The 72,089-nt window shown below is 35.2% G+C and overlaps 1 protein-coding gene across 1 annotated transcript; it reads right to left on the bottom strand.

The window, feature by feature from the left end:
- Positions 1-29,334: 29,334 nt before the first annotated feature.
- On the bottom strand, positions 29,335-64,014 carry LOC144970235 (uncharacterized). The gene is made up of 16 exons (XM_078909670.1): positions 63,942-64,014; positions 54,176-54,360; positions 53,527-53,715; positions 52,448-52,562; positions 52,053-52,170; positions 51,168-51,309; positions 50,542-50,657; positions 44,040-44,218; positions 41,937-42,439; positions 40,557-40,745; positions 40,057-40,171; positions 39,448-39,565; positions 38,058-38,199; positions 37,721-37,836; positions 36,375-36,553; positions 29,335-30,568 (listed from the first exon to the last, which is right to left on the bottom strand). Exons 2-16 carry the CDS (start codon positions 54,317-54,319, stop codon positions 29,934-29,936), a joined length of 3,000 nt encoding a protein of 999 aa, XP_078765796.1. The 5' UTR covers positions 54,320-54,360; positions 63,942-64,014; the 3' UTR covers positions 29,335-29,933.
- Positions 64,015-72,089: the final 8,075 nt, after the last annotated feature.

Below are 72,089 nucleotides of genomic sequence, written 5' to 3'. Positions count from 1 at the left end.
ACCATCTCCTGCTCCGAACAGCCTACCAGATCTCTGCTTCTTATGACACCTTTTGACCTATTGAGGCTCCTGTGAGCCTCAACGGTGACTGGGATGTCAGAGAATCTGGTACATTTCAAGAGGTTCTCACTCTCTTGTCGACCCTGCACTTGTATCATTAAAGTGCCAGAGTTGTTCCTGTTCACTGCCTTTGGTGTACCGGCGCCATTTGCTTTGAGTGCCTTGCTGATGGTGAAGATACTCAAAGTGTTTAGTTTAATATTATCCTCATTCGGTTGAATTACCAGGAACGGCGAGAATTTTGGGGTTGCCATTCCTGGTAAGTCATCAAGAGTCATCGGGGCTGTAATCTTTCTTTTCTTTCCTGTCTGGGGTGGGGCTTTAAGGGGAGAGTTTTTGCTATTTTTGGCCATGATATTTATCAGTTTTTATTCAACCCTGCTATATTGTGCCCACTAGCACGGCTCAGTCCCACACTTGGGGGGTAAGGCACTCACCGAAGCTATACTCCTCAAGTCTGGCCTCCTCTTGTCCTTCCATGGTCCTTGGGAAAAAAAAAAAAAAAAAGGACTCGAGGGGTGGAGTTGGGGGACGTCCCGCCCCAGGCCTTTCTCTTGGATTGACCCTAATCTTTGCGTTGCACAAAGACTGACTGCTGATTCAGAGATGACAAACCATGATTAAAAAGAAATTTCATGGGGGACAGGAACTAGATATGGTTTTAAATCTAGTCCTTCCAATCTCTTTGCCTAAATGGAGGGGAGTGCCAAAAAATAGATTTGGCATCTCTGCGTTGGGTAGCTCGGGCCATCTACAAGGTAGGCTACCCACCCGTCTTTAGAGAAGCGTCAAGCCAAAGAGGAGTGTTGGGGTAGAAACACCTCGCAAGGTGAACCCCCCTCAGCCTCCAGGATCAATAGCTCCTCCTTATCGGGGTACTCTCGGAACTGCGCACCCTCAGCAGAAAGGTGCCTGCTGTGCAGGATTTGGAAAGGAATATCTCCTCGTTGAACCTATTTCAACGGTACAGGGTATAGAGATACTGGGGGATAGAAGACAGTTAAGAAGGCTTGTTTTCCTCGGTTCTCTCTCTCTCTCTCTGTCCTGGCAATTCAATTTTGATAAGGAAGGGAAATTTGGAATCATTGGGGAAATGGGGTATGGAATGGAAATCATAGCTCAAATATGGTAAAAGGGGGTGGGATTTGTGCTATGCCATCGCCTTCCCTTGCTCTCTTTAAACTGAAACCGTCATTCCTCAAAACATCTTTTATATACTACGTTCTTGGGATTTGGGGGGAGAAAAAGTTTGGGGATGATTGCCAGGACAAGAAAAATAGCAAAATGGGTGAATGAAGCCATTCTCATAAAAAGGGCTGGGTATGGGGGTCTGTGGAGCCACCATGTCTCTCTCACCAGTCGGGTGGTTTTTCGTTGGTTACCACCGAACCAGAATGGCTCTTTTAGTCGCCTTCTACGACACGCATGAGCTTACGGTGGCTCAATTCTTTTCCCTCTCAGTTGAGGGACCCCGGAGACCACACGGGGCAGAGAGAACGAGAGAGAGAGAGAAGAAGAAGAAGAAGAAGAAGAAGAAGAAGAAGAAGAAGAAGAAGAAGAAGAAGAAGAAGAGAGGGAGAATTGATGGGGCTTAACTTCTAATAAGGAGGAATTTATAATAATAATTTTTTTAACGGACCTATAACTATACTACCACTCTTTTATCCCTCTTACAAATAAAATCTAGACTCATTTACCACTCCCCCACCCCCTGCCTTTTCGACCATCAATTGCCTCGTCTCAGTTTTGACATCTGGCACCAGTTTGTCTAGACTGACGCCATAAAAACGGGAGTGACAATGACACCAAAATTCATGCAACTGAGCATAGGTGTCAAAATATGATATGGTACCCCTTTAGACAAGTTTCATAAAAGAATTGATCACAAAAGCCCCCATTACGTAAATCCTACAACATTGAGTTACATTGGCAAGAAAGAGTGCACGTCTCATGGAGCCACACTCGATGTTGTGGAATGGACCATGACGAAAGTTCAAGCGATGACGAAGAGGAAAATGACGATGAGTCAGATGCTTGGAGACGTGGTTGTCAACCTGTAAATGTTCCCTTCACAGGCACCAGAGGCCTCCTAGTTGAAATGAATGATCAGACACTCCTCGGTTTTTTGGAGCTTCTCTAAATCTGACTCCCTATTTCCTATTTATTTGAGTAGATTTTATTATCCCCTCCCCCCCCCCCATTTATTGTTACAGCTCAAGATGTGGTTGGAGAAATTGGTGCCAGAAACTTCGGCTGTAACTGTGGGACGTATCAAGCACCGTATCACAAGTCTTTTGGAAAACTTTTCATCCGGGTCAAATGACCAGTACACCAGACAATTGACTCAGCAATACGACTTCCATGCCTTAGCGGAGCCACCCCAAGCTCTAAAATTAACAGACTACATTTGGAGGATGTAAATGAGTTGAAAGGTACACCAAAGGGCAACATATCTTGTGAAATTGTCATTGCTCTCGAAAATTTTCGATCTTTAACAAAAGCCCCATCTACCTTTACTAACAAGTGGATAAATAGGCTATGTACTCCTTGAACTCCTTGTCAAAATCTATAACACAAGCAGCTAACAAACAAGGTGTCAAAACTAATCAAACAGCACAAGAATTTGAGCAAAAGAAAAGTGTAGGTAAAAATGTTCTCAACGAAAGTCTATTTTTTGAAAACAGTGTAGTTGCCAGTCCCCAAGTACAATGCAATGGTTGCGTTGATTTGAAAGATTCTGTAAAAAGTAAAGACAATTTGATAAAAATGTTAGAAGACAAAAACACTAAATCTGAAATTAATCTTGCCAGGCTACAACAGTCAACCACCTGCATAATGAAACAGGAAATTGCATCCAATTTTAATTGCAAAGTAGTAAAGTTACAGGTTGATTAAGAAAACCGCGCATTAAAAAGAAAATCAATGGCTTAGAGGAAGAATTAGCAGACATTCAGAAGTCCAGGACATACAAAAATAATCATCAGTTAAAAAGAAATAATAAAGCTCTAGTTAATAGAGTGTAGGATTTACATTCTGAACTCAATCAGTTGAAAGATAAGACTTCGCATACTAATCTTTTAAGTCTAAAATGAACAGTCTAAGAAATGTAAGTGGAAGACAAAAGATGTTAAATTGCAAGACAGCTTGGTTCATGTTAAAGAGTCATTTTCTTCAGACGAACTTCCTGCATCTGAAATAAATCTTAGGAATTCAAAAAATAACAAATTCAGTGCAGATGTTCGTCTAATTTATATGGCACTGGCAGGAGAAGCTGACATACCTGCCTCAAAATGTAGTAAGCACAAATCTACACAAGAAGCAGCTGAAAAGTCATCCTTCTACATCAGTTCTGAACATGACTGATGAGGGACACCACATTGCCAAACAGCGCATTACCAAAAAATTAACAACTTGTGATCATTTCATCTTTGCCAATGATGGTACAAGCCGTCAAAAGAGACATTTTATGGAAAGGCATGTGATACTTGATGATGGAACAACACTTTCCCTTGGATTTACAGAGATTGCCTCTGATGATGCGAAATCAATGTTGGAGCAGGCAGTAGACATTTTGGAGGAGATAGTGGACAGCAATTTAGATGATGATGAGACATGTAAGGAAGAAATTTTCATTGAAATGTAAAGAGAATGAAGGCTTTGATGTCAGATAGGGCAGCCAACATGAAAAAGTTTGACCAATTGTTTTATGAACTGAAGGAAGAGAAGCTTGGACCTGATGATGCGAGCACCTTATTCCTTTACTGTAATGCGCATTTTTTACTTGGGATATCCAGCGGCACAGAGAATGTATTGAGAGAATTGGAGGAAAGAGTTTCGCCACCAGGCACTCAATTTGGTATTCTAAATCGGTTTTTTTGGACAGCTAGCAAGTCTTGGTTTAATACGATGTGCAGCCGATGTTTTTGGACATATCGAAGTTCGACAGCTACAGGGATACTCATTTCAATAACATATTTGAAAACGCTCTGCATCTTACATAAAGATCACATTACTGACTTTTTGGACAATTATTGCTCAAATAGCAATCATAAATTGACCTCAATTCGGACAGCTATGGACATTACTGATCTAATTATTACCATATTGGCAGTGTAGACTTTAAATGAAGTCTACCTGTCCCAACTGAGAATTAATGAACAGTTCCACACCATATTCAGAATTTGCACAGTATGTACAGAAGATGCATCAATTTCTTCAATTCTGCACTACTGCCTCCAGCCATGTTCTTAATGACCTGCAATCTGTCTTTATGGACTTTGGAAACCACTGTTCCCTCAACTTTGTTAAGTGCCATTTGAACTCGGAGTGATGGGGAAGATTTTTTCAGGACCTTGGATGACAAAGTTCTTCCAACATGTCAAATCTTGATATGGTCAGAGTAAGGCGTGTCATTAAATGCAAATTTATTTTTATACCTGAGTTTGGTCATGGAAATCAAATGACCTTGACTTGCATTGTTTGCTCATCACATTAATCTCTTGTCTAAGGAAACTTCTCTAACCTCACTAGAATTTTGGTTGTAAAACAAAGCTGAACTGAGCTAATGCTTTGTATCATCCTCCTTGGTGGTCATAATCAAAAGGCTGTGATTAATGTAGAGATAGAATGTATCTTTCTGATTGTATTTTTTGTTCTTTTACCTATAATGATGTATTTGGTGAGAAGTATCCAATAATCTGATGGTTGATTGTGATGTGATGACCAGTGAAATGCTTGCCCGCTAGTCATCTCAGGCAGAAACATTTTTCTTACAGCAAATTTTTTTTTTAACAATTGCTGCTCATCCCTTCCCTATCATTGAGATGTTGTACTGAAATTATTATTATTATTTTTTTTTTCAGATTTTGTTTTGTTATCTTATTGCCTCATCTAAGGACAATTTCTCATGTCTATTTGTCCTCTTTATCTTTCTCAGCGTCCTCTTGTCCAGTCCTCAGAGAGTCAGCTCCAAACATGGATTCGGATGCCCCAGGACCTGTTTGTTCCCACCACCAATGTTTTCGGCGAAACCCTATTTCCCGATCAAGATGATGTGCTTTCTGGACTTCACAATTTTGTCTCGGGAAAAGAAGAAATCCAACTGGATGCTCTTTTAGCAGTTCTAAAGGCATGTCGTGCAGTGCTGCAGCGACAATTAGGAGATTTTCTGGTGGAGGAGGAAGGCCTGTTGTAATAAAGAATATGGTGTCTTCAGCCCCAACCCATGGCATCAGAGCGGTCGCTAGGGTGTCTGGACAAAATGTTCAGAAGAGCACCGGTGGCAACTGGGGGTTTCCTTAGTGGCAAAGTTTGTTCTAAACTAAAGAAATGTACTCAGTGGCTTGATGCTTTACCACCTGATGAAAAAGTTAAAATTATTAATTTTGACATTAAGGAAGCCAGAGATGAAAGGGTGAAAAGATCTGTTCTGGAAAGAGCAGTAGGCCAGGAGATCAATAGATGCCGACAAGAAGTGGCCTGTGACCGTAGGAAAAAGGACAAGAATAAAATGTCCAAGCTAGTAAAAAAAGCTTTAAATGAAAATGATTTAGGTCCTCTTGAATGTTCTGCGTTAATTAAATCCAAAATTGAGCAGTACATTGAAGAACCAGAATGCCTTGTTGAATCGTTGTTTATCCTCACTTTATATAATAATGAATATTATGGGAGAATTTGTTCTGTTGTAAATACAAAGGATGTTATTGTCAGTTACTGGGGTATGGATGAAGCACAGTTGAGTTCTGTAGACTATTCTATATCTGTCTTTTCTTTTTTTGCTGACGCAATTCTGGGGGTTGTTACATTTTTGTGAAATTATAACTATAACACTTACATTTTGAAAAAAAAACCATAAAAACAATTTAAATGTTAATCCAAATTAGTTCCCAGTTTTAAATTACCTTGTTTTGAGTTGTGTGTTAGTTTTATTATGTCATTTTATAGTTTGGGTTTCTTGGGCATATTTAAAAAAAATTTTGTCGCATGTTTTCCTTAAACTTTGACTTTGAACCACTTTTGCATAATGAATCTCTAATTGTAAATTTCATGGGTAAACTGAAAGTCTAATTTGTATATTATTTAGATCAAATTCGTATGCTCTTTATGCCACTTTTTGAATTTTGCTTTTATCATCATTAGTTTTTGAGATATTCCAAATTTTGTGTAATAGGTAACAACTGCACGCGTTCATTTGCATCGCCGAGCGGCTTGGCTCTTAATCAAATCCTTAGGTCTCGTAAAGTATTGATGGTGAAAAGCAAAATTCTGTTTATAATGAAAGAATATAATTTTACCTATATTTTGATGTATAATTCATTAAAATCCATCCATTTTTAATGAAGTTACGTCTTCATAGGCATTTGTTATTACTTGTGTTGTCATTAACTCGTCACAACTTTTCAATGGTAAAATTGGCCGTTTTGGACCCCGAAAAATATTCATTAAAAAATTCATAACTCTTGAACCAATTGAGATATCTCAAAAGTTTAAAAAGCATTGGAATAAGCACAGCAAGCTGCTTCTGCTAATACCAATTTAAAGTTCTCTACAATTTGAAATTTTCACTAAACTGCCTAATTTGATGACTGGACATTATGATAAAGAAATTTTCTCTAAGACGATAAGCACCTTGAAATTGAATAAGTTGGAAGTATTGGAGTGGCAGTTGGCAGAGTTTTTAGGGGATGGAATCTTTGCTGGTGTGATACCTCCTTTGCAAAACGTTATTCTGGACAAGCATCCACTCACAAAATTTGACTGGAGAACGACTGTTTGGTGATTTTGGCCACGATATTTCAAAACGCCGACATTCATAACTCACCACAGGTCATTTATAAACATGTGGAAACACAATAGTATAATCGAATGGCTAACAAATAAAGGCACCATTGACCAACAAAGAATACTTAAAAAGACCCAGAGTAGATTGAAGTTGTTAAGAAAGGAACACAAGGAAGCCGTAAAGAGAGAGGAACAGAAAATTCAAAAGAAAATTGAAGAAAATTCTCAAAAAAAAAAAAAGAATAAAGATTTAACACAAAGAAATAACGTTCTTGACTGAATCTTAAAGAATGGTTATTGCGATACAAAGGAGGCCCTTCGGCGTTTAGAAATTAATAGAAATGTTGAAGATCTGAAAAACAAAATTAGATACAGAAAAATGTATAAGAACCAAAAAGACTTAAAGTTGACGGGTTCTAAAAGTAATCTGGTTCAAATATTATATGATCGTATAAATTCTTCTTAAGAAGAGTTTTAATCTTTTTTTTTTTAAATTAAACCTAAACACAATTATAAATCTTTAAGCGACCATGAAAAGATACGAATACTGAGCATGCAGTATAGGAGAGATAGAGGAGACCTTATCGAAGTGTTCAAATACACGCATAATCTATACTCTGTAAACATGAGCCTTCTCAATCTTGATTCCACCAGCACCACCAGAGGACATAGACTCAAACTCTCTAAGGAAAGGTTTTCTCTAAACCTTAGGCAGAACTTCTCAGTTCGGGTAGTCGACAAATGGAACCGCTTGCCTGAAACAGTTGTCGACACGCCTTCATTGCAGGCATTCAAGTGCTGTCTCGACAAAGGACAGGAAGGGGTAGAGGGTACACCTCCCCATCAAGGAACACCTCCCTTCATGACTCCAGGGCCAGAAGAGATAGACAAAGCCGGTACAGGCCCTACCGAACCCAGACCAAGCCAGAGGGTTCCAGGGACTACCGAAGAAGCCTGGAGCCTACCATGCGCAGAGAGCCTGATGATACCAGGGGCCGCCCCTCGGAATCGTTTGTTTGTTTTTAGGTGTTTAACGGCGCTTTCGACACTATTTAGGTCATTTAAGCGCCCGTTTCTGTCTTTTATCAATCTTTTATCGGCCCTGAGGGGCCATAGCTGATCAAAACGTGTACTGTTGTAATAAAATCTTTATAAAATCATAATAGTTACATGTTTGTTAAGTAAAAATATCTATTTACAATTTCTGCAGGAGTTCACATTCCTGCAGATACTTTAAAATTGTAAGCGGATCGACCGACTGGAACAGAGACTTCAAGTCTCTGTTATCATAATGTTGTGACCTTATCTGTTCTAATTCTGTACATTCAATTAAAATGTGTTGAACTGTCAGGTCACAGTTACATCTTCTGCAGAGGGGTTTTTCATCCCTCTCCAGAAGGAAACGGTGAGTGAGGGCAGTATGTCCGATCCGGAGTCGAGTTATTTTTACCTCGTCTCTTCTTTTTAGCCCCGAGTTGGGTCTGGGGCCGAGGTCACTTTTAATTTGTTTTAATTTGTTATGTACATCTCGACTCCAGGATCGTTCCCATTCCTTTCGGACATGTTTTTTAATATTGATCTTTAAATCCGCGTGTGGGATTTTACTGCCCTCTTGTAATTCTTGGCTCACCGCCTCTTTTGCCAGTCGATCCGCTTCTTCGTTCCCCTGAATACCCACATGACTAGGTACCCAGAGAAAACAAACTTTCTTTTTCTTAATAAATAATTTATTTGCACCTTCCAAGATACTTATGAGTCTTGGATCGGTGCAATAAAAATTTGAGATCCCCTTTAGTACGGACAGCGAGTCAGACAAGATCAAGAATTTATTTTTATTCGATCTCTCAGCCAAACGGAGAGCATTTAGGATTGCTCTCGATTCCGCTGTAAAGATTGAAACATTTCTATCCAGGCGAAGTGATCCTGTGCCTTCCGATGAGTGATAGGCACATCCTACTGCATCTGCGCTCTTTGAACCATCCGTAAATATGTGAGTATGGTTTTTGTATGTTTGTAATATTGCTTTTAGTGTCTGTTTGTAAATATGTGGGTCTGTTTGTGATTTTTCCAGTTTTGTTAGGTCCAAATTTATGTTTGGTCTATGAATGGACCATGGTGGTGTCTTTGCCTGGACGTATGGATGTATCCTATCTAGACTGATGTTCATGTCTGCGATGTCTTTTTTTATTCTGCAACCTAATGGTGGTGTCATTTTTGGGTGCTTGCGAAATTTTTCTTCTAGTGTCCTATCCGTGTAGTGTACATGTTTGTGTGCTGGGTTGTCGTGCAGCGATGTGACCTTAGTAACATACTGGAGAGCCAGTTTTTTCCTCCTGAGATGGAGAGGTGGCTCATCTGCCTCAGCATAAAGGCTTGCCACTGGAGAAGTGCGGAAAGCCCCGAGTGCCAAGCGCAGTCCCTGATGATGAATTGGGTCCAGCATGCCTAAGTAGGATGGTTTTGCAGAGCCGTATACAAAAGATGCGTAGTCCAGTTTTGATCGAATAAGGGTTCGGTATATCTTTAGAAGAGTGTTTGTGTCCGAACCCCATTCCATGCTCGACAGAACTCTCATTATTCTCATTTCTTTCATGCATCGAAGTCTTAGATCTTTGATATGGGCGAGGAAATTTAGTTTCCTATCAAAGATCAAACCCAGGAATCGGGCTTCCTCCTTTACCTCAATTCTGGAATTGTTGAGATAAAGGTCAGGCTGTCTAATGCAGGTGCTTTTTCGGCAGAAGTGGACAGCTACTGTTTTTGATGGGGAGAAGGAGAAACCATTGAGATTTGCCCACTACGACAGTTTGTTTAGTTGGACTTGTAACTGTCTCTCAATGGTGTCCATACTCGATTTACTTCGATAGCATACAAGAAAGTCATCAACATATAAGGAACAGTCAACATTCTGTCTCATTGCATTCACTATTGAGTTTATTTTAATCTCAAACAGAATGGGAGACAGAATGCTACCCTGTGGAACTCCCTCTTCCTGATCAAATGGATCAGAAAAGGTGGATCCTGCTTTGACCTGACAGGATCTGTTGTTTAAAAATGCTCTGACAAACATTGGAAGGTTTCCTCGTAGACCAAGATTGTGCAGATCTTTGAGGATTCCGAATTTCCAAGTTGTGTCAAAGGCCTTCTCGAGGTCAAAGAAGATTGCTACCAAGTGCTCACCTTTGGCAAAGGCCTCACGAATGAAGCTCTCTAGTCGAACAAGGTGATCAACAGTTGATCTGTTCTTTCGAAAGCCACATTGGAGGTCGGAGAGGGAGTTGTTGTGTTCCAAGTAGAACATCAGACGCTTGTTGACCATTTTCTCCATCAGCTTGCATAGGCAGCTGGTGAGGGAGATTGGTCGGTAGTTTGAAGCGTCCGAATGGTCTTTCCCAGGTTTTGGGATTGGAATCACGGTGGCCAGATTCCAACTAGGTGGAAAAGTCTGTGTTGTCCATATCTTGTTATAGATATTCAAAAGGACAACCAGACTATCTTGTGGAAGATGTCGGAGTATTTCATAACTGATGTTGTCAGGACCCGGTGCTGTGACATTTGTGTCACGGAGGCAGGCACCCAACTCCTCAAGTGTAAATGGTTCGTTGTAGTCTTCAGTGTTTGTAGATGTAAAGTTTATTGGTGTGTTTTCTGCGTTTTGTTTATGGCGCAGAAATTGTGGTGTGTGGTGTGCAGACGAGGAGTTGTGCCAAGGCCCTCTATATAGTGTTCCAGGCCGGGAAGCAGGTCCGGAAAAGGGATAGAATAAAAAACTACCAGGCCGACTTTTTAAACATTTTTATTGACTCCAGCATATTTAAAATGTATCACAATGTTATTTCAATATTATTCCACCACATCATATTGTTTTGAAATAGAATATTATGACCGAAAAACGGATTTGAAGTGAGAACTATTTTACATCTCCGCCGCTATTATTTGAACTAAAGGTATCGCATACGCAATCAGGCCTACGATCATTCCGCCTTTTGTATCGCTATTTCTTCCCCGTTGTTCCGCCATTGTTCTGACAATGCCTTGATCTGCTAACAAAAGAAAGTTTGTTTCAACTATTTACGGATCGCTGCCTCTCTACAAGATGGATATAAAGACGTCTAATTCCCTTTGAGTGTTGCTCTCTTCAATTTTCAGCGTATCCTCCCAAACAAAGGTGAGTTTTTGTCGCGAGTTTTGAGTGTAGAGTGTGAGTGTGACGAGTGACAATGACAATGACTGGTAAAAATGGAATGTGAGTTTGGATTACAAAGAGAGTTTTATCTAACTCACAGCTGACTGTTAAATGAAAAAGTAGGTAGATAGACGTCTTAAATGAAGATCAAACTTCCGAAAGCTCCTACATCCCCAGTATTCTTGTATTTTATAATGTTCTAGAGTACTATCTAGATAGTAGATAGGCGGTTTGGGAAGGGGGAAACTTTTTTTTTTAAGTTTGTCTCCCCCTCCCAAACTCCCTACTAGAACATTATAAAAAAGTTTCCCCATTCCCATTGAAACCCCCTACTAGAACAAGAATACTGGGGATGTAGGAGCTTTCGGAAGGCTTCCCGTCAATCTATCTTACTTAGACTAGGCAGTTCGACTGCAAACGGGGCTGATTGTGTCCCAGCTCTCAGCTAGCCCATGCCATAGTCATAGGGAAGTTGTGACTGGAAATTGAGGTGGACGTCTTAAAATATGACGTAACATTTTGCAACACTCATATATTTAAAACCTTTAATTAATCTATTATTATTATTATTATTATTATTATTATTATTATTATTATTATTATTATTATTATTATTATTATTATTATTATCATTAGGGTATTATTATTATTATTATTATTATTATTATTATTATTATTATTATATTATTATTATTATTATGACTGGGCACCTATCACTCATTCGTTTACTGCGTCTTTATCTGTTTATTGTTTGTTTTTGTTAGTTTTTTTCCCTCTTTTTTTGTTACCTATTTTTGTTGTTGTTTTTCAAAAAATTTTACCATGATGTTTAATTAAAAAAAAAACTTCGATTTTAATTTTCTAAAATTATTTATTTACTTGAGATCAATATTTGTGGGCCTTGTTTCTTAATGGGGCTATGTGGTCTAGTGGGCAGCTATGTGGTCGAGTGGTATGACACTCGCTTTTTGATCGGAAGGTCCTTGGTTCGAGCTTCGCTTGGCGATAGTTGAGTCCTTAGAAAAGGCTCACATTTTCTCACCGTACTCAGGTTTTAAAAAATGAGTATCTGGCCATTAACAGCGTTGTCTCTGTCCGAAAAAATTGTATTATCGCCTAACAGGCGTCATGTCTCGTTCTCTATGTTACGTGTTGCTGTTTGTCAGAGACCCCTTGTAAAGCGCTTTGAGCATGTTTAGTGGAGATTGTACTATATAAAAGCTCAATTTAATTTTAATGAATTTAATTCGTACTTCCTTACAAAGGGGTAGGCTGTCCCATCGTTTATATTTATTCACCTTATCTACACCATTCACACTACACATCTCTTATTCGTCTTGTTTTGTTGATAAAGGAGAAACCAGAAACGTCCACAGTATGTCTTCGTCTAATAAATTGAGGCTTACAATTCAACACTTATCGTTATTTTTTAGATGATGTGTAATGTGTACATGTATCTTGTAGTCCTGCTTAAAACAATTGACATTAATCTCTACCCTAATTTCAAATGGTTACTATGAACTAATGTATCTACCTTTTATTTTTTTTTCCCCACAGTATTTGATAACCAACAGTTCGTTCCATGATGGTGAACAAGTGCTGTGTCCCTGGATGTGACAGTAATTATTACAGACTTAATTGTGCGCCAAAAAAGGCATCTTGTTTTGAATTCCCGAAAGATGCAGAACAAAGGAATTCATGGATTAGAAAAATTCCTCGGGAAAACTTCGTTGTGACAAAGTTTACTGTTGTTTGTGAAAAACACTTTCAGGAAGATGATATTATACATTTTAAAGTCGTTCCTGAAAAAAATGGACAACCACAGAAAACTGTTCGCAGGAAGCGTTTGAAGTTGAAAGCTGGTGCCATCCCATCAGTTTTTCCAAATCTTCCCTCTTACCTCACTACTACCCCTTTGCCTCAAAGGGAAAGCCCCAGGAGTAAGAGACAGAGACTTGAGGAGAGAGAAGAGGAAAGTTTTAACGTTTTTTTAGAACAAGATAAAATTTTAAGTTTTGAGCATTTTAAAAATGAAGTGTGTGGATTTCTGCAAAAGTGGAAATATAATGATATTTGTTATGCTTTAAAAAATGATTCTGTATATTTGTATGCCACTGCATCGACTGATTCGGATGGATTAACGATTCCTTTTATTATATGTGTTAGTATATGTGTAAAAAATGATTTGAAACTAGATGTGTGGTTAAAAAATGTTCTTGTTTGTAAAAATGACTTGAAATGAATAATTCCGGACTCTAAGCTGTCTACTTGGAGCCAGTTAGAAAATATTTTAAGCCATTATTCTGCAACAGATTTTACATCTTCCTATAATTCAACATTTCATCAGGCAATTAAATTGTTGAATGTCTGCAGAGACAAAAATAATGATGATAGTAATAACAAAGTTTTTGATTTTTTTAAATTGATCAGTTAAATTTGATAAATCTGTCTCCATCACAGCGTAGATTTTCTGCTGAATGTATGATTGCTTCTTTTTGTATTTATTCAAATTCCCCGACAACTTATCGTAAGTTAAGGGATTCTTTACTTATTCTTCCCAGTGTGCAATATTTACGTTTATTATCTAGCACTGTATTTTTAAAATCAGGTCTGATTGCCAATGATTTTTTAGTGAATGAAATTAAGTACCTGTCAGATAAAGATTTGTATGTTAATCTTCTTATTGATGAAGTTCATGTCAAGTCGAAATTATCCTACAGAGGGGAGCAATGATTTCTTCTGTCATGTCTAATAAGAAATTAATTGTTGGAATGTTTCCTGTTGTAAAGATGGCTTCAGATTTCTTGTTTGAAACAACAAATGATGTAATTTTTAATGTTTGTAAAGCTGGATTTAATGTCATCAGTGTCATTTCTGATAACAATAGAATTAATCGAAAGATGTTTTCTTTACTGACTAAAGACTCAGAAACTAAATTTTTTATACCTAATCCTATTGACAATTCTCTCAAGATTTTTTTATTGTTTGACTCTGTTCATCTTCTCAAATCAATTCGAAATAATTGGTTGAATGTTAAAAACGATAGTCAAACTTTTACTTTCCCCAATTTAGATAGTGAAGTCATAGATAGCAAATGTATTTCTCATGCTTCCTTTTCTGATTTAAAGCATTTATACAGAGTTGAAAAGTCCCAACTTCTAAAAGAGGCCCCTACCTTAACCTGGAAATCACTATTCCCACACTCTTTAGAGCGTCAGAAAGTCAGTTTAGCCCTTAAGATATTTAATGAAACCAATATTGCTGCTTTGAAAACCTTAGGTCCTCATTCAGCTTTCAACATCTTGGGAGGGTACTGTTAATTTCTTGACTATAGTTTGTCGTTGGTGGGATATGGTTAATATACATCACCAGTATTATGGGAGGAATAAGATTAAACCAGATGCCTCTCCTTTCTTCTCTTGTGAAGATGAAAGACTGAGTTGGTTACTAAAAAATGTCTTCATGGCTCAAGAAATGGAACCAGATGCATAAAGAAACTAAGTGTGGTTTTTTGTCTTCAGATACATTTTATGCTTTGTCCCATACATTAGAATGTCTAGTTGCATTGATAAGATATGTTTTAACTAAACTTAATTTTAAATTTGTTTTGACTGGAAAATTTCAGACTGATGATCTTGAGGCTCGTTTTGGTCAATATAGGCAGTTATCAGGTGGAAATACTTTGATTTCTGTGGAAGAGATTCTTGAGAATGAAAGAAAATTAACTATAAAGCAGCTTTTAACTATTCATTCTTCCTCTAAAGGCAGCATTCCCTTAAATGTTAAATGTTTTTTTATCTGAGTTCTCTTCAGATAATTTGGATGAAAGTGACATGCTTTTCATTCAAAATTTTCCTTTTGAAAATGTTGAAATTCAGTCAGAGTCTTTAGATGTTATTATATATGTTGCTGGCTATGTTGCAAAGAAAGTTATTACAAAAACTGATTGTTCTTTTTGTTGTGAGATTGTAGGAGATAAAAACAAATGTCTTGACTTTTCTATTGATGATAAACTTTTAGAGTATTTTGAAAACCTTAATCACGGTGGCTTAACATATCCATCTCCTGTTCTTGTTCATTTGTTTCAAATTGCACTTTCAATCATGAATGTTGCTGTTAGTAATATGGAGCTACATTTTTTGAAGTTAAACAATCAAAAAGATGTCCAAATGAAACTAAATATAGCTTACTGGACAGAGTGTAACCTTCCCATTGAATTTTCATCTGTGTGTACGAATTGCAAGTCTCAAAGAGATAAGTTATTTCATATATGTATATCAACATTTGTCAACATTTTGTTGAATAATTATTCTAAGAAAGTAAATGAAGCAAACTGTTCTAATCAGATTGTAAATGTAAAAAAAGCCATAAAATTTGCATGATTTGTATTTTTGTCAGAATTTTATATTTGTTTGTTCCTGACCTCACATAGTGGGCAGGGAGATACATACTGTGTCTTTTATCCCCCTATATCTGTTTTCCAACATGCTGTCTTTGTCTTGGGAATGAGATTACTTGGTTTTGTCCTGGCCCTGGACGGATACCCTGGCTGGGAGGGAAACAGTCAAATGTATAGTTAGTTTTGGGAGATGATATTTTTTTTTCCTCGTAAATCATCTCTCTGTTATGTACTGTATTATTTTTCCTTTCACCAATGTATGATTTGTAAACAATTGAGTGTGTTCCTCTGGAAGGAGACCTGTGCTTATGTCTGAATGAGATATTGAGTGATCTCAAACTTCGTACACTGATAGTGTGCTCTTGGAATCAACATCTGTTCCCTATTTGAACCAATTCCCCTTTGTCTGCCTTATTTTTGGGTGCTTTAATTGTAATTCTATAACTTTTAACTATCCCATTTTCTTCCTTTTTTACTGGCGCTGATATGACCTAAGTGTTGTAAAACCCTTAAAAACAAAAACAAAAAACCCCACATATGCTTGTTTAGATTACTGGTTTGTATGTTTTGAAAACTATGATGTGTGTAATAAATATAATTGCTTGATTGAGTGATATAATTATTACTTCAACTATACTATAACTGTAATTATGTTTTTGAAATCACAAAGTATAAATATATTTTAAAAGTATGTCACTTGCAATCTCTGTTTTATATTATGTATGATATACAGATTGTTCATATGTTAAAAATAAATGTCCCAATGAGATAACTGTAAGAACTGAGTTTTATTTCTTACTCTAGTGTGCAAGCGGATGGTTGGCGGGGCCATAGTAGATGGGAATCCTTTTAAGGTTCTTCCATTGTCATACTGTTTCTTCTTTGGGGGGGGGGGGGGGGGGGGGGAGTATAATTATATGTCTAAAGCTATTGCAAGTGTTCTACAGCTACGACAGTCTCAGTCATTTTTTGGAAATGTATTTTCTTGCCTCTATTCAACTTGTAACTAAGCATCACCCTTGAATCATATACCTATGATGTTCGCATGGGTGTACGATCCGATAGTGATGTCGTTTCTTCTTCTCTTTACTAGCCTATCCTGCTTCTTTGGTTTGTGATTGTATTTTTGACAGGGGATATTTTTTTTTCTGTAAATCTTCTGCCTGTTTGTTCTTGGTTATTTATAATTTAGCTTATGATATCTTTAGGTTATGATTTTGATTTACATTTGTACTATTTTTGTTAGATTGCTTGTTTTTTTGTTTCAGCGGTCTCTCATATAACCTCAATTGTGTTGGAAGAGACCTAAAGCAACAAACAACAAAACAACTTGTAACTACAAACTGTTTTCAGTTACTTTTCTTTTATCTATCACCTTACTCTCTCTCTCTCTCTCTCTCTCTCTCTCTCTCTCTCTCTCTCTCTCTCTCTCTCTCTCTCTCTCTCTCTCTCTCTCTCCTCTCTCTCTCTCTCTCTCTCTCTCTCTCTAGTGTTCTCTTAACAAGCTTACATACACAGCTGTTCTGTTTGTTCAGTCGTGCTATACGACTGAGTACTTATGTACAAAAAGGGTGTTAGCATATCCCTGGGCCATAATGCATGTTATGGGGTAACCATCATCAATCTATATTTTTTCCTGTAAATATCTTTCGTCACCTATTTTGAAAGATGATATTTATTTCCCTCGTAGTAAATCTACCTCTCTGAAACATCCATGGCAGGGCCTAAAGTCTTGGTATTATTTTAACTTGTCTAACATCTTACTTACCACTGAGCACTTATATGACCTTAACAGTGAGCATGGTATAACCCACATAAAAGTAAAAAAAAGGAAAGTATAAGAATTCTCACTTTTAAATTTTATACTACTATTATTATTATTACTACAAAGTACTCTATATGGGTAACTTGTGTAACTTTAGCTAAGTCGTTATTGATATTGAAATGAACGAACTTATTAGCGTTAATATTATTTAGAAATAAGATCCGCTAACACTTAACACGTCTTTAAATTGTTTTGTGCGCGAAGAGCTGCACGCCAGCGTACAGGTAAACGATAAAGTGGACAGCGGCGAAGTCGGCCTGTTAGTTTTCGTCCCTCTCCCACGCTTCCTGGCCTGTGCTATATAGAGGGCCTTGGTTGTGCACCAGCCTCTCGGCCAGAGTGTTGGCAATTTCTTGTTCTGTTTCAGCCACGGATCCATCGGGACGTGTCAAGTGATTTAGTGAATCACTATCGGATCCCTTCAGTTTCCGTAACATCTTCCACACCCTATTCAGGGGTGTCTGGTTATTTATTTTTGAGACAAAGTTTTGGAAGGATCTCCATTTGTTTTCTCGGAAGATCTTCCTACACTTTGCTCGTAGTTTCCTAAATGTTGCGAAATTCTCAGGGATTGGGAATCTCATCGCTTTCCTGTATGCTTTTTTCTTCTCCCGTAGGGCCGCTCGACATTCCTCTGAAAACCAGGGATTGTGTTTTCTCGGTCTACCAGAGGTTGTTGGTATTGTCGAGCTGCAGATATTTGTTAAAATAATTTTGAATTTGTCATAGCTGTCCACCTCTGTCGTAAGGAGTCTGTGACACTCCTGTGAGAAAGTTTCCCAATCTGCTCGCCGAACACTCCAATGTTTGGGCTGTGGGGCCCTTGAAGTCGGGGTGATGTCGAGGCAGACTGGAAAATGGTCAGAACCGTGATCGTCATCGATCACAGTCCAGGAGAGCTCTGGAGCTAGTGTAGGATCACAGAAAGTGAGATCAATGGCAGACGTGGTAAGATTGTGAATATTTACCCGTGTTGCCTCGAGACCGTTTGCCAAGTATATATCCATTTTCATTATGAAAGCCTCCACTGCCTTTCCCCTCTGGTTTGTGTCTGTGTTTCCCCAGAGAGGACTGTGAGCATTGAAATCTCCCATTATCACATAGGGAGGGGGGAGTTGGTTTAGAACTCCCTCTAGCTCGGCAGACTGGAGGCGATGATCTGGTGGGATGTACACAGAGCAGATGGTGATTGGTCTGTGCAATGTCACTCTCACTGCTATTGCCTGTAGATTTGTTTTCATTGGTATCAAGCGGTGGGGGGTGCTCTTCTTCGTGAGAATTGAAACTCCCCCACACCCCCTCGGAATCACAGGCCCCTCGAACGCAAGATGATACAAGGGATCACCCCTCTGAATCAATGGCGAAGAAGAGGGAGAGCCACTCTGACAGCAGTGGGAGCGGCAAGATGGCCAGGAGGAATGGGGCCGGACGGAAGCAATTCAAGCTGCTCAAAGAAGAAAACGCAGCACTAAGGGACAGCCTGGCCCACATCCAAAATGACCTCAAGGAAACGCAGGCAGCCTTCAGCCGGACAAGTCAGCAGACTTTGATGATTTGATGTGCTCATGGACTTGTCTGAGCAAGAAGGTAAGTGTGTGGGACTTGTTGATGCCCATTTCCATTTGGATCGATGGCACAAAGGGAAAAAGGGTCAGATTGACATGTTAGAGCAGTTATTAAAGTTCCATGTCAGCCCCGCCCCCACAGTTGATTTACCTATCCTGGGTGGGATGATAGTCTATTGTGACCCTATAAACTTTCCCCCCGAGAGCGAGCTAAGAGTGCTGACAGGCAAATTTCCTAACTTTGGCATTGCCATAGGTATCCACCCTTCCCATGCCACTATGAACCGTAAAGCATGGTCTTATGCTATCAAGGAGATCAAACGGTTAAGTCAAAATTACATTATTCATGGGTTGGGAGAAATTGGCTTTGATTGTACGAAAAGGGGGACCCAAGAAGATCAGGAACATGTAGTGGGAACACTCACAGCGGGTGCAAATCCCTAAAACCAATAATCTTACATGTCAGAGGGGAAAGTTCTGATAATCTTGGAACCCGAGCATATATGCTTTGTCTAGATCTTCTATCTAAGAGGTTAAGTATAGAACAATTCCTCCAATTGCACTCCTTCTCAGGTAATGGTATAGTTCAAGACAAGTGGCTCGGTAGGTTTCCAAATACCTTTTTCAGTTATTCAGGCTTAATAAAAACATTTAAAAGAGAGCAGCTAGAAGCAGTGAGGAAAACCCCAATTAACAGACTCCTGCTTGAAACAGACTCCCCATATTTACCTTTCAATCCCCTGGTAAAGCAAAATCACCCACACTACTTAGGGGAATCTGCTAAGGCCATCGCAGATTTAAAAGGTTTAAGCTTAACTGACGTCCTTAAAGCCAATCTCAGAAATTTTGAACAAACATTAAAGATACAAATAGATAAGGGAAATGCATCATGGCACTGTCATTAAATAGTATCCTAAATATTAAGCTGCACAGAACAGGAATAATCCCTTTACTATTTTGCGGGCTCCTAAGGATACCTCTCCCATCATGTATATATATTGTACAGTCATCCCAAGATGTGGTTCCCCCCCCCCCTCCCTTTTGTATATAAGACCAACCCAGGAGAAAGATTTCGCCCCTGAGGACTTTCTTTTTTTTTTCTTCCGTTCTTTGATTTCTGTAAATATGTTCCAAGCTACGACAAATTTTTATTGATTTTACCCTACATAATCTTCGGATTCTCATAAGGTAAGAATTTTACTTTTTCCCCTTATGGCTAAAACTATAAAACTATTGAAGGGAGACATGAATTAGAGGGGGGAGGAATGTGGGGAAGATTTCATGTCACTGATTGTTGTGATAGGTTTATGTTGTTGTTGTGAGCGTTTTGTTATGATATGACTGTCGTGTCTATGTTATGTTCGTTCACTGCCTCCCGCGTAAACGTGGCATCATCATTTCTATCTTATAAAAGCTTGTGACACCCTTCATATCGCCTGAGCGGTATCTTAGTCAAAGTGATGACACGAGGTTGACCTGGGTCACGCCTGCCAAATTAGGGGAATCCCCTAGTGAGTTCAGTTACGGTGATAGGTGATATCGGATGATACCAGTCGATTTATGCTCACTTTCATCTCTTTTTTTATGGCTTCGCAATGAGTCCTAATCCAAATTTCTTTATTTGGTGATATTCACCAAATTTTCCCGCTTCTATTCATATGGATTTTATGCCAGTGCTTTTTATAGTGATCGTGATATTTCAATATTAAATAGACTAAATAGATTAAATGTACTTTACAGTGAAGTAATCGTTCCATTAACATATTGAATTTCTTCAATCCAAGATGTAGAATAACTTTCATTATTCAACAAATAGAATCTATTATAATTGGACTATACGTTGCTAAAATTCCATCTGTGCTTCAACAAAATTGAATTCATTATGATTATTTAAAGTTCATCTAGTCATGGAGCACACCCGAGAAATTCATGATAAACTTTTGAATGAACTGTGTAGGCTTTGTGGAAAACGGTCAAGAAAACTAAAAGAAAAGAAATAGAATCGCAAAATATTATTGTGTCATCATTTAAAACTAGATAATAATCTCATCTTTAATGTGGACATTGATAATGACGATGCTGATAAGCACTCAAAAACAATGTGTTACAAGTGTCACAACAGACTGTGTGTAATGTTAAAAACAGAGATGGGGGGAAAAGCATTGACAACAGCAAGAGAACTAGTCACGCATAGTCACCATATTTGGTCGGAATACAATTAAAATAAATCAGTAAGTGATTGCAACGTTGCTCAACTTTTTTGGAAACCACAAACATAATAAAGAACAGCAACAGGTCAACAAAATCAACCCCGTTATGTAACAGTGTGGAAACAACACAAAACACATCACACATAAATGATAGTACAGCAGAATAGACACAACGTATTCATGAGAGTATGGAGACAACACAAGACACAGAGGACATGGATGAGAATATGGAGACAGCACAGGACTCACAATATATAGATACATCATCTGGTATTGATTTTGACACAAGAATGATCGTAGATACATCAACGCCACTAAAGCAAAGACCAGAATGTAAAGACATCGGCATGTCACCATTCGTTTGTAGAGAAAACAAAGCATCTTTACCACCAATACATCAAGAATTGTCGGCCCAAGAGAAATTAATACTCACAAACCTTGTGAGAAGAAAACTCGCTGCATTATCAAACAACGTTATCAGTTGCAAAACAAAAGGGCAACCATTATACTTGATGAGGATTACAAAACACAGAACAACAACAATGGACATAACATCTCCAACAAAGCGCAAACGATCCCAGACACTTATTTCACTGAGACAACACATTGCTGGTACATCGACACAAGCACAACAAAAACAACAAACACATGAACTAAAACAGGTTCCCAACCCAATACGGCGTAAAATTTGCGACAATGCAGGCATTAAAACCAACCCGTCAATGTTTGTGACAGAAGTGTTATCGATGAAAGAGGGTGTAGGCTTGACTTGGTCACAGGAAAGGGAATTAAGAAGGCATTTAAAGAAAAGTGGAATAAAAATACCCAATGAACATTTTCAAAGATAGATCATCAAAACCATATCAGAAACCAACATCCTCATTACAAACAAACTTTTTGAAGAGAATTGTGTACTTACAGATATCCCTATGGTGAAAATCAAAGACCTACGAGCATACATTATTCAAACACTGGATGAAAGTACCGATCTTACTTGGCATGATGGTACCATCCCTCAATATGAAGTATGGTTAAAAGTTGGTGGTGATCACGGGAAGGGAAGTTTTAAATGTTCAATGTCTATTGTCAATAAAGAAAACCCAAACTCCAAGTTCAACACTATAATGGTAGCGATAGCAAAAACAACAGACACAAGAAGGAACTTAGAGACATTTTTTCATGAAATAAAGAATGAGCTTTATCAATTAGATAAGCAAAAATGGAAGGATAAGCAAGTTAGATTATTCTTTTTTGGGGATTACGAATTTATCACAAAAATGTACGGACTTTCTGGTGCCTGTGGATCATATCCGTGTTTGTGGTGTTATGCTAATAAGGCCTCTCTTCAAGAATTACAAGGACAATCTGTCCCTTTGAGAACATGGACAAATCTTCACAGAGATTTTGGACACTTTGCCGGTCGTGGGAAAGGACAAAAGAAAAATGCGCAATCTTTTAACAACAGCATAAATCCACCTCTATTAGACATCCCTCTGCACAGAATAGCTCCACCATATCTGCATTGCTTTCTTGGAATCGCACACAAGCTATTGGAAGAGGCTACAGATGACATAGATGTGCTACACACATTCACTGACAATGACAACAAAACTATCAGATTATTTCAGCGTTACGGGAGTAATTGGAAGCGTCAATTGAGACTACAAGAATCCCTTGATTTGTACAGTAGTTGTGAAACATTGGCTAGAACAAATGAAGAAAGGAAAGCATCAGTGCAAAAACGAGAGTCTATTGAACACCAACTGTCAGATTTAAAATATGAAAACCAATGTGCTAGGAGTGGACCGGTTTGTAGTAGTTTGGACGACATATTAAAAGCATACAATATTACACCTCAAAGTTACCATAGTCGTAGTTTCATTGGAAATCACTGCCACAAATACTTTACAGACGATGTATATGAAAAGCTAACAGAAGAAATATTGACACGAACAACTTCTTACACCAAAGACATCATCATTATAGAAGAGGCAAAGACTTTAAAATTAAAGTTTGACAGTATCAATAAATCATTCAAGCAAGTCCACAAATTGATATCTCACTCAAAACCTATCCCAAAGGACCAGCTAGCTCACATTCGCAAAACAATAGGCAATTACATGGCGCTCTACAGACTTCATTTTCCACGTAAGGTTATACCAAAACAACACATTGTTGAGTATCATTGTACACCTTTCATTGAGAGGTCCGGCTTTGGAATGGGACTTTTAGGAGAGCAGAGAGGGGAACTATTGCACAATACAATTTCAAAACTTGAGAGGAGAACAGCAGCTATAAAAAACAAAGCATCGAGATTACAAACAGTAACTTCAAGTGTCACCACATCTACAACTGCTTCAAAAAAGGAAAAGACAATCAGATTGCCAACTTGACAGTCACAGCACTTGTCCATTGAAACAACGAAAAGATGTTAGAAACTAAAGCGGAAGAATCCCTAAATTGTGAGAATAAGCAGAGATTGAGTTATACAATTAAAAACTAATGACTTTCTACCTTCATTAACGGAACCTGTGAACTCTCTCTCTCTCTCTCTCTCTTACAAATGTACTCAAACTATTTCACGCTATATCCTACTTATATTCTCCCTCAACTCCATTTCAATCATTAATCCATCCAACTATCGATACATCCATTCATACATTCGTCCAACTATTTGCTCATCTATCTCCATTCATCTGTCCATCCACTCATCCATACATTTATCCTTCCATCCAGTTATAGAAATGCCCGCCGATGCATCCATCTATCTGATCATTCACCCATTTAATTTATTCATCCAAAACCCCCATCTGTCCATTCATCTCCATCGGATTGGACCACATCTCTCTCTCTCTCTCTCCCTCTCTCCCTCCCTCCCTCTCTCTCTCTCTCTCTCTCTCTCTCTCCATTATTCACACACACACATATATATATGGTTAAAATGATCACCCTTGATTAATTTATATTGACCATTGTATCGTACTTATTACAAAATACACAATGTTTCTCTCTTTTACCCCCAAAGTTCTGAAACAATATTTTAAACTGATATCAAACCTATACAACTGAACTGTGAAACGACTCGGACGTTATTCTTGTGTTCTTTATTGACCATATTTGAAACAGTACTAAAACTTAAAGCTTGTGTAAATGTGTTCATATAATATTGTGTTAACCTCTTGTGACTACCTGTTGGATATAACGATAAAAGAAACCTGAACTGACCGTTCATGATCCTCTACACCAGCAATGATCAAAGCGTAACAAATCGGACAGCTGCACCAAGATGTTATCAGATACCATGAAAGAACGGTGTGCGACGCACAAAATGTGAGTGGATGAATGTAAAGTTACTTTATTCCTTCGTCTGTAGAGCAAGTTTTGAGAGTTTCTGTCAGCTTGTTTGCTTATAATAATGCAATTAAAAAATTAAGTTTAACAAACTATATTCGAAATTATGCTGATATATAAATGTAAAAGATCTGAAAGACAATGAATTTATTGATAGAGTGTTTGGTACCAACATAAAGTTCAAAGTTTTCTCAAAGCGTTGGTAATTTGTTTAGATTGATAAAATCTACTGTGGTTGTGCAAAAGCGATTGGAATTTAACTATATATCAGTAACAAATAAGTATCACGGGAGATAACCCATTGCACTGGTCGGGAATTTGATGGAGTGAATGACCTCTTGACCGCGGCGCAGGTAGAGAACTAAAAGCTCGCCTATTCAACACTGTGGTCGACGTTTCTTAAGTCAATTATTACCCAAGTCGATTTTTTTTTTTGGTCCCAACCCGTTCCTCCTATATAACATTAGTATATTTTTAAAAAATACTCCAAATAAGTTGATGTCGCATAAGTCGATGTTATTATCACTCATGACCACAATAAAATCACAAATAAACAGGAATTTCCATCGGTTAAAAAAATTCCAGTAAGAATTTTCATTGGTTAAAAATATCCGCGAACGATTGGCACACGCCAATGTACTAAAGAAGTATCGAACAACTTTGATTTATCCATCTCACATTTTACATCGTCGCAACTTCAAGTCAAGTCAAAATGGCAAACAGAAAGTTGACAACGCTATCACTGAATAGGAAGATCGACCTGATCGATGCAGTTGAGAAGTCAAGGCAAGCGACAGAAAGTCATAGCAGAGGAATTTGGCATACCAGTCTCAAGAATTTTCAAGAAGCGTGACCACAACGTCTCTGGTCAATTCGATGCAAACAAGCAACGTCAGCGGAAAGCACAGCATGAAGACGTGGAGACGATGCTTTTGGATTGGTTCACTGAAAAAAGGACAAACAACGTGCCTATCATTGGACCAATCATGAAAGCGAAAGCTGATGAATTGGCCAGGGATCTCAGGATCGACTGGACGTGCTCAGAAGGCTGGATGTCACGGTTCAAGACACGGCACAACATTATCTTCAAAGTCAAAGCGATCTGCAGCGAAGGCAATGCTGTTGATGACAAGAGTGTTGATCATTGGAGAAGTACAGTGCTGGCTGACCTGTTGAAGAAATACCGCCCGACAGATATCTTCAATGCTGACGAGACTGGCCTGTTTTGGAGGCTGTTGCCGAGCAAAACGATGGAATTCAAGGGAACAGCTTGCCATGGTGGGAAGCTGTCAAAGGAGAGGATCACCGTTTTGCTGTGTGCCAACATGGATGGCATCGACAAGCGACCCCTCTTCGTGATTGGCAAGTTCGAGAGGCCTCGCTGTTTCAAGGGGATACGGAAGCTGCCTGTCACAAACCTAGCCAACAAGAATGCCTGGATGACCTCTCTCTTAGACGGCTGGCTGTGGGACTTTGATCGGTCCATGGCTGTCCAAGGACGTCGTGTTGCGTTGTTGGTGGACAATTGTGCTGCGCACCCCAGAGTCAGCGGTCTGAAGGCAACAGAACTGGTGTTCTTGCCGCCAAATGTGACTGCAGCCTTGTGACCAAGGTGTGATACAGAATCTGAAGACCTTCTACCGAGGACTGCTGCTGAAGAAACTGTTGGGGCACGTCGATAGTGGGCATGCATTCGACTCTTTCCGCCCATCTCTGTTTGATGCTATGTCGATATTGCGGACGGCTTGGGAGAAAGTTGAGCCTGCCACAATCATCAACTGTTTCAGGAGGGCTGGATTTGTTCGACCTCAGGTCCCGCTCGCCGATGATGTATCTATGGAGGGACCTATGGACATAGAGCCACTGCTGTCTCGTCTGTATGCTGAGAACAACCTTGGTCCGGCTCAGTATGTGGCTGTCGATGATGCAGTGATTTCCAGACCCCAGCAATGTGACGACAGATGGACCAGACGATGATGATGATGAGGATGTTGACGATCTCAGTATGGATCAGCCTCCTGTCACCCATCCCATTGTGAAGGACAGCTTGCAGTCGCTCGCATTGTATGCCATGCAGAGAGGTTGAAGTGGAGAGATCTCGAATGCAATTGCCAAGTTAGACGCCCTCCATCACGGCCAGATGGTGCAGCAGAAGATTTCTGATTTCTTCAGGAGGAAGTGATGTCGTTTGTCAACGGCCCTTTTCAGGGCCATTCATTTTAACAGCTATTTTCAGGGCCATCCTTTTCAACGGCCCTTTTCAGGGCCATATTTATTCAAGATTGGCTGGCTGGCTTTGTTCTCAAGCATTTTTACACATATGTTTACACTCCGGTGACCTTGATTTTCGGTTAAGTCGATTTTATTTTCGGTTCCCTTGGGCATCGTCTTATCCGGAGTCTACTGTATTCTTATTTTTTATTCTCATCAGTAATATACCCGTGATTATCATTGACATAAACTATTACTTTTTTCTATTGGTTTTATTTTCATTGTGTAAACTAGAATATTTACTGAGACTGACTGAGACTCAGAAGATAATTATTTTATTCACATCTGAGTACCACATTCCTGGTCAAGTTGCAAGTGATGTTGATATTTGTTTTGGTTCTGCTGTTGCTGATACTATTGTTGTGTTTCAAACACTGTTCGTTGTCTTGCATCTGTGTTTTGTTCTTTCTTTTTTTTATATACAAACGTTCTATGATAATTTTTCCTGAACATTTTGTTCATCAAATAGCAATTTTATAACAGCTGGATTTTATTCTTTACTCTCAGTAGTACCCCCCCCCCCCCTGAATATTTATCATTGACCAAAAAAAATCTTTTTTTGTGTTTTATTTTTCCATGCTATTCTTTTTGTTTTATATTTCAAATTACAGAAGGTGATGCTGAAACAAGGAATAATTTCAGATTTTCACCACCACAAGAGCCAGGATTGCAGGCGAATTTGACAGTGCAGTCAACTCCACTTGATGAATTTCTGATTTTGTTTTCGACACCAGTCTTAGAGTTTCTTATCAATGCTATCAATGCATATGCAGAGTACAGGTGTGCCCTCAACAATCCTCCTCTAAGACAGTCTGTTTTTAATTTTAACAACAGGAAACCTGTAACCAGGGCAGAGATTTACAAATTCCTGGCTGTCATAATTCAACTTGGTATCGACAAACCGCCATCGATTTGTGTATGCAGGGCATCCAAAGACTCATCGAGTTACAAACCTTGGTACCACCATATGTTTTCTCGCCCAAGATTTGAATCCATATTCCACAGCATGTTGCATTGCTCTGATTCTGCCACAGCCTCTCCAAAGGATAAAATAGAACCATTCATGAATATGCTTTTGGAAAATTTTAGATCTGCATTCTATCCATTTCAAAATCTTTCGCTGGATGAGATGGTTGTGGGATTTCAGGGGCGTTGGGTCTATAAAATGTTCAACCCCCAAAAGCCAAAGAAATACCACATCAAAGTCTTTGGCTTGACTGACAGCACTACAGGATATGTCATTAATCTCTTGACGTACTTTGGAGAAAAGACGCCTTACAATCCGGACGTTCCACAAGACAACGGGCAGGCTGTGAAAGTGTTTGAGACTCTTCTGCAACCATTCTCAAAGGGTCATCATCTCTTTGCTGATAGGTATTATACTACAATGAAACTTTTGGAAGCCTTATCAGCAAAGGGATTTTACCACACCGGCACGGTCAACACAAATCGGCGTGGTTTCCCTCAGGAAATTCGGTCTCTAAAATTGAAGCATTTAGAGCGCAAATGGTTCTTCACAACTCACACAAAGAGGCAGATATCTCTTGCGTCATGTGGAGGGACAAAAAAGCAAGAAATCCTGTAGTAGCTCGTTCAACAAAAGCATCTTGTGAAATGGCTACAACTATAAAAAAAGGAAAAGTAATGGAGAAACTCTCATCAATAACTATAACATGAATGGATGTGATCGGGTGGATCAACAGACAGGCTTCTACGGGACCTTCAACCGCAAGACGGTTAAATGGTGGGAGAAACTTTTTTATTTTTTGTTTGATTTGTGTGGGACCAATTCCCATATTTTATTCACCCTGTCTCAAAATAAAAAGATTCCTCTTCTGGATTTAAAAAAAAAATTGTCGAGGAAATGACAAAGCTTTCTGTGATATCTCGGAACGATGCCGATCGAGCTAGGGATGAAGCTCGTCAGTCTGGCCGCCCCTCTACCTCCATGCCTGAGAGGTTTGTAGGGAATCTACATCTCATCTCTCATTCGGAGAAGGACAGAGCATGTGTGTGATGCAACAGAGGCACAACGGGGAAGAAGAAAAGGACGAATTATTTCTGTCGTGGATGCTCGACTAAGCCTCATCTCCATGCAAAAAAATGTTAGAACCCTCATAAAAACATGTACGGAACCAGTTAATATGGTATAAAAATTATTATCATGGTTCCTTCTTAATTAGTTATTTTTTAAAATGATTTTTCAAAATTAGTCTCTAAAATTACTTTTTCTCTTCCGATTTCTTCCGAACCGTTCACATAGGCCTGGAGGCCATGTTTAACCACTTATTTCTAAAAAAACACGAGGTTTACAAGGCTACAAAAAAATTAGCAATATAGATTTATTGGCATAGATGAATTAGCATTGTTTTATGTTGATTGAAATAATATTTTTACTTCCCCACAATGTCCAAAATGGTGCTGAGGACAATTTTCTCTGAAAATTTGTGCATTTTCTTAATTTTTTCGTGATTTGAATGATTGCTGTAAGATAATTCCTTGTTTGTATGACAGCTGGGGTTTTTTTTTGTAATGTTGCTATACAAGTAGTGTATATATGTGATTATTAGTTGTAAAAGGCTTTTGTAAATACTTTGAGTTATAAAGTGCTGAAAATGACATTTTCTCAGGCTCGTAAAATAATATTCTAAGTCTAATAATCCATAAAAAATTCATTTGTCGTCCGATTTTGTTCTTTCTTTTTCTTGTGTTTTTCTTGTATCAATGATATATTTGATGTTAATCAAATAATATTTCAAAAATCTCATTACGAAAATATACTTTGTAGGACCTAATAGAGATTTCCCATCCCTCCTCTGACCTTTTTAAGTTACGATAATGCAACTATTGATGTAATTAATGACCACTTGAAAGCAATGTTCTGGTCTTGCCAGCATTGAATCAGCAGTTCACAGGTCATACTTCCTTACCTGATAACTGTTGCAAACAATTATCAACTTCTCTAATGTAAAGGTCACTATCTTCTCTAAGAATCTCTTACTCAATGTAAAATTTAAAATATACACCAATAAAGAGGGCTCAATGCATACCTCTAGAACATTCTACCCTCTGACCATGGAATCATAAGCGAAAACATGATTTGTCCTTCAAACTCAGTCTTCAAGGAGGATCCAACATGCTTGCATTATGTCTTCTTCACAACTTCTCTATATTTTCTCAGGTCAATCACAAATTACACATATATTCCATCTTGAGAAACAAAATTACTTAGCCTCCATTGGCTCTTGATTATCTTTTTCTTCCCAAGTAGCCTAACAATGCGCTCTCATGAAACTATTGGTTCCATTAAAACACAATCATTTACTTTCTTCCTCTTTGCTGAAACCTTACTTTCTGTTTCTTCACTGTTCCTTGTGTGCTTTCTTTTCTCCTGCACACTTCCTGAATTGTCTGTATGAATTCCATATTGAGCATTTACTGTTTTATTCTGCTCTACTGTTTGGATGTCTGCTTTTATTGCACATTTATCTTCATTTAAATTGTTACGTGAACACTCACTTTTATTTTCCATTTGAACTCCTTTGATTTCTGCCTTCCTTTTTCCTTGAATTTTTTTTAACTTTTCAGAATCATATCTCAAAATCCTTTCAAAGCAAGCTATAAAAATATCACAAGTTAAGTGGTTTTCTGGTGTAAGAGATAAAAAGCATTGATGATTCAAAAACCAACCAGAACCACGACTATTTGGCCAGCCTGGCATGACTGGTAAGAACTGAAACCAACGTTTGACCTTTAACAAGACTTCCTCTACAACTTCCTCATTTATCTGCCTGCAATTTGAGCAGGTGTAATAAACCACCCTCTGAACATTGGGAAATTGTAATGCATGCCTGAGTAGTGATATGTATTGCCACTTTAAAACTGCTGGAATTTTGACAGGGGTCTCTTCTCCAGGAATGCCTGAAAATAAAAAAGAAGCTCAGGTAAGAATATACACAAAGGAGCAGTATTTTCCATTAAGTTTACACAAAAGGAATTAAAAGACTCTATAAAATACCATAATATGGTCAAGAGATAATCAACTGCCAAGAGCAACAAGCATAAACTTGTATGATCTCAATTTAAAATTTCAAAATTGGAGAGAAAAACCTGTATCAAAAATAAATATATAAATAAAATAAAGATGCAAGATTTGGATATTATTTAATCTATTTTATCACTTCAAAGGTTTAGTAATAATTTTACATTATTATGTTTAGTTTGGATTCGGAACAGGTGGTGGGTAAAATAATTTGAAAATAGGTATATATTTTCTTTATAAAATCATGTTAAAAAAACCTGGCTGAGGAGTAAAAAAAAAATAAGATTCGCAACCTCCTCCCGATCTCCTTTATCTCTCAAAAAGAAAAAGAAAAAAACATATCTGCTGAAATCCAGTCAAGACGTGAAGTTATGAAAATATTCATTTTTTAAACATTCCTTAGAAAAAACAATGACAATGACTTATTTTAAAGTTCTGTAGAAACAAAACGCCACATGATAATACAATGACTCTTTGGCATTCACAGCCGTTTACTGCTTTCACTTTAGTTCGACAGGTAAATTTTGCTGGACGCTAGTTCATAACAGATGGCGAGTCACGGCCTGTGCCGAAAGGGAAAATGAGCAATTTTTCCTATTTTGATGATTTTTTTCTCAAGTTCAAAGTAGCGTAGTAAAGATGCTATGAGATGTAGCAATAAGATATTTTAGAGTCATAACAAGTGGTTTACATACTTTTATTTGATATAATTTTAGTAGATCATTTGGGATTAGATTTTATAGGAAATAACCATAAAAATGGGTCAGAAATTTTAATTACTTCAAACGATATAATCAAAAATTACATAGTTATCTGAGTTTATACAAATAAATGAGAAATACTGCAATAATCATCAATATTCACAGAGTAGAAATATATAATCAAAGTCGTTTTGTAATGAAGCATTGTTGAGATATCCGCTCACCTGTACAGCAATATCTTTTTTGACAGCAATAAAAAAAATTCGTGATCACCGAATTGTAGGGGTTTGTTGATCAAATGATCAAAACGAACTGGTTTTAGTAATGGCAATTGACAATTCTTAGGAAAAGATATGTAATATGCATTCCTTTGACGTTTGTATAGATGTAAACTATATAATAATAATAATAAATAATAATAATAATAATAATAATAATAATAATAATATAATAATAATAATAATAATAATAATATAATAATAATAATAATATAATGATGACGATAATAATTACAATAATAATAAGGACAATAATAATAATAATAATAATAATAATAATATGATGATGATGATGATGATGATGATGATGATGATGATGATGATGAGCATTTTCATGAAAATAATATAGTGGCTATCACCTAAACGCCTGCTAATTTTGGAAAAACGCATTAATTTCTCTTTAAAAATAGCTTTCGAAATGGCCGTTTTAAAAAAAAATGGAATTCGCCTATAATATGTCCCCCTGACAGAAAGGAATTAAAAATAGAAAGAAAGAAAGAATAAAGAATTTTACTGAATCATTTGCGGCCAAAGAATTGACTCATCGCCTCCGAGAGTTTTATTTAACTTCCCAACGCCCCAAATTACTATCAATTCATTCAATATAATTTACTCCTCCCCACTCCACGCCCTCCGGCACTTTCCTTCCATGTCCCTCAAACTGCTTTCTTTCCATGGAGCGTCCAATCAGCTTTTTACAATTGCCCATTTCCAATTGGCTGCTGAATAAGGACAATTCTAATTTCAATTGTCCACCACTCGGTCATCAGCAAAGTCAAGAAAGCTCCTCCTACTCAAATCACACATACCCACGAATATGATAGGCCTTGTAGACCAGTCACTGGTCTTTGATGTTACACAACCATCCGCCAGCTTTGATCACATCGCTTTTCATGATGTCACTCAATATCTATCTTCTTCTCTCGACCCTGTTGACTGTACCACGTGTCAACATAAAAGAATGTCGCGGTGAGGTGCGAATCGTGAAGATGGAATGACGTAGCTGTGTTAAAGTTATAGGTTCAAAGTTCAATTGTCAGAGAGAACTGATAAGAGATCAAACTGAGGTGGTAAAATGAAAATAGGTTCGTGGTAAAACGTTGCATAAATTAGTTTTATGTTATGTACACAAACACACACACACACACACACACACACACACTTACTCTCTCTCTCTCTCTCTCTCCAGTGCTGCGACAAAAAAAAAAGGAAGCCGACCAGATAGCTAATACTATTTAAAATGGAAATTTGTTGAAAATGGTCTGCTTATTGAACAACCAAAGCATCGTGGATAACAGAAATGATCATTGTGAATCAGTGGAAACACGTGATATCGATGTAATACTAATACTAGTAATAATCATAAAATATCAGTGTATTTATCTTACTCTTGATCACCACTGTAATAATAACAATATTATTATTATTAATATAATAATAATAATAATAATAATAATAATAATAATAATAATAATAATAATAATAATAATAATAATATAGTAGTAGTAAAAAATAAATAAAATCAATTTTTTGACAATAAAAAATCGTGATAAACGCATTGAAAAGGACGGAAGGGGGGGGGGGGGAGGACTAATGATCAGATAATCAAAATGAACTGTTATTTTAAAATAAATTGACAATCATAGGTAAAAATAAGTTATAAGTATTCCTCTGAACTTTGTATAGATCTTAACATATTTTTATACTTTTTATTAACATACGTAAAACCTCACGATTATTTTAAGGAACAGCATCTAATTAATCAACCAACGTTCTATTCTCTTTTTTTTCACCGGTGGAACTTCACTTGCTAATTCTGGAGCAGTTTGCATGAAATGTTTTATAACCACATATCTCATTTGAGCCCTTTCACAGCTTATTCGGCAGAGCCCATTTGCATTGAGATAATGCTTGTTTTCAGTATGACCATTCATCTGAGTAAAGAAAAAAAAATCATTAGTTATTATTGATATTGATGATGATGATGATGATGATGGTGATGTTGATGATGATGATGATGATAATAATAATAAGAAGAAGAAGAAGAATTGTAATAATAAGAGTTATAATAATATTATTGATTGTTAGTAATAATACGATAGTGATCGCCTAGATGCCTGCTAATAATAATAACGTAATAATTTTCCTTTAAAATATAGTTCTAAATGCCCGTTATTCAAAATGGAATCCGCCTATATACCCACTCTGACATATTTTTAGCAAAAATAAGATAGAGAAAGAAGTTTACTGTAGCATTTGCGGCCAAAAAATTGATTTATCACCGGCCTGCGAGAGCCTTATTTGACACCTAGACAACGCCCCAAATTACTTTCAATTCATTTCAAATTTACTCCACCTCTCCAGAAATTTCATCCCATGACATCCAAACTGCTTTCTATCCATGGAGTGCCAATCATATGTTTACAATTACCAATTTCCAACTGGCTGCTGAAAAGGGGCAATTATAATTTCAATCATCCACCAGTCGGTGATCGGCAAAGTCAAATAAGCCCCTCCCACTCAAATCACATATCCCCTCGAATGCTCGGCATTGTAGCGCAGTCCACTGGGCTTTTGAGGTTACACAATCATCCGCCACCTTTGATTACATCGCTTTTGATGATGTCATAATATATCTATCTACCCTCTTTTCTCACGCCCGTTGACTGTATCAACGGGCGATGTAGAAGAATAACGAGGGAAGGTGCGAATCGTGAAGACGGAATGGCAAATTGGTGTGAAAGTTATAGGTTCAAAGTTCAATGCAATAAAAATCGTTCCGTGCTAAAAATGTGCGTACATGAGTTTTATACACACACACACACGCGCGCGCGCGCTCTCTCTCTCTCTCTCTCTCTCTCTCTCTCTCTCTCGTGTGTGTGTGTGTACTACTACTACTACTACTACTTCTACTACTACTACTACTGCTGCTGCTGCTGCTGCTACGATTACTACTATTACTGCGCTATCATCATCAACATCATCATCATCACAATAAAACAACAACAACAACAACAACAACAACGTTATCATCACACTTGGACTCGTGTTCTTATGTCTCTGGAGTTTGAATACGGGACTATTTTGTTAGCCAACAAAGAATTAGACAAGGTGTGTTTACACATTCATTGTGCAGAAACCTGTCATTACAAATCGGTGAAATAAATGCTATATTAAAAGTAGATTATTACTCTTGTATTTACTACCATGTGTTAGGGTAACAAAACTCAGATAACATCAATTTGAATTTTTTAAACAATTAAAAATATTTTTCAGGTTAATTTTAAATAGAAAAATATACATGTTTCAAGAAAGAATAAAGTATACTCACCATTTCTTGATATCAATGAAAATAATTGCGTCTTGAAGATGAAAATGTGGCCGTTATATCCATATAAAATGGAAAAATATAGAAGAAGTGTATGGTCAGCAATTGCAGTGTAAAAATGAACGATTTTACGAAATCTGTCCTATAGCCTGACTGACAATGAAATCCAAGCGGTGCATTCTACCTGCAGGGATAAATATAGGCCAGTTTTCACGTTCTGGACATCTGTTATGACGTAACCGCACGGTGGTCTCCCCGTCATCGACGGTGGGTCGTTCCCATTGGGGGTGAGGCGGTAGTAAACTAAAGTGAAAGATTTCTAGTGTAATAAACGGCTGTGCATTGCTTCATATTAGTATTGATAAGACAATGGATAAAAATGCCCATATCTTACAAAAAGAAAAACATGCGGACATTTGTGATGATTCTACTATCTGTCTTCAATTCAATATCAACCTCATCTCAATTTCTTCCATCTCTTTAATGTTTGGATTGAGTGGGAATGTGCTTTCAAGCTATATCCCCCCACCCACACACACACTAAAAGGTATTGATGGCTTTGGTTGCAAACAGTTCAACTCCACATTATGCAATGTTCTAATTTTAGGTCAAGATCACTCTCCAACCAATGACTTATATCTATAAATATTGAATAAAACTATCCAATGAAAATGCTACCAAGCCTAGCCCATGAAAATGTGTACAACTGAGAGCCAACACGAGTAAAATTTTGAAAAAATGCATACAATCATAAAATGATACCATTAGATAAATATACCATGAGGGAATATAGATAATCCATCAAACAAGATATCTGATGTCAACAGGGATCACCCATGCTGACCAAAGCGAGCAAATTAGGGGCTAATAATCTTGCCCAAGAAAAAAAAAATGAAAGCGCCTGAAGCAGGGCCCAAATCTGCGACCTTCTGGGTCAGAGTGCAATGCCTTAAATAATTAATGCTAAATCTGATGATGGGCATTAGATCATACTAGCCATTCTATAATCGATATTTAAATTAATAAATAAACTTACTCTGTATAGACTAGGTATCAACTTCCATAATCCATAATATATACATCTGATATGACAAAGTCGGATAATATTGTACTGAGCTCTCTATATGAATTTCCGGGTAAAAAAAAAAACAACAAAACAGTACACTATAAGAATGTATGATTGTTAAAAATGCCTTTATAATAGAAATTTAATAATGCCCACAATCCTCAGCAAAATGTGTACAATGAACAAAATGCATAAGTATAGGCATTTTTATTATAAAGTTGGGGCACCACTGCTATATTTTGACACGAGATGAAAATGTTAATGATCATGCTTGAGCAAACATTCACAGAAGTTGACTACATTACTTCTCACCATTACAGTTGTTTGAAGGATCCAGAAGTATCATGGTGACATTTGCCATGTCTTCACTGAATGGTGACAATGTCAGGAAGTCTTGGGCAATGGTCTCTACACAGGAAGCACCTGTGCTCTGGAGAACAGAACTCATTTTAGACAACTCTTCCGCATCCTGACTCAAAGTTACCACTCGTCTGTGAAAGAGATAGAGAAGTATTATTGGTTAAAGCAGCTACAATTTAGACAAAAACTAGTAATAATAATAATGATAATAATAATAATAATAATAATAATAATAATAATAATAATAATAATAATAATAATAATAATAATAATCATAATTATTATTAAATTCATCTTTACGATTTTTTAGCAATTTGAATTAATGCCTAGGGGACTGAAAAACTTTCTTGCATAATCCTTCATTGACTCCCTGTTTCTTTGATTTGAGCCTGTAGCTTTTTGACATTTGTCATTGTTTAGGGAAAATTCAATTCTACAAGACTTGATGGTAGCAATGCACTCACATTTTTATACAACTAAGATTTCAATATGTATATAGTATTGTAACAAGATAAACAACTCTGCATTAGATAAAAAGTTAAATCTCAGATTTCATCTCACCATAACAACCACTTTGCTATCAGCTGATGTATTTTATATCAAATCATTCTAATTAGGATCAGATACAGAAGGACATTAGCTAGTTCAATTAAATGAGAGCTCAAGTACACTTGACCATTTAAAAAAAAATAATGGTCCATGTTTACAACAATGAAGAAACTCCATTTATAACACTTGTTTACCTTTGGGTTTATTCAAATGACCAATAAAGTTTTATGTTGGAAAGAATAAGATGAAAAGAATTGAGTTGAAAATCAAAATGATAAGAACTGAGAACTTTAAGGGTTTTGAAGGATAAGAAGCCATATTCACCTCCCTTGATTACATTTATTTGAATTCAAATGTTAAAGTTAAGATTAAAACATACTTTTCAGCAACAGTAACGTAATGGCATTTTGAGGCAATAAGGCATAAATCTTTCTTTTTATGTTGAATTACCATCTCATCACTCTTTGACTCTTTGCCTTTCTACTTGGCATGCAATGCCAACAACCAAAACATCAAATCAATACCAGGAAGCATGGACTATATACTAAGCTTAAACAATTATTGCATGATGATCTAAATTAAATAAAAAGATCTTACTAAAGTGGGGGCTGTTTTTTATACTAATATTTACATTTTTAAGCAGCTAAACATAATAAAATCGAAGACTAAATTTTATACATCATTGAACAATATGATGGAAAAAAATGTTAATGTTGGTTGTGACAATAAAGAAGAATTCTTAGCTTTACCCCTGGTTCCTCATTAGAGAGGCAAGATGACTGGTACTGTTGGATGGGGAAGCACAACAGTTAAGCACGACAGAGCCAGGTGGAGGATTTAATACATTGGCAGGGACACAGCTGGCCTAGAATAAAAGAGAAGTCATAATAAAAAAAAATCACATGGAGAATATTACAATTCATACAATGTAAATGAAAAATAGAGGGCTCATTAAAGCAATAGGTCTAGATAGTTGTCGGATTCACATCAAAATATGCACAGAGGATGAGACAGACATTTATCTTTTTGTACAATGTATCCTAATCAAAACAATTCAACTTTAAGTAGAGTTCAAAAGGTGTATACCCTTTCTTGTATGACAAGAGTTCCATCTTTCACCAATCTGTCCTTGTGAAGGTCTGTGTTTAAGGGGAAAACCAAAACATCACCTAACAAAGGATCCAAACCAAATTCCCGTTCACTTAAAGTCAACACATGCTCCTTGAATCTGGCAAAGACAAAATAATAAATAATTTCTTTCTTCCACATTGTTAAATACAAGTTAAATTTTGAATGTATTTCTATGCATTTACTGGGGAACTAGTATACACGTTGCCAAAATAGCATTTAATTTATCAAAAGCAGCAATAAGATAGATAGTAAAAGCTTTATTGGATGGCTGTACAAAACATGAATATTTCAAGATACAGAATCTTTTAAGTTTATTTTGTGTTTTGGAGATAAAGGCTCTCTGCCTGAAATACTTATATTTTGCAATTCACACCTGCCTTTTCATTTTACCTTTAGCTTATATATAACTTTTTAACTTACACTTTTATATAGCGCAATGTGTGTTGAAAGTGCTTTACAAAGATCCTAAGCCAAAGCAACACTTAACATGGAGGACAAGACATGATGTCTATGAAGCGTTATTACAATTTTTCTTTTCCACAGAGACAACAATATTAATGGATAGGTACTTATTTTACACCCGAGTACACTGAGAGAATGAGTGAGTAAAGAGCCTTTTCCAAGGGCTGACCTCTGTGCTGCCCAGAGCGGGACTCAAACCAGGGATCTATTGGTCCATAAGTAAGTGTCATAACATTACACCACAATGATTCAGGTAGCATATCACCATTCTTTGCTTGACACCGACCATTAAAATTTAGATACTTGCATTGATGTATCATAGTTAAATCAAGCTCAATGGGCTTCACAGTACATCATTCAATCGTCAATGTAGAACTAAATTTCCAAGTTCAGAACCCCTTTTATCACGATAGCCAGGTAATTATTCACTGATGATTGAAATAATGTGTGGTTGATTTTGCTTTCTTATTTATGGGATGATTTTTTCTTAATTTTCTTCCGCTTTTCTGGGATTCTTTCTTAGTGTATAATTTCAGCTTTGTCTAACATTCTATCATTTATTTTCAGAGGTTTTGGTTTATTGGGTTTATTTTTTTTTTGTGTGTGTATTTTTCCTCCTGTCAAATTATTATCTTACATCAGGGCCTGCTTACAATATTATTTCACCTTAGGACAAAAAATATGAGTTCAAGAGTTTTGCAGTACACTGACAATAACTTTGTAACAAGCAAGACACCAAAACACTCATCTATCAATGCCATATTGTCTCAGAAGTATTTTACTATATATCTTATCAAAATACTTTGGCATATTTGATTACTGGCTGATATGATGGATATCAGACATATGGTAACTAAAGCCCATACCATATACCATGTAATACCTGTAAACCGGTAACCTTCCTACATAATCCCATCCATCCTCACATAATATATTTATGACATCTTGGACAGAGAAAGCCATCAAGTTCACTCTAGCAAAGCATGGGAGACCAGGAATGCCTTAAGGAAGATAAAAAAAAGTCTTAATGATTTATAATTGATCAATCTTTGAATTTATAAGTATCCTGTACTTTTTTTTAATCTCCAAATATCTGGATATAAATAATTTATAAATGGCATTACTAAATATCCTACTGCGATGCATACAGAGTTTAAAAGTTTATAGTTTCTCCATTACCTTGATAGTGGATGACAAAATTTCTCAGGCCAATAAATAAAGAGATAGATAAGAAGAAAATGATTTTTTTTAAAAAACAAAAAACAACAAAATCTAAATATGCTTTCATCTAAGATTTTATAAAACTATTCTTCTCAAAATAGACATAGATATCTCATAATTTTTAAATTTTTTAAATTTTGTTGTGTTGTTTATTTTGAAATCATCCTATTCTAACACCATGAACTGTTCAACTGGGTTCCACAACTGAAAAAGGACTTCCTATATTTTGGGGGCATTATCGTCAGTGATTAAATAAACAAAATACAGGTACCTTTTGTTGATCCAGGTTTTTTTCTCAAGCAATCTGTTAAAGATGATGTATTATTTTCCTTTAAAAATGAATCATAGGCATCTTTGATCCTTACGTCATGCCTTCGCATCAATTGCTACAAATGAAAAGAGAATACTCAATGATACAACCAGGAAGAGAGTGTTAAATACTAACCCACTGTTTTTAATGGTATAATGTAAGTTCTTAAAAAATCATATCTCCCTTTCTACAGAATACAAATTTTATATTCAAGTAAAATCTCTTGTGTATTATAAGGTAAGTTCACAAACTTTAAAAATAAAATTCCTATTGACTGTTGGTATATTATTCTACTCATAAAGGCATTTTTCTTCTTAATTTAAATCAGAAACATTTTAAAGGCATATCGAAAGAGCAATATTTTATTTTTTTAGGGACAACTCATAATATTTTTGCTATTATGCTACAGACAAATCAGGTTTTCCCAAAACCAAAGGAGTAAAATAAAGCATTCTTTTTACATTGTAACGAGGAGCACATTCAAATTCAGTCCCAATCAAGTGTTGAAAAAGCAGAACGCTTGCCAGCTCAAAATTTTTGTTGATGATTTTTTCATCTAGCAATGGGGAACCGCATCTGTTGAGAATGTCTTTCAAGATAGTCCGATATCTGATGCTTTCACTGACAAGGGTAAACAACTGACGAAGATTCTGAAATATTTCAACAATACAGGTTTAATTGAAATAAGGCCTATTCACTTTCTACAATCTAAAATCAAATGTTGACAGTAATCTATACTTATTCTTTCGAAGTTAATTTTGATCATGGAACAACTTACCTTATGATATCAAGCTTCTGAATCTTTATAGATGCACTACAGACAATATCAGGAAAACACCATAATTCTTAATTATATTTTTCTGTTGGATATGTGTACATCAAAGGTAATATTCAGTTTAGTATATTATTTAAAGAAGAAGAAGGAGAAGAAGAAGAAGAAGAAGAAGAAGAAGAAGAAGAAGAAGAAGAAGAAGAAGAAGAAGAAGAAGAAGAAGAAGAAGAAGAAGAAGAAGAAGAAGAAGAAGAAGAAGAAGAAGAAGAAGAAGAAGAAGAAGAAGAAGAAGAAGAAGAAGAAGAAGAAGAAGAAGAAGAAGAAAAAGCTCCTCTTGACTTGACAAATATGTTGCACCCGCATGTCATGAAAATGTCCATATGATGCATCTGAGCATCCCATTGCCTAAATCTTAGCAAGTTGTTACACATTTTACATTATTAATTACTTATTAAATTTGTTATAGTTATAACTAAAGATACAACATAAATACATTTCACAATCACTAATTTGGTGTGTAGAAAAAAAATTATGGCAAGAGAAGGAAGATGATAATATCAAAAGAAAATGTAAGAACTGTTCAAAATGAGATCAAAAACATGTACATTAGTCTCATAGGATAACATTGAGAATTCAAACTCAAATGCAGGCAACGGCTCCATGAAGTAAACAATTTAAGTGAAACATCTTTAAGGGACATACAATATAAGACTAAAAAGAAAAAGAAAAAAAGGAGGGGGGAAGGGGGGCAGGGGGAGACGTTAATTTTAAGTCTTTCTCCTTTTGGCAAAGGAGACCTTGGACAAGGACAGAAGGTCGTTTTGGATCACCAATGAAATCAAAGATAATCAACCAATCATTTGTAGATTTTATATACACAATAATTTCGGCTTAATTTTTACAAGTGTGAACACTCAAGAGATCAATCCATTTAACTTTATATTTCCTTTAAAGATATAAATCTATTTTATCGATAAAAAAGGAGCCATAAATCAACTCCATTAACATTTTTTTTTTTAAATCAAAGGTTGACTAAATATTCATTTATCAATCAAAACTAAAAAATTACCTTAAACTTGGAAGAATGAATCAGAGAACTGGCATTATCCTCTTCCAAGTCGAGCTTCAAAATTTTGGCAGCCTCATGATGGAGTTCTGTCACAGTATCATCCATACATTGACAAGCTTGGTTCTCATCGCATTCAAACAAATTCTCACAATTGAAGTCCATGGGTTTCTTTCTTCTTTCAAAGCAGGCAACAAAAGTACTGGAAGTTAAGTGCTCCTCAGGCGATACTCGTAAAAAACTTTTGGAATTCAAATACCACTCAGAGCCTCGACTGTGTGGCCAATCTGGTAAGACTGGCAGAAAGTTGAAATCATTCCTAAAATCATACATGACTTCCTGTACTACTTCTTCACCTTCCTCCTCAAGCATTGAAGACATTGAATAGACAACTCGTTGAACATTGGGAAATTGTAGAGCATGTCTAAGTAAAGATTTCTGGTGGCGTTTTAAAACTTTTGGTTCTTTAGGAGAGATTCCTTGTTCATCTGTTGACAGTGGAATGCCTAGAAAAACACCCAAGAAAGAAACAAACTGAAGTTGATATTTTAATGTCAAGGAACTTCACAATTCAAATAACAAACAGTCAACGTTTTACTGACAATGTTCAATATTAATAAACTACATCCTCCACAATCCCATTACCTCAAGGACCTTATCCACTGTACAATTTTCTCAATTGCTTCTCTCTTGTTACTATCCATAAATTTAAGCACTCAAATGGTAGTAATTTACAGCCACATTAAATAGTGTTGGGGCAAGGCATACAAAACACAAATGCAAAATTAAAACTTGTAATGACTTTATCCTATAATTTCCTTTGACTCTTTCTTAAAACTTCACCAAATTTCACATTATTTTAATAAAATTCGGCTTTCTACATGGCCATGAATTTCTATCAGATTTTTTTATAAAGTAGAAACGTAATCCTTACAGAGATTCTTTGGATCAGTTCATTTCGGGTTGAAATTGTACCTGAGTCATTGTCAAGTTATCTCCTCAATAAGAACTAGACATTTTCAATCAGATTTATACCAGTGACTGTGCTAGCTAATCAAGCTGAGTTACACTATGCTGGAGAAAGAATCCACTCTTCATCTGCTCTGTCAACTAGTCCTTTGTCAATTTGGGAAATATGGTCATTGCCAGGCAAGTGCTCAGCTACCACAAGCCACAAGTTTGAATCAATGATGTCAATGTATTCTTGACTGTCTAATGATCCATTTATTAACTTTTTAAAACTTGCGTTCTTCCAAAAACCTAATGACTTTCGTCACTAAATTGTATTTTACTAATCTCCGTTAGAATTTCAATGTTTTTGCTACTTGAAGTGTAAAGTTTTTTGTTTGTTTTTAGAGCCTTATACGACCATTGTAAATCACATCTTATAGTTTGATATTAGCTGTTGTGCTCCTAATGTTCATCAGTAAAATGCTTTCTTCTTTCACCCATCTGATTAAAACAGCATTATTTTGTAAAGAGATTATTTTCTTGGTATTCTATGTTGGAACTTTTAGTAGTAATGTCTTCTGATATCTAGCTATGGCATTGGAGAAATTTCTCCTTGCTTCTAATTGTTTTCATCCAATTTTAGATAGATTGACAATTTATTGTCGCATACAGCATTTTTTCTTCTAAATATCCATCTCTATTTCAGTAGTAGGCAATCCGTTATATAGAATGAAAAAAATAAATAAATAAATAAAACTATCTGGCATGGTCAGAGACAGAAAAAATGGGAATTATTTATGATCTATCTCATCTTGCAGTAGTTTTTGATGGCTTGGTTTAAAGAGGGCCTTATTGGGCATATTGACAACAACAAATTTTTAATATATTATGTCTGTGCGCAAATACTTTTGTACATGACTGTATACACTAATAACAAATAACTCATCATAGATTAACATGAATAAAAATATCTCCAACAAAACATCTGCCAGTTTCCCTCTCATTAAGAGACCCCAGACAGGGCCTAGCAACCAGATATAATACACAAAGCTACTTGAAATGAACAACTAGTATAAAAAAGAGCGCCAAGAAATGTTCTCTCCCAACCCTGAGGGATTCTCTACACAATGTATTTCCCTTCTAGGACTGTAATACCTTTGGCATTGCAAGGAGGATCCAAAAGGATCATGGTGATGTCAGACACTTCTTTGCTGTCCAATGACAAAGTAAGGAAGTTTTGAGCAACTGTATCCACACACTTGACACCAGTTGACTGATGAATGGACTTCATTTTATCTAATCCCTTGGCATTTCGATCTAAGGCAATCACTCGACTGGAGAAAGAAATAAAAAGAGAAAATAATGATATTGGTGCTATGCATTCAGTTAAAATACTCACCAGATCTGCCTCCCAGATGAATTGCTCCAACACACAAAACTGCTATGTGTAATCTGTCACATTTACAGTTTGTTTGAGGGACTTGAGTGAGATTTAATCACCTAACTGGAAGTCTATTAACTATAACAAAGCGCAGAGAGACATCAAATTAATTCATTCTAAATCAGAGATCATCGCAAACAATTTTGAAAAAGAAAAGAAGAAAATTGAGAGGGCACCTAGCAAGGTTTTTTTTGTTTGTTTTATTTTAAAAGGTTTTTCGCTGCCAGCAACACATTTAAGTCACTCCAGCCCCAGTAAAAAAAGAAGACAATAGGATGGTCAAAACATTTTAGATTTACAATTAGAATTAGAAGGACATGAGAAAAAAAGAGGACAAAGAGGAATGGTACAAATATAGATTCCAAGAGCACACTTTCAATGTACTTAGTATGACATCGCTTAAGTCTCATCCAGACACAAGCACATGAACCCACTAAGAGTAAGAGGAATACAGTCAAATGCTAACAGATCGTTATATATTCAAAAATAATATATATATATATATATAAGTACATAACATAGACCTGTAAATGAGCTCTATAAAAATTGACTGAGACTGAAACTGAACCTCGCTGAAACTCTTTGTATCGTATCAGAAAAATCCAAAGAATCGAGATGAATAGTAAACAGCAAGCTCACCTGAGCAAAACAATGGCAGAAAACTAATTTACGTGGGAATTAATTAGGCTACTTACAATTGTTTCTTATAATTAGATACCCACATTAGTGAAGAAACGGTCAACCAGTTTGTTAACAAAACACAAGGCAATCGAAATGTGCTTGTAGCAATCATATAACTTTCGATTTGAAGGTATCTTCATAACGCACTTCCGGTTTTCGCATTAAACTTTTTCATACTTTTAGGTTCTACCAAGTAAATGTGGTCAATTTTGGCTTAGATGAAACAGTGAAATTTATCACTCAGCGGCTCAGTTAAAATTGGCTACAATTGGGATCACGACAGGTTTGGAAAGTGAAAAGATAATTTCACGAAGGCTGTGTGAAAATACACTGGGGTGTGTTCAGACATGAAAATTCTAAGAACCGTTGCTTAGCCTTGGCAATATATTTTTTATATATATATTTTTTATATATATTTTTTTTTTTTTTTTTCAAAATGGCGGCGCTGAATAGCGATCCACAGTTACACCTATGTGATGAATTCTTTTGATATTTATTTGTTTCATGGCAACGTTTCACTCATTTACGTATTAAACGTTGTATGATTGTTCGTATTAATGAATGGTATGTACTTCAAACTTTAACGTTTAGAGTTCTGCTTCAAATCCTCGGAAAAATCGTTCGTATCAATGTTTTTGTCTCAAGGAAATCGAAATGGCGGCGGCCTTGTTTACTTCCGACACAAAAGTGCACCACTAATTTCATCTTATTTCGCGATTTGTTGATTGAAGACCTATCCTTCGCTTAATATTATATAAAGCATTGTATGATGATTTAGAATTACAAAGAGGCATCAAAAATAATAAACCATCCTGTTGATGAAGTAGAAAGAATTCATGGAAAAACAATAGAAAGGAAAGCATTCTCAATTACCAACAATAAAAAAACATATTTTATACCATGAATTTGATATTTTGCCATCTGGAGAAGTTTTTGTCAGATTAAATGTGGAACTAACAAGTATAAATCAACGTTCGTTCCATCAGCAATAAAAATTTGAATATTTCATATGGTACAGCAAAACCAAGGATTGATGCGTTGACTGATTGACTGATTAATTTGTTTAATGTTAGGCTAGATGAAGTGACCAATTGATAATGATGATAATATTTGGTGTTGAATTGCCAAGAATGTAACGAATTGAAAATGAAATGAAAATGTTGATGTTGTGTATGTCGCATGCGTGAAAGAAAGAGAGGAAGAGAGAGAGAGAGAGAGAGAGAGAGAGAGAGAGAGAGAGAGAGAGAGAGAGAGAGAGAGAGAATGGGTAGGAGTGAGGTGTCTGTTCAATGTTATAGTTATCATATAACGTTATGACAAGTGTAACTAAATGACAAATTGCCATATTTGTGGACAATAAAGATCTATTATTATTATTATTATTATTATTATAAATATAAATGGCCCTTGAGCTATGCGTAGCGCTGTGGAACATTCCTAATTACTCCACGGTCATTCGACTACGATTCATGAATTCTTTCTTTCTTTCTCCATTTATTTATTTCTTTTTCAAAAATATTTGAATTTGACTGATTTCAGTTAATTGACTGAGAAATTACAGGTCTAATAACAGAGAGATGATTTACAATATCATCTCCCAAAACTTTACCTATATACACTTGATAGTTTCCCTTCCTAGCCAAAGGCCACAAGCCAGGTCAAAACCAAGTAATCTCATTCCAAGACACAGATAGAAAGCATCAAGAAACTCCCTGCCAACTATGGGAGGTAAAAAAAAACCCTACCCTGTAGTAAGGCTTTGATTCGACAATCAAACTAGGAAGAATTCTTTGTGATTATTAGTATGAACTATGTTCTTCTTTATACCACTATTTACTTGAATGTTATTTAGCAATGTTTGAACCATTGGGTAGAAGGGCAATATCAGTTGTGAATAAACCATAGAATAAAAGTTCAACTCCTTTTTGGCTAGTTGTCCATTGTCATGGTCTCAAGTGAGTAAAGAGCTACTCGACTATGCATAAAGATATATGTAGAATGAGGCCCCAGAATTTACTAGTTACTATAAATGAAAAACAATTAACGATTTGTTTACAATGAAATAAAAATAATGATGAAATTTAATTAAAAGAGATAAACAGTGATCGTGGCAGTTACAAATAGAGATATGAATATTTTACGTAACTTATGATAATATGTCAGGTTCATAAGTTTACGTTTCCAGGCAGTTGATGGGCTTGGATGATCTATTCCTCTGATAACAGGATCGGACTCGTAAAATTCCACTTCCAGGCAATTGGTAAGAGGTTATTGTGTAGTCCTTTGACAGCGGGCTCGGGTTTGATCCTTGAAGATTATACAATCAAAGTTAAAAGCTCCGGCGTCTTAATGGTGTAGATATAATATCTACAAAGTCCCAAAAGATAAAAATCTTCCAGTATATATATAGGAATAGAGCGACTGGCCGTCCGGCATAGATTGTGGAGAGAAAGTGAGTGTCAAATGTTAGACCCATCAGCTTTTATAATAAGTGGCTACGTGACAGAGTGTAGAACGAAAAGTATTCACTAATTAGAAATTAATTCGAGGGAAGGCTATAAAAGGAAAGACGATCTAATATTAGAAGGTAAAGTTTATCTAAGCCTACCGAAATATAACTGGAGTGAGATGAATTCGGTTCTTAATAAAATAAAATTTAATAAGATAATTGTGAACAACCTTTACTGTGACACCCCCCCACCCACGTTTAAAATATACTCTTTAACCATTATGGGAAAGATAGATTTTACAAACGGAAGTAAATTTACTATCATGATACTCTAGCATTAATCCATTGTTATGATTTGTGCTACAATTAAATTATTTTTTTTTTTGTTTGTTTGTTGCTTTAGGTCTCTTCCAACACAATTGAGGTTATATGAGAGACCGCTGAAACAAAAAAACAAGCAATCTAACAAAAATAGTACAAATGTCAATCAAAAGCATAACCTAAAGATATCATAAGCTAAATTATAAATAACCAAGAACAAACAGGCAGAGGATTTACAGGAAAAAAAATATCCCCTGTCAAAAATACAATCACAAACCAAAGAAGCAGGATAGGCTAGTAAAGAGAAGAAACGACATCACTATCGGATCGTACACCCATGCGAACATCATGGGTATATGATTCAAGGGTGATGCTCCCATCCAACCACCCGCTATTAAAAATTAAATTATTTATTAACTAGACATGGAAATGTTTATATTAACGTAGGTATATGAATGGGTGACAATAACAAATGAAAGATTGTGATTACAAATCATTGTGATGAACAACATGATGGCAATGTGATTACAAATCATTGTGATAAACAATAGTGATGTCTGAAATACAAAACAATAAAATATCGTAAGATTTACAATAGTTACAAAATGTGTTCACAACACTGAGTGATTGGTTGATAGGTGAATGAATCGTTATGGAATGTAAACATATTGAAAACAATTCATGAATGAGGCAAACAACAAAATGAAATGAGTGATATAATAACAAAGTGGACAAGGAATGAATGAAAAACTGAGTGAATAGATGAATGAATGAATGGATAATGTATGAATGAAAGAATGAAGGGAGGAATAAATGTATGAATGATTGGATAAATGAGTGAATAAACGAATGAATGGATGAATGAATGAATGAATAAATAAATGAATGAACAATTAATGAATGAATAATTTATAAATGAATAAATGAATGAAGGAATGAATCAATAAAATGCTATTCAATTTGAATGAAAGAATGAATGGATAAATTGCTATTCCATTTAAATGAAGAAATGAAAAAGAAAAAAAAAATTAATCCTGTAAATAGGGAGTTCAATTAAAATATGATCAAGTGGAGCAATTAAGAGTTTTACAATTTAAACTTTAAAGTTAGATGAAATAGATATAAGTAACTAAATAAATTCAATTCTTTATATGTGTCCCCTCCAAAATGTCATGGTCTCAAGTGAGTAAAGAGCTACTCGACTATGCATAAAGATATATGTAGAATGAGGCCCCAGAATTTACTAGTTACTATAAATGAAAAACAATTAACGATTTGTTTACAATGAAATAAAAATAATGATGAAATTTAATTAAAAGAGATAAACAGTGATCGTGGCAGTTACAAATAGAGATATGAATATTTTACGTAACTTATGATAATATGTCAGGTTCATAAGTTTACGTTTCCAGGCAGTTGATGGGCTTGGATGATCTATTCCTCTGATAACAGGATCGGACTCGTAAAATTCCACTTCCAGGCAATTGGTAAGAGGTTATTGTGTAGTCCTTTGACAGCGGGCTCGGGTTTGATCCTTGAAGATTATACAATCAAAGTTAAAAGCTCCGGCGTCTTAATGGTGTAGATATAATATCTACAAAGTCCCAAAAGATAAAAATCTTCCAGTATATATATAGGAATAGAGCGACTGGCCGTCCGGCATAGATTGTGGAGAGAAAGTGAGTGTCAAATGTTAGACCCATCAGCTTTTATAATAAGTGGCTACGTGACAGAGTGTAGAACGAAAAGTATTCACTAATTAGAAATTAATTCGAGGGAAGGCTATAAAAGGAAAGACGATCTAATATTAGAAGGTAAAGTTTATCTAAGCCTACCGAAATATAACTGGAGTGAGATGAATTCAGTTCTTAATAAAATAAAATTTAATAAGATAATTGTGAACAACCTTTACTGTGACATCCATAAACTAAGACTTATACAAACCAAAAGGACAAAGTAAGGCAGCGATTTTGATCAATCTATCTCTAGAAAAAGTGAGCGCATGACTCCCGTCATGGAAAAGTTTCATTGTTATCCAATCGATTTTAATATCAAATTAAAAGTTTTATTACTTATCTTATGCCTTATATACTGCACAAGCTCCAAAAGAATGTGTAAGTAAAGCTTACTTATAATGACTCGAATGTCCCCTTCTCCCTACAAGAGCTTGCTCAATTTTGTTATTTATTTATAAATTTCTATTAAGCATCCCTTATAAGAATTTCATAATTAAAATAGCATTCAATAAGGAATTCAGCATAATGGCAGTTTGCCTGTGGAATAAAATAAGCATAAACGAAGACAAGGACATATCAGAACAATTTTCAACAACAGTTAAAGACAGAAATATTCACCAGGGCATAACCACTCAAAGTGGAAAATAAAAATTCACATTTCTTTCTTTGGAGGGGTGGGAGAGGGGGAGGGAAGAATCTCACCAACAATAGCAACAGCACCTTATAGTCCATAATGAGATCTAATATAACGGGACCCAAACCTCAGTATATCTAATCTTGGAGTACCTAAGTTAAATGGTCTACAGCATGAAAAGTCTATTCAAGTTTGGATATATGACAAAAGACTTAATCGATTTTGAGGATAGTAATAATGGACAATATAAACTGAATGTCCTTGTCCCCAAAACTTTGTTGTAAATATAATAGTTTGAACTTTAAATTCAAATTTTACAACACAAGAAGCAAACTAATCCACAATTATTTTATTCTCTAAAAGTAAAAAATTTTCTCAAGAGTTGACAGGCCTACCCTTGATTCCTCATCAGAGAGGCAAGATGATTGGTCTTATGACCAGGAACAGCACAACAGTCTAGCACCACTGAGCCAGGTGGAGGATTTAACACATGTGCAGGAATACAGCCAGCCTGGTATAGAGAGAAAGAAGACTGATGTAAACATAAAGCATATCACATGCAAAGGGACGATATAATCAAGAGATACAAATGTGAAATAAATTCATAACACAATTCAAATATCCCAGACCTCTGTTTTCAATTGTGAGTCACTTAATTAAAAATTCTAATTAAACCAGTGTCTGATTTAAAAAAAAAAAAAAAAATTTGGCTAGAGCTGATTGCTACATACTTGTATGAAGACAATTTTGTAATTATTCTAAAGCGCAAAATCTCCAAAAAAATACAGGACCACATACGTGGCAAAGAGACCTATACTCAATTAGTGCTGTGCGGATATAAAAGAAATAAAAAATGTCAATCAAACCCAGGAATTAACTCTTTGCTTGAGAGGTGAGCGCTTACTAAATTAGAAGTAGTCATCCCTTCTATCATTAATTATACAGTTCAATTATGTCAAAGTTGGGCACAATTTTAATCTTTAGACCATTCCAGCTCATTTAAATATCTCAAAGTCTTTACCCTATCCTGTAAGACAAGAGTACCATCTGACACCATCACATTCGTGTTTAGGTCTGTGCTAGATGGGAAAATCAAAACATCATCCAATAAAGGATCCAAACCAAATTGATGCTCGCTTAAAGCCGACACATCCTCCTTGAATCTGGAGAAAAAATAAATATATTTCAATCCTTTTAATTTGACTTATGCAACGGTTTCAATAAGAATGCCTGAATGAACGTTTTGCTTGTATCACTGCTTTTCATATAAAAAAAAATTTCTTTACAAATTCTATCTGGTGCCCATTATTTGTGAAGATTTTCATCTGTATGCCTGCTTATTTGGTTGCCGTTTAATTATTTTTTTTTTTAACCAGACAGAATTAATAGTAAGGTTATGTTTTTATAATCACCGTGCTTACTGTAAAAAAAAAAAGATATTGAAAAAAAAAAATGTTAATGTAGCTTGTATGAATCTGAATCTGAATGTTAATTGAAGTCGACTCAATTTTGAGTATTTGTATTCGAGGGCAGAGACAGTTGTTGAATGTGATAAATCTGTTGTGTTCACAAATGATTCGGGAAGAGTGTTCCAGTCTTTGATACTGCAGGGTGCAAATGAATATTTGAAGATGTTTGAGTTCATCACGTGGTTTTAGAGAGAGAGAGAGAGAAAGAGTAAGAATAACAATGTTAATAATTATAATAGTAATGATTATGATGGTGAAGAGGATAGTGATAATAATAATAATGCTCAACTTATTTTTGCAGCCCCCAAGCTCAGACCCCCGAGGCATATTCCATTAAGTAACAACAGTTTTACAGAAGTCAGTTAAAAGCTCACGAATAGTGGATAAGATTCGAACAGGAATTTATCTAAATTCGTTTTGCAAATATTGAAGTTCACCTGTAAACATGTAGACACCCAGTGTATTGCCAGCCATCCTCGCATAATCTGTCTACAACCTCCAATACAGTGCATTTAATCAGGTTCACTCTGGCATACCCAGGGAGAGTTGGAGGATCTGAGATTTAAATCAATATGATTATATTTAAACAAAACTTTGAAATATGTCCTTTTTTACATAAATTAGCTATAAACATCTTCATTTCAAAAAGAAAATAATTTATTCTTTACCCTTCTTGATGATCCCATTAACATTAAAAAAATGTCATTGAAGTACACAACATTTATTTAATAATAAAATCTTACTGCTGTGGAATACATTAATACAAATAAAATCTGAAAACATCGCTTCATCACCGATGAACATGCTCTAATAATAAGAAACACAAACATACCTCTCTTTTGCCTTAAGTTTCCAAACAGAAGATCTGGCAAAGACAAGGCATCATTATCTTGCAAGAACGCTTCATGAGCAGCATCAATCAAGGCACTATGTTTCTTAATAATTTCCTGCCATAAAATATCAAAAGTAAATTTGTAAGGAAGTGAAGGTCTTATCCATACAGAATAAAAAATATCCTAAATCCTTAGCAGTGATTGGGTTGCTAGGTCTGTTAGATCAGGCAGAAACCTCTTGGCAACAGACTAGCTTCCAATCCAAAGTAGCAAACAATCACTACGGCAAAACTAATACCACAGAATCTATAATTAACTCTTGATCCATGGGCCATATGGCTCACAATGACTTTTTTTATTTTTTTTAAACACTCATTTATAACTGCTCTTTTGTGAAATGCAGTTGACTTGTCTTAGCACCTGACTTTGTACTTGTGGTTTCCTTAATTTCATGGTGAAAGCAGATAAATGTTTTAATCAACTGTGATAAGTCTCTGCAATCCATCATTTAAATCATCCAAGTTGGGACAATCCACATTGCTTTGATTCAGCAGGATTAAACCGACTATGAATGATAAGTGTAATAAGACAAAAGCGTGATTTTTGTATCATTCGTCACAAAAAGATGATGATATTCAGCTATTTTGATGAAATATTGGGGAATAAAATCTAGTTCTCATCAGATCTTCCTGATTAACATTGGTCAAGATACTTAGTCTGGCATAAAATAATAGCATGAGTGCAAACAAAATGAGGACAGCATTGAGTTGGAGGATTGACACAGAGACTTATTGCTAGGACAATATTCAGTAACAACAACAAACATTCAAAAATTATATTTATGGGATTATATATGAATTGTTTTCTTGATATTTTCCTGCTTTAGTGAACTGAAATCTTAGATAACTTTGCCCTTGCTCTGCTTTGGAATATCTTCATATTTGAGTTCATGTTCTTAGTTACAATCAACTCAATTTTATCATGAAAAAAAAATTATTTTAGAGTTTAATATATTATATGATAAACAGCTCATGTTTCAGTTTGTTAAAATCCCATTGTAACATTGTAGCATTCTCACCCTGAAGCATTGGGCACACTCAAAATCAGTCCCGACAAAGTGTTGGTAGAGAAGGACAACAGCCAAGTCAATGTCATTCCCGATGAGTTGTTCATACAGCAACTGAGAGCCACTACTTTTCAGGATTTCTGTCAAAACCACCTGATATTTTACACTTCCATTTGCAAGGGCAAACAACTTGGAGTGGTTCTGAAATGTTTCAATGATAAAGGCCAGCGTATCAAATAAAAATATATTATTTTAAAACAGCAAAATGAATGAATGAATGACTGAATACATTATTTATTGTCTGTAAAAATTCATATTATGCATACATCGTTTATAGATAACAACAACTATTAACAATGACAACAAAATATAAAAGTAATAATTAAAATAAATAAAATAATGATGTATAAATCTTAATAAAATCTGATTTAAAATCAATAAGCCCTTTAAGTAAGGCTTTTCACCGACATATGAATTTTTAAAAAATACTTTGCACATAAATTAAAATACTGTAATATATTATACGTAAAAATTGACATGTCGCACTGTTTCGTTTAATGAAAGGTGATAAAACTCTGAAAGGGGCTGTAACTTAAAAGGTATAAAAAGTAATTGCATTGCTATCAATAAATATACAACAACGTTAGAAAAATTGTAATACCTCATAATTGTAATTAGATGGCTTTATACTTGAGCCTTTTTTCAAGTTGATATCTTTGACAACTTTGGCAGCCTCAAGCTGAAGACAATTTCCATTAGCGTTTTTCCCTATTGTAACTTTGTGGTGGAAGTTTTTAGCCATCATGGACCAAAAATGCAGCGTTCAACCTCTGACATTGAGAAACCCTGTTATTAGAAAGAAAAAATATTATATATTATTAATAGTAGTAGTCATAATAATAATATGAAGAAGAATAAGAAAAACCATCACCATCATCATAGAATACTGACAGTACTTATTTCACACCTATTGCTATTGTAATTAGATTTATAGTTGGCACCAATCAGGAACTAGCACCGAGCATTCCACTTAGTCATGAATATACATTCCATTTCCAAACTATTCCAGCTGCCTGTGGTGTGCTCTACGCTGTAATTGAATTGCTATCCCTTTTTGTTTTAGTCCTGGATGCGGATCAGTTGCATGTATTTGCTTCCATCAGATTTTTGTAGATAGAATTCCCCATAGAGCTGAATAATGTTGCCCCCCCCCCCCCCCCCTTCTCGCAGTCCACAACCTTCCTATAGCTTCCATTTTCTATTCCTCTGTATCATTTGTCCTTCCCATGCAGCCAATATAGCTATGGCTTTACAAAGTCAATGGGTTGTTTTTTTTTGGGTGCAACGCACTCGAATGTGAGGTCTGTTACTCCTTAGATTCTGGAACATCTTCCAGGTAACTTGGTAGACATCTATTTTGAGGTAGATATGACTCGAAATATTCAATCCATTTATCTCTCTGCTACTGATCTCTAACAACAAAGCTATCTATTTTTACTGGTGTTTTTTTTAAATATTTGCCTGATAATCTATAAAAGATTGTGTAAAGTTATTACATGTTTATGTTTGGCTCCATTTCCACTGCTCCTAATGCTAGCTTGTCTAAATATTCCCATTTGTCTCCTTCGACATGTTCCTTCACCTATTTTATTGGTTTCATTGTATTTTTCGTGATCTAACAATTTCCCTTTTCTGTTAAGGTTATTAATTAGCCATTTTAGCCTTATTATTATTTTAATTCCATAAATGGCTCTCTGCTTAGTATTCATTTCAAAGGATGAAGAAAGTGCAATTAGATTTTTCTAACAATGTAATGAGTTAAGTTCTGTTGCCCCATATTGTGACATATTGAGGCCAATACAGTCAAACAATTATTTAAAGAAACAGTGCTCCAGGATCAATACTTCGCTCAAACGGATTTGCAGGCTAAAACTGACAATTTGCCTGTTGTGGTAGTAGTAGTACTAGATAGAAGTAACTGCATATCAGCATCTTTTACTTCTTGTGGTGATCCACGATCAGAAATTTGTAGGTCAAGTCTCAGGGTCTTGCACAAATATAGTCGAATGCAATTGGAAGAACGTGAAACGATTCAAGAGCTACACTGGAAGAGTGCATTCAACAACCCTGGAGTCTTATATTGATGAATTCATGTTGAATTGCAGTTGAGGGAGTTACTGATATAGGTAGTCGGCTTCCAGCTTTTTGACAGGTGCCAATTAGCCATTGGAAAAGTGAAGTGCTAGTTTGGGTTAAAATTTGAATAATACAATTTCACATAATCATTGTTGAATTATTTTTCACATTATCTGAACGGATCTGGCATCATTTTAAAGAGCAGAGATCAAGCTTTCTTTTGGTGTGAGTGTGATTGAAATCAATGTAGGCACATTATGTAAAAAGTTATCATTTGATAAAAATTACATTATTTTAAAACTTTTGTAATTTTTCTAAAAATTGAGAGAGCAAAAAAAAGAAAAGAAAAGGCATGATAATTCATTTCACTATGAAACTATGAATGAATAGTTTTCATTGAGTTGAGCTAAACCCAATTTGAATTGTTTTTACCACAGTACCTGCTATTAATACAAAGGAACCAGAAAACTGAGAGAAAAAGATTTAAAAGAAAAAAAAAGGGTGGGGGAGGGGGTTGGGGTGGAGGGACATTCATTATTTGCAAAAAAAAAAAAAAGACAAGTGGCGGAACCAGGATTCGAACGCAAAGACACATTCTGTCGATTCTGACAAGCCTTCTATTATTACTATGAACTATGTCTATGACAAATTTCATCAAGATTGAAGGCAGCCAGTGACCAACTCTCTTTTTTCCATTCTCCATGCTAAAGTTAAAGTCCCATTAAATCAGTAGTCAGCTTATCGAGAGGCCGTCCAGTGGGGGAATGCCCAGTCTCAAGTCACAGATTTTGTGATTTTGCCATTACAATTGGGCTTAGTATTTCAACCGTAAATTTTAAATAGTAAAATTATCATAACTTTGAAACCGTTTATCCTAGCTCTAAAAGTAAGGTATCATAATAAATTGTCAAAATATTGGGGAGGTTTTCCGAAAGCTCCTACATCCCCAGTCTTCTTTCAATTTGTTGATCTTTTGTCATGTGTTTATTTATTCAATTTGTCATCATATAGAAGCATTTTAAAGTCTATTTCAACTATATCCAGACCATTCATACCAATTTAATGGAGATTTCAAAACTTCAAAGAATAATTTACGCAAAAACGTTGCTTATTAGACCTACAACTGAAGACCTTTAGTTTCAAGTTCACTTTGAATAGTGATTGTTCATATGTATATATTGTTACTAATCATATTATGATTACTATGTCTTCTCTTACAGCTACTAATGACAATGCATCTCTTTCAGATTCCACTAATTCACCTTCTCTTTCACTTTCAGATCTGAAGCTTGACGTGAGACGTGGACACAAGAAATTGAAAGAAGAGTAGAGCAGAGATGGAGTGAAAACTGGAAAACAGACCAATACGATAATTCCCAGGTGAAAGTGCTCCCTGGATAATTCCATTTTTTCCCCGTACTTTCTTTCGGTTCCCCCACAAAAACCTAGCCCCAACTTTTTAAATCATAGTTTTTTATGCACCTTTGCTGACGGGTCGTTTTTATACACCTCCGTCACGCATGCGCATCCCACCTAATTTCAAAGTTATATTGTGACATCTGTAGGATGATTTTGTTAATAAATTTATATAATAATAATAATAATAATAATAATTTAAAAAATCGAAATTAAAAAAAAACAGAAAATGGAAGTATTGAAGGTAAAATAACGTTTTAGAAAGACCTTATTAAATGTGATGAACAGTCAGGTGGCTCCGTAGTGCAGTGGACAAGCTGTCAGACTCAAACCTTGAAAGTACCGGGTTCGATTCCCATTGTAGACATTTTTTTTATTTACTTTATTCTTGTTTGCTTTTTTTTTTTTTCTTTTTTTTTTCAAAAACGTTTTATCATGTTTTTAAAAACTTTGATTTTAATTTTCTAAAATTATTTATTTATTTGAGATCAGTATTTGACTGCCGTGTTTCTTTTTACTTTTGATTTTTTAAATTATTGTTATTATTCTTTAATTCATTATCATTGTATAAACGTACACCAGTAATCACTACGCAGCGTGCTAAACTACAATCTAAAACTATTTAAACCTCAAGGACGTATGCAGCAACATTTTCAATAATTTACCATCACCGCCAACGGAGGTGCATAAAAACGGGGCGTTTTTGTACACCTCCAATGGAGGTGCATAAAAACGCCACCTTTTTAAATTTACCCCATCAAAATAATCGTAGTGTTTTTATGCACCTCTGTTGACAGTGTATCTTAATGGATCGTTTTTATACACCTCCGTCACGCATGCGCATCCCACCCAATTTCATCAATGATATTGTGTTTCTGTATTTGGACATGGCGAAAGTTATATTGTGACATCTGTAGGATGTTTTTGTCAATAAATTTATATAAAAATAATAATCATTTTAAAATTCGACATATAAAATCAGAAAATAGAAGTTGCATTGAAAGTAAAATAATGTTTTAGAAAGACATAAATTAAATGTGATGAACAGTCAGGTGGCTCAGTAGCGTAGTGGACAAGCTGTCAGACTCTAACCTTGAACGTACTAGGTTCGATTCCCATCATAGACATTTTTTTTTTAAAGTTTACTTTACTGAGAAACTTTTTGTTTGTTTTTTATTTTTTTCTTTTGTTTTTCAAAAACTTTTTATCATGTTTTTCAAAAACTTTTCTAAAATCATTTATTTAGGCCTACTTGAGATCAGTATTTATGTACCATGTTCCTTTGTACTTGTGATTTTTAAAATTATTGTTATCGGGAAATTCCACGGGTAACGGACTGACAAATCAGACAAAAAATGCATACATTTCGTGCTCTGAAATGCAATGTATTTATTGTATGGAGCTAATATTTCCCATGGACATGTATCATGTCCGCCCTTATCATATATCAAAAGGATTAAGATGAATCTTTATCAACTTGAATTTTTTTGACATTATAATGTTGGTAACGGACTGACATCAGAAAATCCATCTTTTTCAATTTTATATGTAGATGGATCAAACTTTCTGAAGTTAAACCTTCCAGTAACAAATAAGTTCTTTTATAGTAACCACGAGATGTTGTTCTACAACCCACTAGCAATATTTAAAAGATTGTCCAAAATTTGAATCTGCAGGCTTAGAAAAAGTGTCGGTAACGGACTGACAAATGGATGGTAACGGACTGATACCTCTGAATTTTATTACTCAGAATAACGGTTACTCCATAAAATCCAGAGCAAAGAACACATTATGTAATTATGAGCAACACTGAATACCCAGTGTGATTGATCAAACCAATACTCTTCCTTATATTGATGTCAAGCTACATTGGGCATGATGAGTAACTCGATGGGTGACATCTGATTACCTCAATCCCAACTTTGCTTTTTTAAAAATGAAATAATGAAATAATGATTCGTAGAGTTGAAATCTATTCTGTCAAAGTCAAACGGGAACTTTATTTCAACTATGAAATTAAATTATCATTTTTAAAAAATGTAGATATGAAAGGACTTTAAAACTGGGGAAGGTTTAACATTCTTTTGGTTCTTATTTTTGAAGCTTAATTTTTATTCTGTATTTCATCTTGATTCCTCAAGCTTAGGAATTGTCAATAGGCCATGACCATCAAGGCAAACTGGGCGATAGAAAATGTATTGGCTGTCAATCTCTTCCTCATCTGCTTTTGACCAGAAAGCCAGTTATAAGATCTGAGAAAGGTCTACAAAAATTTCATTTGGACCATTTTATCCTTGATCCTTGATTGTTACAATTTTCCTATGCAGATTGTGGGGTTTCTCTTAGAAGTACATTCTGAGATTCTGAGGGAGCAGAATAAACTTAAGCCAATTTTGATTCCTGGATGAAATTCACTAACAATCGACAACCACTTTTTCAGGGTTTTTTTTTTACAGGAAACTTTTTTGAATTTTCGTCCTTTCTTTTTTTTCATCTCTCACAATTATGAAATCTTTTTCCCTTGGTGCTCGCCAAGAGTACTTCTTGTCCAAATAGAAATTTTAGATAAAATTATTTTATTTCATCTTGAATGCCCATTTCCATGATTAAAATATTTCAAAAACCATTGGTTGATGGATGCCCTTAGTAGTACAGGCATAGTTTAATTTTAAAAAAAAAATTTTTGGGAGGATTGTAGACTCAAAGTTGAATTCAGTAGTTTACTTTCCTGTGCTGAAATGTGAGGAGATGTGGATTTAGGTGTGCTTGGTTTACTTTCTTTTGGAGTTGTAGATTGATCAGCTTTTCTCTTTTTTTTTTTTCTATTTTGCTTGAAAAATCCAGTTATTTCTTTTAAGCGTCCTTTACAATCATTTTCAAGTTTTCTTTGAGACTCCTGCTTTTGTTGCCTATCTTTTTCCTAAACAATGTAACGTCCATCAGTTTTCAGTCTTTCTTAATAATTTGAACCATGGATAGAGTAGGCATCTTGAACCTGTGAATAAAGAAAATTGAGCGAAATTACATCATAAGCTATGAAAGTCAAATAGGAATAAAAAGCAAATCTTGTTTTCTTAAAAATAATACAGCAAAACTAAGAAAATAAAACTCATTTCTAACTTGTATCACATTACTTTGTAACAACTAAAATATTGACATTATACACAGCTAAACAGCTTGCTGACCCACTACATTTAAAGCCTCAGTGACTCAAAAGCTTTCCACATTAATTTAAATGTTTGATTTCTTTTTTTTTTTTTTGCTCCCATGGCTTCTTGCCCCTTTAACAGAAGACTACTACTGGCTCCATTGTCATAAGGATATTATAGAATAATAAACAGTGTTTTTCCCTCAATTCAAACATAGCAAAAATCTTCAAGTGATCAAAAGATTCACAAGCTTTAAAAGATTCAACTTACCTATTGAAAAATAGCAGGCTTGATGTTGAAGGCCAATGTTTGAAATGTTATGATCCAAATGTTTATAAAATGGCTGCCTGATCAGTTGAAACACATTGGAGTGGACATTACTCTTGAGACTTAAAAAAAACAACTTTTATATATTGTCTTTGAATTAAAATAGAATTAGTCTGTTACTGTCAGTCCGTTACCCTAAAAAATGTCAGTCCGTTACCCAACAAAAGTACCTTAAATGATAAATTTCTTGAAAAATTATCTTACAGTGCTAAAGCCATTCATGTAAGAACAGAAAATCTGAAATAGTGAGTCTGTACAACAATCACATCTTTCGTAGATGAAAAGATACTGTTTTAATGGTAACGGACTGACATACAATTTCCCAAGGTCATTAAAACGACCGATGAGGACAACATTTCATTTAAATCGTAAATTTGAATGTTTATATAGGTTTCTGATACTTATAATTGTTTTAATATCAATAAACAAAAGCAAAGGTGGCTATAATTTTGTAGAAGTTGCAAGATTTATAATATTGAGAAAATATTCTTTTCATTCTTCAAATAGGGGATGCCCTTACATAAAGCTACAATAAGCATCCTGTACCACAAATATGCACGAAATATCCTTATATTCATAATCCTGAATGATTTTCCAACAAATTGGTACCAAATTTTAATATGTTATTAAGGATTTGTAAAACACCCCTTCGGGTGACATTTTCGTGGAATTTCCCTATCATTCTTTAATTTATTATCATTCTTTAATTTATTATCATTGTATTAGGGAGTTTAATAGAAATTCTAAATGTACCTCACACACTTGAAACCAATGTCATATGAAAGAGCTGGCAACACAGATTACAAAACAGTTTGAATTTTGTTTCTATCTTGATTAGAAATGGAGTTACGGCAGTTCAAAGTCTGAAATTTCAGACCATTTTTACCCCAAAATTACCATTGCAAAGTTGTGACCGAAAACGCGTGATGTTAATAAAAAATGGTTAAAACAGTCAATATGGAGTTCTTATCATATATTGTATACCAAAATGTTCGTCTTATCGAGGACAATGCATTTACATTAATAAAGAGGAAGATAAACATTTCAAATTAACACATTATACATAATATGACGCAAATGTTACATAATCAAAAACTCGGCTAGACGTAAAAAAGAATTTGCTCTATCACTTTTGGATTTATCCCCAATATCTCACTGAAACAATTGCAAATAATTACCCTCTTTTAATTAATACATAGAGAATAAAAAAGGGCTTGAGAGTATTTAAATGAAAAGATATAAACATGTTGTGTAATGACATAATGAGTTTATTTTTACCTATGGCAATTTAATTGCATATAAATAAAATGGTAGATTGAAAAAGTTCAAATAAATTGAAACAGATTCCCTATTATGATTAGAAGGAAAGTTCTGGCTTTTAATACTTTAAAAAATTCTGCTAAACCACTTTGGGTTTATTGCTATTACATCATTTGAACTGACAATTAATATAATTTTATCCCCCCCCCCCCCCCCCTTCTCTCTCAATGTATGGGGGTGTCAAAACAAATAGAACTTCTTACCATAATAATTATTAAGGCTAAGGCCTTTAAAATATGGATACAAATGATAAACATACCTAAACATATGGGAAAGAAACTTGATGACTTGATGGCAAAGTAAAATAAAATAAAATTAAAGCAATTGGTAATTTTAAAATATCGATATTATTAATATCGAATTTCACAAACAGAAGAAATATACGAACTTTTAAAACAAAAACTGTAAAATGCCTATAAATAAAGTTGGAAAGTATGTATTCAAAATAAAAACATAGTAAATAATAGTACTGAAAATATTATGGACTAAATTTAACATAATACATAACTAAATTTAAAATATCGATATGGATATCGATATCGCCCGGCAGCCATGATGAGAAGATAATGTAAACAAGGCATTTCGGCGCAGAGTTAAAAGGTGTCTGCGCATCGATATAGAGCCCTGAAATTTGGCATGAATAAAGTTTAGATGCTATTCTAAAAACAAGCGTTTAAATTTTAAAAACACACGCGGTAAATAAAAAAATAAATGCATTTGAAAATTGCCAAATTTTAACATCATATAACTTCTGGAATTATTAATGGATTTTTCCTTAATTGGCACCATTTAAAAGGAAATTGAAAGACGAAAATAATGATACCAAAATATCTGCGATATTCTTCTTTATAACGAAGTTATGCATCTTTAATTGAACCCCCCAAAACGCAAACGGCAATTTTCAGTCACAACTTTCCTATGGGCGAGTTGGGTCAAAATTTGACTGCCAATGCTGCTGCTCACTAAACTGCCTAATTGTATAAACTTAGATCAATAATCACTACAGCGTGCTAAACTACAATCAAAAACTATTTAAACCTCATGGTAGGCACTTAAATGAATGGCTAAATCTGTGTCACAGTTCTCCCATTCACCTGTGTGACCGCTAGTTATCGTTTGTGAGCTGCAGGCTAAAACCACGGCTTGGTTAAATTGAGATATCTCTGGTATTTATTTACAGAATTGGATAAATTAAATACCAAAATAAAGGGCATTGAACGCCCTATCATTTGGTACAATTACCATTTCCCTCCTTAAATTCATTTAGAAGATATTGTAATGGAAAGATAGCTTAATTGTAGTGGGTAAGAAAATCAAGCCGTTTATCATCATTCATGAAAAAATCCCCTTAAAACATAAATAATCATAAAATTCAATCATTTTCCTTTCCAATGATACCATTTTCAACTTTCAAAACTGCTTCCAGGATACCCTTTGAGCATTCCATAAAATCACACTCATTTCAAAATCTACCAAAGTAACGCCATTTCAGCTTGGACTGCCGTGGTCAGCGTTGGTCATTGGCTCCTAGCCTCGTGACGTCACAGTGTTTCAGGGGAATCCCCTTTCGTATTTTCAGTCAGCTGGTGCCCAATTTCAGACTGATTCCTATAGTAATTTTTTGGTGTTTTTAGGGCATAAAAAATTGAATAACTCTGCTTCTATATAACCTAGAGACAAAATTCAAACGGTTTTATCATCGGGATGGTATACTGCATCATAGTAAACCAGATTTTATACTGTCATTTGAAAACTGAATTTTCATTTAAGTGCCTACTCATGGACGTATGCAGCAACATTTTCATTAATTTACCATCACCACCAACGGAGGTGCATAAAAACGGTGCGTTTTTGTACACCTCCAACGGAGGTGCATAAAAACGCCACCCAAAATAATCCCTCTTATGGATGGAAGAGTGAGTGTGAGTGAGCTTTCGGAAAGCCTCCCAACAAATACTGTATTGTCGTGCATTGGATCATCCCCTAGACCACAAACTTAAGCTGCTCAGTGAACGTTCTGATTATCAAAAAGTTAAATAGCATCAAGGGAAAAATTAAATAAATATCAGCACAACAAACCCAAAGTAGCATGGTCAACAAAATAACTGCAGCGTGATCACGTCACTCACTACCTATTCGAATGATTTGATTTGTTCAGCCTAGCAGTTCAGCAGTAGGGCTGGGCGGGTACCCGGGTACCCGCGAGTACCCGCGGGTAATAAAGTTAAACCGGGTACTCGGGTAAAAGGGGCGGGTAACGGGTACCCGATACAACAAATGGAAACCGAACTGAGAGTGATAATTTTTGGCGGTTTTAATATTTTTGAACAAAAATTGGAAATAATATAATTTTATTTACATATTTACATTTACATGAAATTTTTTCAAAAGATTTTCCTACTGTATTGTTCAATTACATTGATCTTTTTGTTTTATTTGTTAACACACATTTGATTCAATTTTGGAATCAATAGGTTAAGACTATATTATATTAGTTCTTATCTTTTAAAGGAATCTCAGGTATTTTTATTTTATTTATTATTATTTTTTTTCATTGTAGTTAATTATCTTTGTTTCTTACTTCAGTTTCGCTTCATTTGTTGTAACAAATAATAAATTAATTAAAAAAATAAAAAAATAAAAAAGACCCCCCCCCCCCCCCCCCCACAAAAAGTCACTCCTGCCACGGGTACCGGCGGGTACCCGGGTAATCAGACCACTACCCGGGTATTACCCGGGTAATGATTTGGGCGGGTAATCCCAGCACTATTGTTCAGATTTCCATTTCCATTTGTTAAAATAAATAGCAGTATAGAAGTAATATTTCCGTATTATTATTATTAGGTATTATTATTATTATTATTATTATTATTATTATTATTATTATTATTATTATTATTATTATTATTATTATTATTATTATTATTATTATTATTATTATTATTATTATTATTATTATTATCATTATTATTATTATTATTATCATCATCATCATCATCATTCTTATTATTAAAGTGTACAGAGGAGAGCTACCAAAAAAATTTATACAATACAGTATTTATCTTATAAGGAAAGATTAGAATTTCTTGACTTACCCAGTTTGAAATATAGAAGAATTCGTGGGGATTTAATTCAGGTTTATAGATTGGTACATGGTCTGGATAGGATAGACTTTTCTGATTTTTTTTCATATTCTAATATTACTTTTACTAGAGGGGACAAGTTTAAGATTTTTGTCTCTAGATGCAAAACAAACATAAGACAAAACTGGTTCGGTATTCGTATTGTTCAGAAATGGAACTGTTTGAAATTTGAAACAAAGAATGCAAAATCTATGGATTATTTCAAGGTGTTAGTAGACAGGGAATTATATGATGGGAGATTTATATATGACGAATAATACTTGTTTGCTCTGCTGTTGACATGGCTTTCAATCTTGTATGTATATATTATGCATTATTATATTATTATGGTTATCTTCTATACGCGTGTGTATGTGTATATATGTGTGTGTGTGTGTGTGTGTGTGTGTGTGTGTGTGTGGTTGTGTGTGCGCTTTGCATGTCACGGTTAAAGATATATGTTTGTACACCACATGATTACATTTAAGTTGAAATACTATCTTTACCACGTGTATCGTTATTGTAATATTTAACCAATAGATTTATGGCATTACTAATTAATATTAAGGGCATTCAAAGGATCTTATCCTATTTTGCCCTATACCACATGTTATGTTATGTTTATTATTAGTATTATTATTATTATTATTATTATTATTATTATTATTATTATTATTATTATTATTATTATTATTATTATTATTATTATTATTATTATTATTATTATTATTATTATTATCATTATTATTATTATTTTTATTATTATTTTTATTATTATTATTATTATTATTATTATTATTATTATTATCATTATTATTATTATTATCATCATCATTATCATTCTTATTATTATCATTAATAATAATAATAATAATAATAATAATAATAATTATAATAATAATAATAATAATAATAATAATAATAATAATAATAATAACAACAACAACAACAACGACAACAACAACAACAACAGCCTGTCCCGACTATGTATGAGGTTCGATCCCCCTCCTGATCATTTGGAGATATTTTTCTCTTCTTTGGCACTGTCTCATACACTTTCAATCACATCTTTATCCTACACCAATATCTGCGCCTTAATTTGTCACTTTGGTATTTATTTCACACCAAAGCATATTACCTATTACTACCATGTCCAATCTGACAAATATTCCTTTGGCAAAAATCAAGCGACGTGTGGGTCTCATTATCGGGGGAAAGATGTGAATGCCAGGTCGTAAAAATCGCATTTAATTGTTCGTTCGAACTAAGAAAGGAAGTTTTTAGAAATAAATACGTAGATATAAACATCGAAAAACATGAAGTAAACAATATACTCGGACAATATCGATATCCAGAAACTGATGAGCTGTGGCTCTTGGGTCAGGAGATACCACATTAATGTCCATGGTCGTCAAACTCTCCTGTTTAATTCACAAAAGAAGACATTTTTGAAAATATCAGCTTTCCAAATCAAATTATTGCTATATTTTTTTTTTGGATAGGATGCTAGTATATCGCAAAGTGGTTTCCGAAAATATACCAGACCCAGCTACCCAGTTACAGCTGGGATTTTTTTCTCTCGATACAATTCTACACGGGTTTGAAAACAGTGTATTTCCTTTAGAGTCGAGTGTTCTATTCACTGTTGTGATCCCAAATGCGAAGACCAAGAAGCTGTTATCATTTTCAGTCCACCGTTTAGATAGTCAACTTTTCATGGGAGAATTGTGACCAATATGATTAATTCTGAAATTGAGAAAAAAAATAAAAAGTGGGTCAGGAATTCGTCATCGCTGACCATCGCTGACCCTCCACTCTCAACTCAGTCAATGGAAGTTGGTACAGCATCTTAAACAATTAGAGTAAGAACAGTACCGAAGACTGTGTTCTTATTGCAAACCCTGACTATCCCTCGCGTGGTCCCAGGTTTGAGAGTTTTTGCCAAAATGAAGGTCATTTTAATCGATCAATATTTGAATATTTGAAGGACGAGTTTTGTGGCCAATTTTTTTTTAAAATAGTTTTTTTTTTCCAAAGCATGACAATTAAATGGTTAATAACACAACTAAATCATGAGCTTTTATATAGAGCAATATCCACTAAACGTGCTCAAAGCGCTTTACAAAGGGTCCCTGACCAACAGCAACACGAAACATGTAGAACGAGACATGACGCCTGTTATGCGAAATTACATTTTTTTCCTACAAAGAAATTGCTGTTAACGGCCAAGGTACTCATTTTACACCTGAGTATGGTGAGAAAATGTGAGTAAATAGTCCAAGGACTCAACTATGCGCGAAAGAGGCTCGAACCCAGGACCTTACGATCCGAAAGCGAGTATTATACCACTAGACCACATAGCCCGCACAATACTAGCTAATCTAAATAACTTTTTGTATGACAAGTGTGTGCCATAAATAATAATTCTTTTAATCTCTATCATTTCTAGTCGATATTGCTCTATATAAAAGCTCAATTTTAAAAAAAATGTAAAGGTCAATTTCTAGTTTCAAATGTGATCCAACCTTATCACAAAATAATGGGAAATATAAGAAATCATTCTAACAATAAATAAAAAAAGGTTGCCATTTTTTGAAAACATAAAATGGTCGTCCATTACAAGCCAGGGGTGAAGTCATGCGGCAGGAAGATCTTTGTAGCCGAAACAAACGACGTCTCCTTGGTGTTTTGTGGGCAGTGCCTTCTTATTATTTCCCCTGTTGTCGCTGTTACTGTTGTTGTTGTTGTTTTTGTTGTTGTTGTTGCTGTTGTTGTTCTCCTCCTCCTCCTCCTCCTCCTCCTCCTCCTCCTCCTCCTCCTCTGCCTCCTCCTTCATCATCATCATCATCATCATCATCAGCAGCAGCAGCAGCAGCAGCAGCAGCAGCAGCAGCAGCAGCAGTAGCAGCAGCACAGTAAATCATCATAATCGTTGTCGTCATCATCATTATCACGATCATCATCATCATCATCATCATCATCATCATCATCATCATCATTATGATCATTATCATGATCTTCTTCTTCTTCTTCTTCTTCTTCTTCTTCTTCTTCTTCTTCTTCTTCTTCTTCTTCTTCTTCTTCTTCTTCTTCTTCTTCTTCTCCTCCTCCTCCTCCTTCTCCTCCTCCTCCTCCCCCTTTGCCTCCTCCTTCATCATCATCATCAGCAGGAGCAGCATCAGCATCAGCATCATCATCAGATTATTACGCATTATTCAAATTCAAAGTAAAAAATGATTACATTCATATATTTAAGGATCTTTTATTCGATAAGCAATATCTCATACAAAATATACTATTCTTTTTTTTTTTTTTTTTTTTTTTTTTTCATTTTCTTCTTTTCATTCTATAGACAAAAAGCAGTCCTTCAGGGCCATTAGGCCCATGGAGCCGGAATTTATCCCGGTTTCTATAGCGTGAAACGGACAATAGCAATTAGTAGCTTTGGATAGTACGCTAGACCATTACAACGTACTTCCAGCCAGATCTATCAGATCCAGCTACCCAATCACTGCTGGGTGGACAGGGTGGGGGGGGGGGGGAGGGGTCAGAAAAAATATCTCAACTGCCCCGGGAATCAATCTCGGTCCCTTTGTCTGTGGAACGAGTGCTCTACTAACTGAGCTATCTAGATCCCTTATTTTTATAGATATGCATATCAATAATGTTACGAAATGTTAACAAAATAAATCAAAGCACATCGGGAATGCAATTACCTTCATATTAAAAAAAAAAAAACGATCAATTATCTTTGTACACCGGTTGTTAGTTATTTGCATGTGTAGATATAAAATACAAAACATGTAGAAAATGTGTTGGAATCGACGAGTACATATTGGAAGGGCTGATAACACACATTATTATGGGCTCATTGTTGTAACGGAAATACTCTCGAACCAAAGCAAAATATTATTGTCAATTACAACAGTTTTAAAACAAGCCCATAATTAGGTACGTCCGATTATCAGACCTGTAAATATGTACACGTTGGTTGGAATGCAATATTTTGTTTTGTGTTTATTGTTTGTTTTTGTTTTTTGTTTTTTTGTGTTGTTGTTTTTTTTGTTTGTGTGTATGTTTGAGTGTGTGTGTGTGTGTGTGTGTTTGTGTGTGTGTTTGTTTTTTTGTTTTTTTTTTTTTTGTTTTTTTTTTAAAAAGTATAATTCAATAAGTTAAGTGCAAACATTGAATCAGCGTATTTCCAATATTAAATATAATTCAATTAAATGCAACAAAATCAATGACTTAGCGTCAAAGAGAGTTTACAGAACAAGACGTGGATATGAATCATGATCAAAATAACATTTGTGACTCGCCGTCTTAAGACGGTATTATATCGATATGAACAAGGAAATGGACGTACTATTTATATCCACAAATAAGAAAATCAGGATTCGTTTTTTGCTGGGGGGGGGGGGGTCGTGTTTTTGGTTTGTTTGTTCTTTGTTTTTGTTTTTCATTATGGGGGAAAATTAATACTACTTCTTGCTTGACAAAAAGAAGGGGAAAAACCCTCGAAGTTGCTCTCTCTCCTCCTTCTCTCTCTCTCTCTTCTCTCCTTCTCTCTCTTTTCTCTCTCTCTCTCTCTCTCCTCTCTTTTTCATTCTCTTCTCTCTCCCTCTCTTTTTCATTCTTTCTCTCTCTCTTTCTCTCTCTCTCTTTCTCTCTCTCTCTCTTTCTCTCTCTTTCTCTCTCTCTCTCTCTCTCTCTCTCTCTCACACACACACACAAACACACACACATTTGCTTTTAATTTACTTTTCGCGAGTCTATTCATTCCGACATAAAACTGTTTTGAAATAGTGTGTCACATTTGGTCTTGCCACGACGGGCGTAACCTTCCCAGGGAATTACATCAAAATAATACTCTACCGATCACCGAAAAGAAGTGGAACTCAAGTTGTATTCAATAATACAATTAATATGGTTATAACAACTCACGTTTAACTTTCTTTGGGTGATCGTCGCCTTGTATAATGACGTACTATTCGGGGAAATATCAGGCTTTGGTTAAGATAGTATGCTATGATATGGGTGACAGACCGACTCAAATAATTTGGTATCAATTACGTTAAGTAAACAAAACGCAGAAAAATGAATTTAAATTCTGAATAATGAAATCTGAATTAGATTACCAAAAAAAATGTATTAGGAAATTTTAGGTTAGATTAGTAGATTACCAGATGCAAATAATATACGTCGGCAGATTACCATGATTCCATTAGATTAAAAAGACAAAATGATGAAATCGAATTTTTAGAGAAGTATATATGAAGTTTGCTTTTTGTTTTTGTTTTTTCTTTTTTAACTGGTAGTCCAGTATCTCAAACATGGTATATATTTTCCCTCTATTTTTCGGCATCTAGTTTGCCTCAACATGCACATTGGGAAGAGGAGAGGATAAAGCCTAATGTTGTCTGTTGATGTCAAGATAAATTTAATAATAAAAAATGCCATACTCTGAAGAGAAAAAAAAACACATTAAAAATAATTGGCCAGAAAACCCGTTCTTAAAATATTGACCGACTAACATGAAACTCATTTTGTCTCAGGTTTGAAATTTGTTTAGACAAGATGAGGGTCATTTTAATTGATCGATTTTAATGTTAAGTACGAGTGTTCCATCCAAAATTTAATAAAATGTGAATTTTTTGTTGTTGTTGTTGTTGTTTGTATTGTTTGTTTGTTTTTTGTGTTTTTTTGTTTGTTTGTTTTGTTTTTTTTTTGGGTTGGTTTTTTGGGGTTTTTTTTTTTTTTGTTTTTTTTTTTTAATTTGTTTGTTTTTTTTTTTGTTTTGTTTTGTTTTTTTTGCTTGTTTTTTTGTTTTTGTTTTTTTTTGGGGGGGTGGGTTTGGGGGGTGTTCAGAGTAACATATGTGTGTTTTCCATAAGTAAGTAAGGAAGAAATCTCAAAGAAGCTCTCAAGAAATCACTGAAGTAAAGCGGCGAATTATAGCTGGACTTGGAGGATATTATGATGATTGTGAATGAAATCACTTGCAAAACACAATTCTGTTTATTCGTCTTCGTATCTTGGGACACACAATGATCGTATTCATTGCGAAACATATCGTCATAAAAAAAAAATAAGCTGCAATTCATAACAGATCGCGCACAACAAAGAAAACTAAAGAAGGAAAGAAAGAAAGAAAGAAAGAAAGACACGAGAATAAACGGGACCTTGTGGCTTTCTTGATAAACAACATGAGCATTGCGTTAATGTTATCATTTAATAGTTCTACAATTTTTGAAGATATCACTCAGCTTTATTCCATGATGGGGAAATGACCAAGGTTCTTTAAGAAAATGAAAAGTAACCCGACAACATTAGATACGGTGATAGTGAAATAGATAAAATACAGATACATGGTGGGCAGATGATTCGATCGATATATAGATAGATAGATAGATAGATAGATAGATAGATAGATAGATAGATAGATAGATAGATAGATAGATAGATATAAATATATAATATATATATATATATATATATATATATATATATATATATATATATATATATATATATATATATATACGAGGGCTCTTTCAGAAATAACCGAAAAATGCCCATTGCTCAGCAACCAGTGGAGATTTTTTAATTCTGTAAACGACATGATATTTCATATTTCCTTACGGATATTCCCAGAAATTATGAAGTGCACCATTTTGCACAATGAATTTCTAGACGATTTTAAAGATGGCGGCTCACCTTGAAACTTGGTCAAAGGAGGAAATCAGAGCTGTCATACGTTTTTTGAACGCCAAAAGTCTGAATCCTACCGAAATTCATAAAGAACTTCAGAGTGTATATGGTGAGCATGTTATAAGCCGTACACAAGTCTATCACTGGTGTAATTTGTTTGAAGCCGGCCATTCCGACTTGACAGACAGGGAAGGGAGAGGGCGCTCGATAACTGCGACGTCAGAAGACAATGTGAAGCGAGTTGATGAGCTTATTCGTCAAGACAGGAGGTTGAAACTTCATGAAATCGCAAGCAGTCTTGAAATTTCGGAAACTTCTGCCCGTAGAATTGTATTTGATGAACTTGGCTACAGAAAAGTCAGCGCAAGATGGGTTCCTAAGCAATTGACAGACAATC

The sequence above is a fragment of the Berghia stephanieae genome, chromosome 4, assembly GCF_034508935.2.
Source record: "Berghia stephanieae isolate SIO BIC M18660-M18661 chromosome 4, UCSD_Bste_1.3, whole genome shotgun sequence".
Lineage (NCBI taxonomy): Eukaryota > Metazoa > Mollusca > Gastropoda > Nudibranchia > Aeolidiidae > Berghia > Berghia stephanieae.
Note: the sequence above shows the minus strand (reverse complement) of the source record. Positions and strands in the feature narration are given on the sequence as shown.

Coding starts and splice junctions, on each gene's coding strand:
- LOC144970235 (XM_078909670.1), bottom strand. CDS start 54,319: ATGATGGCTAAAAACTTCCACCACAAAGTTACAATAGGGAAAAACGCT. Junction 52,563..53,526: donor AGTGTGCCCAATGCTTCAGG/GTGAGAATGCTA, acceptor ATTTTATGGCAG/GAAATTATTAAGAAACATAG. Junction 36,554..37,720: donor TCTCTAATGAGGAACCAGGG/GTAAAGCTAAGA, acceptor TCTCTTTCACAG/ACGAGTGGTAACTTTGAGTC.